The sequence below is a fragment of the Microtus pennsylvanicus genome, chromosome 1 (assembly GCF_037038515.1).
Source record: "Microtus pennsylvanicus isolate mMicPen1 chromosome 1, mMicPen1.hap1, whole genome shotgun sequence".
Classification (NCBI taxonomy): domain Eukaryota; kingdom Metazoa; phylum Chordata; class Mammalia; order Rodentia; family Cricetidae; genus Microtus; species Microtus pennsylvanicus.
The window spans coordinates 30,560,190-30,630,756 of NC_134579.1; the positions used below are offsets into that span (position 1 = coordinate 30,560,190).

At 47.5% G+C, this 70,567-nt stretch overlaps 5 protein-coding genes across 5 annotated transcripts in view; 2 read left to right on the forward strand and 3 right to left on the reverse strand.

Moving 5' to 3' along the window:
* Positions 1-922: 922 nt before the first annotated feature.
* Positions 923-6,322, forward strand: Kcne2 (potassium voltage-gated channel subfamily E regulatory subunit 2). Its single transcript, XM_075954372.1, has 2 exons — positions 923-1,044; positions 5,375-6,322. The coding sequence occupies exon 2, from the start codon at positions 5,385-5,387 to the stop codon at positions 5,754-5,756; it is 372 nt and encodes a 123-aa protein (XP_075810487.1). The 5' UTR covers positions 923-1,044; positions 5,375-5,384; the 3' UTR covers positions 5,757-6,322.
* Positions 6,323-10,438: 4,116 nt separating this feature from the next.
* On the forward strand, positions 10,439-22,169 carry Smim11 (small integral membrane protein 11). The gene is made up of 4 exons (XM_075960440.1): positions 10,439-10,515; positions 19,064-19,174; positions 19,726-19,894; positions 21,979-22,169. Exons 2-3 carry the CDS (start codon positions 19,163-19,165, stop codon positions 19,879-19,881), a joined length of 168 nt encoding a protein of 55 aa, XP_075816555.1. The 5' UTR covers positions 10,439-10,515; positions 19,064-19,162; the 3' UTR covers positions 19,882-19,894; positions 21,979-22,169.
* Positions 22,170-32,471: 10,302 nt separating this feature from the next.
* Positions 32,472-33,227, reverse strand: C1H21orf140 (chromosome 1 C21orf140 homolog). Its single transcript, XM_075954382.1, has one exon. The coding sequence runs from the start codon at positions 33,225-33,227 to the stop codon at positions 32,472-32,474; it is 756 nt and encodes a 251-aa protein (XP_075810497.1).
* A 10,431-nt stretch (positions 33,228-43,658) lies between these two features.
* Smim34 (small integral membrane protein 34) lies at positions 43,659-47,706 on the reverse strand. Its single transcript, XM_075963656.1, has 4 exons — positions 47,638-47,706; positions 47,493-47,540; positions 46,579-46,708; positions 43,659-44,056 (listed from the first exon to the last, which is right to left on the reverse strand). Exons 1-4 carry the CDS (start codon positions 47,704-47,706, stop codon positions 43,659-43,661), a joined length of 645 nt encoding a protein of 214 aa, XP_075819771.1.
* Positions 47,707-63,846: 16,140 nt separating this feature from the next.
* Kcne1 (potassium voltage-gated channel subfamily E regulatory subunit 1) overlaps positions 63,847-70,567 on the reverse strand; it is an 8,688-nt gene continuing 1,967 nt past the window's right edge. Inside the window, exon 2 of the mRNA XM_075954393.1 lies at positions 63,847-64,699. Within this exon, the coding sequence (XP_075810508.1) occupies positions 64,271-64,660 (390 nt within the window). The 5' untranslated portion in view covers positions 64,661-64,699 and the 3' untranslated portion in view covers positions 63,847-64,270. The remainder of the gene's footprint in view (positions 64,700-70,567) is intronic.

Below are 70,567 nucleotides of genomic sequence, written 5' to 3' on the forward strand. Positions count from 1 at the left end.
CTAGCTCTCTCCATCTCTCTGGTCCTGGATTTCTGAGCTGTCACTCACAGTAGATTGGGTACTGTGTTGTGACCATGATGATATAAAGTCACTATAATAAAGCCTTGGAGAAGCCCCTGGCACGTGGTGACACTCACATGTGCTAGCTCTCGGGCTTGGGGATCACTACCACCCTCCCCTGCCCTGGTTCACTTGGATTGTCAACTTGACACAACCTAGAATTATCTGGGAAAAGAGTCTCACTTAAGGAATTGCCTAGACCTAGTTGGCTCGTGAGTATGTCTGTGAGGGATGGTCTTCATTGTTCACTGATGCAGGAGATCATCATGGGTCCCTGCTGTGGAATTCTCCAAGCACAACAGTTACTGCCATCTTAGTCAGGATATATGTGATTACCTCTGAGAGACCCTCAACAAGAGCCGTCGTCACCCACAGACTTTCCCGTCTAGGAGTTGCGGGGAGGTCACTAGACCTCACCTGGGATTCTAGTCCCTGCACTCTGTCCTGTGCAACTCAGATCTCAGGAAGTACTATGTGTAGAGTGTGCAGCATCCAGGGGCAGTGGGGTGGTACCAACCCTCCTGTAAGCACCCTCTCATCCATGGTCCTGTAAGTAACTCTGTAAACTCATTGGTTCAGCAGGTGGATTTGGAGGGAATTGTAACTCTTGTCTGTCATTGTTGCCTTCTCTGGGGTGAGCAGGTGCCCACATCTCCCCAGGAGAAGCTCACACAGCCATCGCAAAGAGGGAACTTGAGCTATTTCACCCGCAGCCAGGCTCCATACCGGCATCTCCATGCCCCACCCCTAGCAAGGCATCGAGGTTAATTCCCAGCTGCCAGCCAGTATTTAACTTTCCACTTAAGATTAAACATTGGATTTGTAAAAGCCCAGGGCCGCAGACTCCAGTCAGCGAGGGTTTACTGGGTCTCAAGCTGAAAGTGCGCAGCCTACTGAGATTTGTGTAGTCCTAAGAGCTCACACCAGCCAGACGGGTAGAGCCTGGTTTTCAGAAGGCCTCCTGCATTGCTCACGCACGTGTAGGTAAGTTTCATTATACAGCTTTTAAAAAGAGAGTTATGTAACTTTTTTCCTTTTCCTTATTTCAGAAAACTGAATGCACACACACACATGCACATGCATACATACATGCACACACACACACACACGCGGGTGCACACACACACATATTCTGGGCATGCTTGCCTTCCTTTCCTCTAGCCCGCCTCCCTCCCTTCCAAACCTTTCCTTGTTCATCTCTTCAGAATTGCCTTCAGATGAAAATGTTGAAGGTGCTTTTTTAAATGAAGGATTCATAGCAAATGTAGGTAACTATATCTTTTTCCATAAAAACACACGACTTGGCTGTCTGTTGTTGGCGCGTATAAGGGTAGTCATCTATCATATTCCAAGCAAAGAAAGCTTTGGTCATTAGGGTCAAACGTGTGACTTTCCTTGTCACGTCTAGATTGTCCTTGGCGGTCACCTCATAGAGCAGTGGTAGGAGGAGCTGGAACTAGGGGATCATTCAGTGATCTAGAGACGGGGCACAGCCAATGGAAGCATGCAAGCTCAGGCCCTGCTCTCCATCTTTGTCCTTTATGCAGCTGAGCCAGCCACAGGAGGCGAAAACACGGTTACCACATTGTGTGGCCTCTGCTAGGACAGGCTGAAGACTGGACACTGGTCTCAGTCAGTTCTAGCCCAGGCACAACAGCCTTTGAGAGCCCTGATCTTAGACAGACCTAAGTGCTAGGCTGTGGTCGTAACCCCGCCAAAGAGCAAGCGGGTCTCTGTTCTCTGGGCACCCAGCCTGTTCAGTAAAACCCGTTTAGTGGGGATACACTTCCCACTAGGTGGAACCACGTGATGCTGACCAGTTAGACCTGCATAGACCTAAGGCAATCTCATACAGTTCAAATGACTGCACACAACTCTTCTCTGGGTATTACTAAAGTAAAATGCCTCCCTTGGGACTTATAAAGGGTACGTATGTGTGCCAAATATGGTGGCTGTCTATCAAGTCAGTGGTTATTCTAGGAATCAAAATTTAAATTAACTCCTTTATCATTTTTAATGTTAGCTTGATATTATCCTTTATAATCTGCAGATTTTTTAGTTGTTTGTTTGTAATTTGTATGTGAGTTTGTGTGTGCATATGTGTGCGTGTGTGCATGTGATTGCAGACCAGACTTACCACAGAGCACAGGTGCAATTGGAGGACAGCCTCAGTGTGCAGTTCGTCCTCACCTACTTCATTTGGAACACAGTCTCCTGTTTGCTGCTGTGTTCTCCAGGCAAAGCGGCCTGTTAGCTTCCCAGGATCCTCTGGTATCCCCCTCCCATCTTACCCCAGGAGTGCAGGGACTACATACGCACGCAAGCGCTACTGTGTGCAGCTTTACATTAATTCTACATATGCAATCAAGCACTACTGTGTTCAGCTTTACATGAATTCGGGGATCAGACGCTGGTCCTCAGGCTCGCCAGTCAGCACTTTACCCGCTGAGCCCCTCCCAGCTCCTGCTTTCCTATTGAATATCCGTGTACGGAGTGTGATGGCCGTACTTAGCATTGGTTAGTTCTCTCATACAGCTCCTCTCCCCGTCTCGCTGACCCCTCTTGTGCTGTGCCCTTCTCCCCCCAATGTTCCCTTTTCCACGTCCATAGCGCATTCTTCTTAGCCTTTGAATATGTTTTAACAAACCCCTATCAGTGAGATTGCTTTCACACCGTGCTTTGAATCTTTCCAAGGTCGGGAAACACCAGACTTTCCGGCCCAGCCGCATCTCATGCCTCGGTATTGAAAACGTGAACCCTCTCCCAGAGTCTGCTCCGCCTGGACAGAGGTCAGCACCCAGGCATTTATTTAATCCTCATAGGCCCTTTCAAGCCTGTGATTAAGCCTGAACAAAAAGCACCCGTGACCTGCTTAGAGCAAAGAGCCGAGCCAATAGTGGGTGGTGCAGGCCCCCTTCAGCTCTCAAGGGCTGGCAAGGGTGCCCACACCAGGAAGCAGGCCTGAGTGGCGCCAGTGGAATGCCCTACTAAAATCTCTCACCTCAGGATACCTGCGGAAGAGATTGTTAGACCGTGGGGAGCCTAGGAGTCCCCTGAAACTGAACTCAGCTCTCCCTATGTGCAGACATAAATGTTATGGAGAAAAATGAGTCTGGCTCCGCTCGGCCGCAGCAAACACCATTTAAGGCGGTAGCAGCACATCTCTGCAGTTTCCAGTACACCTGGGAGCAATCCCATCTGTTTGCTAACTTTCTTTTTTTAGCCCACTAGGCTTTGAGTGCTGGGGAGAAGGAGAGAGAGATCTTAAAGACCTTTGAAGAACAGAAGTTAAAATGTCAAGTGAGGGACCAGAGATATGGCTTAGCAGTTAGGAGGACTTGCTCTTGGAGAAAACTGGAATTCAGTTCCCAGCACACACGTGGTGGCTCACAAGTGTCTGCAACTCTAGTTCCAAGGAACCCAGCACCTTCTTCTGGCCTTCTCAGGCACCAAGCGTGAACTTGGTGCATATTCATACATGTAGGCAAAACACCCACACACATAAAATAAATATATCCTCTTTTTTTTTTTAAGTCAGATGAAAAACGAGTATTGGGAACAAGATTCTCAGCTAGGGCAATTTGGGAGAACGAGTTGCATGGGAGAATTCCTGGAAGTCCGCGGGCAGTCGTCTCCAGACAAGGGTGCCGGGCACTGCCTGTTCATGATGGAGGAGAGTACAGACACACGTCCAAGGCAGCTCACACTGGGGCTTAAAGGAGAGAGAGTGCAGGCAAGGGAGCAGGCATAAAATCCTAGGACTGAAATGTCCTCAGGCGAGAACTGGCTCGGAGGAAAGCAAGCAAGCGCCATTGCTGGCTGCAGGGAGTCTTCTGTTGTAAGGGATTAAGTGCAGAGTTGAGTCAGGCGGGAACTCAGGCCAGGCCAGGTAATCTTGTTAAGGAATTGGGAAGTTATTTTTAGGCCATCAGGAAGGTCCACATCCTGTGATGTAAGGTGATGGCATCGCCCTACTTCCCTTCTGGTAAAGAGAGCATCCTTGTGCAGAGAGAAGGGCAGATACAGCCTGAAGAGATGCTTCGTAGAGGAGCACACGGTGTTTAGAGAGATGGTGGTGGCTGGGCAGAGGCAGTGTGGATGAAGAGGAAAGATGGATCTGAGGACTTAGGAATGCTCAGTTTATGTTTTGGCATCAGCATCTAAAACACTCTTTTCCACTGAGTGTGTGTGTGTGTGTGAGTGTGTGTGTGTGTGTATGTGTGTGTGTGTGAGTGTGTATGTCTGTGTAAAATCTGTCTAGTAGTCACAACCAACCTTTTGACACTGTGACAAATGTCACCAAATAAGTCCACACCAGAACTATGAAATCAAGTAGTTACAAAGAAAAAATCCCATAAATTGCAACACACACACTTCATAATGTCATAATGTTTTAAGTAGCTTTATGCTTTGAGGCTGCATGCACAGCTGTCCTGTGTTGCTTGCAGCCAATGAGCCACAGAATAGACAATGCCTGATAAACCTAGGACATAGGATATATTTTTAAAAAAATCTGTATTTGCAAACTTTTGCCTCAATGCTATGTCTAAATCCCCACAATTTGTAAAAGCAGAGTGCCCACTGCTTCGTTCAAGTTCAACAGCAAACATGCTGGATGCATGTCACACACACACACGCACACACACACACACACACACGCACACACACACACACACACACACACACACGGATGCATTCTGTTAGTGGCTGAGAGGTCACTGGTTTATTTTTTTAGCAAAAAGAAATGCAAGATGATTGATGAGAATTCAACATTCAAGAAAAACACCAAAAAAGCACAAAAATATATGGCTACACATATGTATGTATAATATATATAAGTAGATAAAATGTATACATTTTGATCTACTTCCTTTTAGTCTTTCCCCCTTTTTAATGTGTGCATATATAATTATGTATAAATGTCTTTATACAGCTTTATGTCTTCCATTACATTTTATTGTAATAGTACAGTCAAACAATGAATAAAAATGGGTGTGTTTAAAGACCATCTAATTTTGAATTTAATCCATCACTAGACAGGTTAAGAAATTGCCTTCTCAGGACTGGAGAGATGACGCAGAGGTTAAGAGCACTGGCTGCTCTTCCAGAGGTCCTGAATTCAATTCCCAGCAATTGCAGGCAGAATACATATTAAATAGATCTCAAAAAAAGGAAGGAAGGAAGAGAAATAAAAAGAAAAAGAAATGAAATTATTACATTCTCTCCACTTGCATCTACCTCCCAACCTCCCTGAAGGCAGCCAAATGAAGGTAGGGCCTTAGCCTTACTAATCTGTATTATCATTTAATTGCAGCAGGGGAGACATGACCACATTAGCCAATTTTACACAAACACTGGAGGATGTCTTCAGAAAGGTTTTCATTACTTATATGGACAACTGGAGGAAGAACACGACAGCCGAAGAACAGGCGCTTCAGGCCAGAGTCGATGCTGAGAACTTCTACTATGTCATCCTGTACCTCATGGTGATGATTGGCATGTTCTCCTTCATTGTGGTGGCCATCCTGGTAAGCACGGTGAAGTCGAAGCGGCGGGAGCATTCCCAGGACCCCTACCACCAGTACATCGTGGAGGACTGGCAAGAGAAGTACAAAAGTCAGATCTTGCATCTGGAAGAACCCAAGGCCACCATTCATGAGAACCCGGGGGCAACAGGGTTCTCAGGGTCGCCCTGACAAATAGCGAGGGTGCATCTGGTTATGAAGGGGTGCTTCTTCCACTTAGCAAGTCCGACCTGTCCTTGCTCAGAAGAAAGCTAGCTCCTTTCTGTGTGAACATCTTCGCACTGATGGCCTGGCTGGCCAGTTGGCACGGGTGACATTTCTATCTCAGTGGTTTACATGAGCCCATTGGGGTGATACTCTGTGTTGAAGATCTATTTTAGTTGCTACGCAATATAAATGTCATGTAAATCAATTTCAGTCTCGAGACTAGAGCCAAACATGAAGCAGAGGACCTGAGCAGGGGCAATGGGAATAGAAAGCAGAGATTTACAAATCCTTCAACCTTCTTTCTCGTATGAAATATTAGTTTGAATGTAGCAAACTCAATTTATGAATAAGTCAAATGTGTTATTCAGAAGCCAAGGTTTAAATCTCTCACAGGTTTGCTGAACTCACAGGCGAGCTTACTGATTCATGGGCACAGAGGACCTAGGTTCAATTTCCAGCACCGACATGGTGGCTCACAACTGTCTGTAACTCCAATTCCCGGGGACCCAACACCCTCACCCAGACATACATGAAAGCAAAACACTAATGAACATTAAATAAATATAATTAAATAAAAAAAATTGGATTCCAAGTCAGAAAAATAATTTTTAAAAATATGGCATTTCTTCTAAACATCACACTTTTTACTTATTTTCAGTCCTTGTTTTTATATATAGCAGCTTATCTTCACATGTGTTTGACAAGACCGAAGCTCTGAGAACTAGACAGTGGCTGCTTCATCCTTTGTACCATAGTGTGTGTGCATGGGGAGGGGACATGGAGAGATGTTGGTCAAAGGTTACATAAAGGGGCCTGGGGTGCAAACCATAACCCAAACCCTCAGGAGGCTGAGGTGGAAGGAGCTAACTGAGGTTCAAAGCCATTCAAGATCCATTGTACCATATGGTCAATAACAAGGCTTTCTTAAAAGCTCATCAGTGGCCGGACATGGCAAGGTGGCGCACACCTTTAATCCCAGCACTCAGAAGGCTGAGGCAGGCGGATCTCTGTGGGTTTGAGACCAGCCTGGTCTGCAGAGCATTCCAGGACATTCAGGGCTACACAGAGAAACCTGTCTCAAAGCAAACAACAAACAAACCGATCAGTGAGTGGATGTCATTGTCCTTACCTACATGAGATGCTATGATGTCAGCCACTTCACAATGTGTGCATTCTCAGAACATTGTGCTATATGCGTACATACAATGTAATCTATCATTAAAAAAATAAAATGAGCTGGCTGGTGGTGTACACCTTTAGTCCCAGCACTTGGGAAGCAGAGGCATGTGGATCTCTGAGTTCAAGGCCAGTCGGCTCTCCAGAGCGAGTTCCAGAACAGGATGCAAAGCTACACAAAGAAACCCTGTCTTGGAGGGAGAAAAATGAATATTTTGTACCATGGAGTACATGGTACTATCATGCAAGAGCTGAAGGGCACCTTGGAGGTCACCTGTACCCTTCACCTACAGATGAGAAAACTGTAATCCATCAGGACTAGATGTCTTCTTCATCAATTCAAAGATGTGACGTTTGTCTGCTTGGGTTCCCATCTGGGCCCCAGGGGTGAAAGGAGAGTGAGCTCCTCTGAGCTGCAGAAGCTCACACATGGGGGAGGGGGTCAGCTGTACACTGGAATGTGAATGGTCTTAACAGAGGTCAACAGGAAGTGGACACAGCCAGAGCAGAGCCATGAGAATCAGGGCACAACTGCTGAAGGCGGGAAGTCCAGGGCAAAGGAGGGACATGCTGGTCCTTAGCATGGTGTCTCCATACCCCACATCTTTCCTCTGTCACGGCCAGGGCACAACATTGCGAGCGAAGCTTCACACCTGGGAGCATCAAGACAAGGTTCAAAGAAGTCCATTTCTGTTGCCATATGAGATGACCTGACTGGGCAATTCTTTCAGGTTTATTTGAGGCCATGTTTCTAGAGGCTGGGAAGCCTGTGAGAATGGGCACCCACATCTGCTAGGTTCCTGGTGGAGCCTCACATGGCTTTAATTTGTGGCAGGAAGGGGAAGGCCAAGCTAGTGTGTGTAGTGGAAACCACACACCAGACACAACCTCATTATAACTATGTGTGCCCTGGTGTTAATCCAGCCCAGTGAATGAAACTCCCTCCACCAAAGGCCATGGATTCCTTTGGCGGGGGGTAACACCTCTTAAATGCCTCCCACATCTCAATATATTGGGGACCAAGTTTTAACGTGAGTCATGGTGGCAACGAACCACAAAGCCAACCAGCATTTGTTGGTTGTAGAAGATACAACACAGAGAAAGTATCTGCTTCCTACATTTTTCATTTAACTACCAGAGATACTAAACCGTGTTGGAGGATTTCATATTTTAAGTGCAGATCTGTCATGAGTGGCCTCCTCCCTCAGACCAGAAGGCTAAATAAAATTCTGACACAGCCATCCTAGATAGCCTTGACTCAGAGATGCCAACCTAGGGCTCTATCTACACAGGGTTTCTACCCGGGCAACAGACTTTTCTTTTTAATCAGTCTCTAGTCAAGGCCCCTGAACCTTCTCCCGACTAGGCCCCAACCTTGACCAGTAAAAACTGCATATTCTTGGTACACATTTATCTTATCGACCTTCATAGCCTACGAAACTTGCACAAACATCAGTTTTGTTTTCATTTTGTTTTTTATCTAACACCTCAAAGCTGAATCCTGGGGTTATCCCAGCTCCTTAAAGTACCTCCTGAGGAAAACAAACCACAGCCAGGGGAACTGATTGCACAGTCCAGCCACAATAGGCAGAGAGGCTGCTGGGTTCTCTTCGCACAATTGAAGAAGCGCACAACTACAGATCTCTCTTTCCCTTGGAGGAATAGTTCTTCTACCATCTAAAACTGTCTCTGACACCCTGCAGGGAGAATTCTTCCAGCATCTAGAAATATCTCTTTGAAATGCAAACATTAAGACCTCTCTGGGTGTGCGCCTTGCAGGTCTGAGTCACATATGGGGAATTTTTTTTTCTCTTTCAGAGCACAGATCACATGGGTCCCCCCCCCAACACACACACACACGCACACTGTTGGTTTATCTGTTACCCAGGAAAATATAGCGGTGGCTAAATCCAGAATTTCATTATTAAGCATATTTTATCATCAACACTGGAAGGCATAGTTACAACATGGATTGTAATCTGTAATAATAATGGGGGGAACAGGAGAAATTATATATATATATATATATATATATATATATATATATATAAATATTCTTAAGTAGTAGTTAATATGGTCAACTTGACAGGTTCTAGACTCACATAGCAGATAAGCCTCCGGGCATGTCTGTGGGGGATTATCTAGATTGGGTTAGATGAGAGGGAAAGACATACTCTAAGTGGGTGGTACCATTCCCTGGGCTGGGATCCCGGATGGAACAAAGAGAAGACCAAATGAGCACAGGCCTCCATCACGCTATGCTTCCTCCTGGGGACTTGGGCCAGCCTAGACAAACCCTTCCTTCCCTAAGTGGCTTTTCCCAGGTGTTTAGTTTTGCTAACAGTGCAGACAACTAACACACTGGACATGCGTGTTGGGTGTCCAGGTGCTCATCAACCTCCCCCTCCAGGGTCAACTTCCACCAAAGTGAGGCTTTCCCAGTGAAAATGCTCGTTCAAACAGCTGGTTTTATCCCTCCATCCCTTTCCGAGTTTGTTTTGCTTAGCCTGTGGGTCTTGCACACCAGATTTGAAGCCATCTCAAACGGAGCAGGGCTGATCTGATTCTGGCCTCACAACCTGTGGCGAGTCCCCGTTCTGCCGCATGCTTACCTCTGAACAAACCATTCTTTGTGCTTCCGTCTCGTCGTTTGTGAAATGGTTATAAAGTGTGTCCTTTACAGGCCTCATAGATGTGAATTAGACAATAGTCTCGAAGTGCTTAGAACAAGGTTTATTTGTTACTTTCTCTGAAAAAAAAAATCCCTTTTGGCACAACCAAGTCTGCTTTAGCCTCTGCTTGCTAATATGGTCTACTTTATCTCCACAAAGAAGCATAACAAGATTTGAACTTAAATTTCTTGGGTTCAAATATCCACCCTGCCACTGCAGGGTATCTGTAGGACCTACAAAAGGAGGGGTCGAAGTGGGGAGCTCGGGTGGCTACTTTCCCTCTCCGCAGCCCTGTGAAGGGCTGCTCCCTGTGCGCCTCTCCACTCGGCACGCTTTCAGGGACCAATGGTTAGAAAAGAATTTGGGAACCTAATGCAGGTGCATCCTTCAGTTATCCCAAAGGACGATGCATCCATGTTGCATGGAGAAATGCTAAATCTGGGGAGGGGGGACAACAAAAACAAACAAACTGGGGACCCCTTGTCCTCAGCTGTAGAGAAGAGCAAGCCGACATCAGCCAATGTAGCGGAGGATGAAGATGCACCGCGGCGTGAACCAAGGACTCCAGGCCGCAACACACTTGTGGACCTCCCTTAAGGGTCCGATTTGGATTTCTGCATTTCTCATTACCCCAGGTGACTTGCCCGATTCCCACAGTGCCTGCGTTTGTAGCTTCAGGCGCCTTAAACCCTGCGCGGCACCCAGCAGCGCTGGTAACAGCCTAGACCCCGTACGCTTGCGCCTCAAGTGGTGACCTTCACGCGGTGCTTGCGTGCGTGCGGAGCGGTGCATTTCGGGATGTGTAGTTTCCCCGACGGGATTGTGGGAGTCGTGGCTTGTCAGCACCCGGCCAGGAGGCCCCACCGCCTTGAGTTGTAAGTGTGTAATTGACAATTTGGGGCGCTGGGGGTCCCTAAGACACTCGGTGTTTGTGCTTCTCCCCGATGACACTGGCCGTGGCCACACAGCGTGTGGGAATTCTAATATTCCGGTCACCTTGCTCTGGGCACGAAGGGAGGGAGAGGCGATAACCCCGGGCCCTCTATTTCGCCCCTTAGTGGAGCGAGGGTTGCACCTCGCATGTGTTGGGGTTGGGAGCCCGACTGGAGACCCCGTTACCCAGGAATAATAAAGCCCCATTTGATTCTGTGGTGCCTAGGATCCAGTTTGCATAGGAGCACAATGCTGGAGTTGTCCAAATGAGGTGTGTAGTTCCCGCGAGCAGAGAGGTCCACCGTGGCTCTGGTTTCTCAGAGGATCCCCAAAGTACTGAGATTTATACGTTGAGCCGCCCGGCTTGGGTGGATCTGGATTTCCTGAAAACCAAGACCTATGCAGAGCGGGCTAAGTGAGGCCCAAGGATCACCGGCAACCTGAACCTACCGTGGTTGAAATGAGGAACTGAAGTGAAAGGGGTGGAGACGGGAGTGAAAACAGCTTCAGAGTTCCCACAGCTGCTCGCTCGGTGGCTGGAGTGGGTGGTGCACCTTGACTTCTTAGGCCTACCAAGAAGCAAGGGAGCTTGTGAAGTAGCATATTGCCCATGTTGTTTTAATTGGCCTAACCAAATGAGTGCACATCTTTCTAGAAAAAAAACCTGTCAAGTGGAGTGCTACTTTGCAATAAAGATCAGAACTAGCAGCTTTATCTAAACCGTTTTGCTACTGTTGCCGGTTAAGCTAAGCCTGTCTGGGCCCCCAATGGTTCGTTTATTTTAATGCCTTCCAGCTGTCCTCACCTCTCCAACGCCAGCCACCTCTCGTTTCTGAGCAGGCTCCAGAGTACCTGGTACCGGAGTAGACAGCTCACTCTTCCCTTTAGCCTTCTTGGTTGTCTCATTTGCAGAAGGCTCGCAAGCTGCCATGGAAATGTCTGCTTTGGACTGTGATTGATTGATTGATTGATTGATTTTTCGAGACAAGGTTTTTCTGAAGCTTTGGAGCCTGTCCTGGAACTAGCTCTTGTAGACCAAGCTGGTCTCAAACTCGCAGAAATCCGCCTGCCTCTGCCTCCCGAATGCTGGGATTAAAGGCGTGGGCTACCACCGCCCGGCTGGACTGTGTAATTTAAAGCAGTGGAGTGACAACCAGCAGCTCTGCTCTGGGTCCTTTGGCCTCTTCTGTTCGCACAACCCGCTCTATCACACACTCTCCCCTTCTCTCTCTCTCTCTCTCTCTCTCTCTCTCTCTCTCTCTCTCTCTCTCTCTCTATCTATCTCTCTCTCCCTCCCCCTCTCTCCCTCTCTCTCTCCTTGGATGACCTTGAGTTCTGATCTCCCACCTCCACCTCCCAAATGCTAGGACTAGAGGCGTGCGCTGTGCCTCACTTAAGAGTTCCTTGGGGTTGAACCTGGAGTTGTGTGTGCTCCCTGACACTCTAGGGCTGGGCCACACCAGTCCTCTGTTCCTTCTCAGAGCCCTTACCTTTTAACCCTCTAGTTGCCAGCCTGTTTACTATCAGGTTCTGTTGACATCAATTCCAGAATGGGAGATTCACTTTTTGGAGCCTGATATTACAAGTAAGAGGCTCTGGAGGTTAATGGCTTTCCCGGTCATATACCCAGCCATGAGTGCCACCTGGAGCAGAGTCCCGACGTCCTTCTCCTTGCCCTATTCTTTATCCCATGCTTAGCTGTCCTGTCCTGACTACACCCTGCCCTGGTGCTTTTTGTTATCTGGCAGAACCAGGAGCAAAGGCGAGAGATTATCCAAACAGTCATACTTGGCATTGATTAGTGTTTTCTGTGTGCTGCTCATGGTTCTTAGAGATTATGGGTCAACTTCTGAAGGAGACTATACTGATGAAGGAGGCTACAGAGGCCAAGTACCCGACCAAGGTCACATTGCCACTAAACACTGTGTTTTTGCCAGACTTCCCGACCCCAGGGATTGGTTTTCATGTATTTCCTTTGGTGAGCCTCTTGGGCCTTGACTTTGGGAGTCACCAGCCTGTGTATGTCAATTCACATAGGTAGTTTGTGAGAGACAGTTAAATCACCGACTATGCATGTACACAACTCTTAATTAAGAAGGAATTATAAAAATAAAATGGAAAAGAACTTAAATATTTTGTTTTAATATACAGCATGGCTAATCCCTGAAATGACTATGACTCAAGGTATAAACTCTGGCAGCAAGTTGTAACACGCAAAGAGCACGTTCTTCCCACCGCAGGGCAGACTCTGCTGCTGCCTGAAGCGAGTGGGCGCCTTCAGCCACTGAAAGCACATTTAAACAGAGCTTTGAATTCGGCTCTTACTGGTTTATCTGACTTTGCACAAGTCGAAGGGAAAACTTGGCTATCTTGTGCCAATCAATAGCTAGCTGGTTTTCAGGTTCTATAACCTTGACTAGATCGAGGTCTGACTGCTATATATTTGATACTTTTGTAATTGAACTATTTTTTCTAAACCATCTCCCGTGAGGTTTACCTAAGGAAGCCTGTTCAAAAGGCCTGCGAAGTTTCCTGCTGCTTTTCTGATTCTGATCCTAATAAGTCCTGTGGCTAGAAGCAACCCTGCCTCATGATTCTCATGCTCTCTACCTGTGTCCAAGTGGCTTTCTGGGGCTGGAGTACGGATTTGCCTGACTGATGTGTGGTGGGCAAGGGAAGGGAAACCCGGGAGTGAGTCTGCTTGGCTTGGGCCACACACACTGCTTTCCCAGCAAAACTAGCTGGGGTCTCCCCCTCCCCGCCCCATGGAGCTGCATGCACACCTCCCTTTGTTTTTTAATTAAAAATTTCATTTCATGAATGCATTTACAAGATTTCCAGTCCCCCTGCTCCGTCCACCCCGGTTCCTCTCGAATTCATAACCTTTTGTTATTTTACACACACACACACACACACACACACACACACACAGCTGAGTCTATTTAGTATTGTACATATGTACATGTGTTTAGGGCTGACCACCTGTGATGTCTTCGTACGCAGTCCTGGCCTTGACCCTGATTCCTCTCCAGTCACTGCCTGTTTCCTTCCTCCCTTTACAAAGATGCTCTTCCCCTTCCCATATATTTCAGGTGGTGTTGCAGAGCCTTGTGCCTGCTGGGCAAATGATCTACCATTGTTCTGCAAACCCAATTGCAGTGGGAGTTTGCCCTTGTGACTCCCATGGACTCCCGTGACTCCATCAGTCGCTCTTGTCAGCCACTGGATGCTGTTCCTGTGGCTCAGCCCAGTGGTGCACAGCCTTCCTCTTCTCTGACCTGCTCTTCCTCACTGAACCTTATCTTCTCTGGAGCCTGTGTTTGGGCGTGTTGGACTCTAGCGTCCAAACACCGAGAAGGAGACCATCTCACACACCACAGCCGATGCAAAAGCATGAGGATTTTATTAATTCTGTCATGACAGGGTCCCTCAGCATTCGGGAAGCCGAGGGACCTCGAATAGCTGGTACAGTCTACTTTTAAAGGGGCCACAGAAGCAAGGGGGGTTGCTCTTTGACTATTCTGATTGGCTTATTTGAAAGGGCTATTACCAATAATTGACTGGAGAGCTGTTGCCAGATCAGATGAGGTAAGAGGTCATTTTGACCCCATTTCCCAGGGTACCGAACCAAAGCATACGTATATGGGTAATTGTTCAGGAACTGAGTACGTGCAAGTGTAGCTGTTAGGTCCTTGGTTCCCAGGGGAGGAGGGGAAGCACTATGGCACAGAGGCTGAGAGGATTCAGAATTGTCAAAAATGGCTTCAGGATTGTCTTAAAAGTCTTACAGGCGCACTTCTCTCTCTCTTTCTTTCTTTTTTTTTAATTGTTTTTATTATGCTATATATTTTCTCCACTCCCCTTCCTTCCTCTTCCCTCCCCTTCTACCCTCTCCCATGGTTCCCATGCTCCCAATTACTCAGGAGGTTTTGTCTTTTTCTACTTCCCATGCACATTAGATCCATGTATGTCTCTCTTAGGGTCCTCATTGTTGTCTAGGTTCTCTAGGGTTGTGAATTATAGGCTGTTTTTTCTTTGCTTTATGTCTAAAAGTCACTTATGAGTACATATGATATTTGTCTTTCTGGGTCTGGATTACCTCACTAATACGATGTTTTCTAGATCTATCCATTTGCCCATAAATTTCAAGATATCATTATTTTTTCTCCATTGTGTAAATGTATCACATTTTCCTTATCCATTCTTTGGTTGTGGGGTTCTTTAAGTTGTTTCCAGGTTCTGGCTATGACAAACAATGCTGCTATGAACATAGCTGAGCACATGTCCTCGTGGTATAATTGAACATCCTTTGGGTTTATACCTAAAAGTGGTATTGCTGAGTCTTGAGATGGGTTGTTTCCTAATTTTCTGAGAAATTGCCATACTGATATCCAAATGGACTGTACCAGTTTGCACTCCCACCAACACTGGAGGAGTGTTCCCTTTACCCCACATTCTCTCCAGCATAAGTTTTCATAAGTGTTTTTGATCTTGGCCATTCTTACAGGTGTAAGATGGAATCTCAGAGTTGTTTTGATTTGCATTTCTCTGATGACTAAGGATGTTGAGCATTTCCTTAAGTGTCCTTTAGCCATTTTAGATTCCTCTGTTGAGAGTTCTCTGTTTAGGTCTGTACTCCATTTTTTATTGGATTATTTGTTCTTTTGATGACCAGTTTCTTGAGTTCTTTATATATTTTGAAGATCGGACCTCTGTCCGATGTGGGCTTGGTGAAGATCTTTTCCTATTCTGTAGGCTGCCGTTTTTTTTCTTGTTGACTGTGTCCTTTGCTTACAGAAGCTTCTCAGTTTCAGGAGTTCCCATTTATTAATTGTTGCTCTCAGTGTCTGTGCTACTGGGGTTATATTTAGGAAGTGATCTCCTGTGCCAATGCATTCAAGTGTACTTCCACTTTTTCTTCTTTGAGGTTCAATGTGGTTGGCTTTATGTTGAGAGGTCTTTGATCCATTTGGACTTGAGTTTTGTGCATGGTAATAGATATATACCTCTTTTCATTCTTCTACATGTTGATATCCAGTTATGCCTGCACCATTTGTTGAATATGCTTTCTTTTTTCCATTCCATTCCATTCTTTTTATTTTTTTCCTTCTTTGTCAAAAATCAGGTGTTTGTAGGTGTGTAGGTTGATATCTGGGTCTCCAGTTCAGTTTCATTGGTCCTCCTGTCTGTTTTTATGTCAATACCAGGATGTTTTCAGTACTGTAGCTCTGTAGTAGAGTTTGAAGTCAGGGATTGTGATACCTCCAGAAGTTCCTTTATTGTACAGGATTGTTTTGACTATCCTGCGTTTTTTGCTTTCCCATATGAAGTTGAGTACCATTCTTTCGAGGTCAGTGAAGAATTTTGCTAGGATTTTGATAGGCATTGCATTGAATCTGTAGATTGCTTTTGGTAAGATTGCCATTTTTACTATATTAATTCTGCCTACCCAAGAGCATGGGAGATTTTTCCATTTCCTGGTGTCTTCTTCAATTTCTTTCTTCAAAGATTTAAAAGTTCTTGTCATATAGGTCTTCCACTTGTTTGGTTAGAGTTACTCCGAGATAGTTTAGTGGCTATCGTGAAGGTTGATGTTTCTTAGATTTTTTTCTCAGCCCATTTATCATCTGTGTAAAGGAGGACTACTGATTTTTTTGAGTTAATCTTGTATTCTGCTACATTACTGAAGGTGTTTATGAGTTGTAGAAGTTCCTCGGTAGAATTTTTGGGATCACTTATGTAAACTACCATATCATCAGCAAATAGTGAGAGTTTGACTTCTTCTTTTCTGATTTGTATCCCCTTGACCTCCTTTTGTTGTCTTATTGCTCCAGCTAGGATCTCAAGAATTATATTGAACAGATGTGGAGAGAGTAGACAACCTTGTCTTGTTCCTGATTTCAGTGGGATCACTGTTTCTCTCCATTTAGTTTGATGTTGGTTGTTGAAATAGGACCTAATGATTCTCTGAGTTTCCTATGTCTGTTGTCATGTCCCCCTTTTCATTTCTGATTTTGTTAATTTGGATATCTTCTCTGCTTTTTGGTTAGTTTGGATAAAGGTTTGTCTATTTTATTGATTTTTCTTGAAGAACGAACTCTTTGTCTCATTGATTCTTTGTATTGTTTGTTTCTATTTTGTTGATTTGAGCTCTCAATTTGATTGTTTCCTGCTATCTAGTCCTCCTGGGTGAGTTTGCTTCTTTTTGTTCTAGAGTTTTTAGGTGTTCTCTTAGCTCACTAGTGTGGGATTTTTGCAGCTTCTTTATATAGGTATTTAGTGCTATGAACTTTCCTCTTAATACTGCTTTCATTGTATTGCATAAATTTGGGTATGTGGTCATTTTCGTTGATTGACTTTTAGGAAGTTTTTAATTTCTTCCCTGATGCATTGCACACCTCCTTTTAAAAAGAGGCTTATGGACACGCAAACTGCAGTTCCCTAGCAACCCTCAGTAACTCCTGTCTGGTGTCTAGTGACCAAGCATATCCTGAAACCAGGGGACATGGCCAGATCCAACATTTACTGGTTTGGGGTACATGCACAGTAAGGCAAACTATGACCTCAAATGAACATTTAGGGGGGAAATCCCCATTTGCCCTCCTTTGGCTGTGCGTTATTGGAATTGGGCACATACAGGATTAACATCAAATACATCATACGAAAGGGTGTGAACTAAAGCTTACATAACTCAGGCTCATCAATTAGAACCAAAAGAACACCTATGCCTCAGCCCTAGCCATCAGCTCCCACCCTGTCCTGCACCCACAAAAGGAAGCCATGAGCAGTAACCAGCTGTCCTTGTCCACTCCAGCTCAGGTAGCCCATTGCCTTCTTGTAGAGCATCTGGACTGTGCTATGCTTCTGGATAAAATTCCTCACCTTACACTTTTCATTCTGTGTACTTTCAATGAGATGTCAAGAACTCTGGGACACCCGTTTATGACAGAGACCTCCCGTGCCAGATGGGTTCAGATTCCAGTGACACCTTTTCTCTTCCCCCTTTAAAGTAAAGGTCGTAGAATATAGACTAGTTGGCTTGATTAGTACAGCCGGGCACAGTAGAGCCAGCTGTCAATGCCGTGCTGTGAAGTCAAGTTCAGAAATAGTAGGACCATCTGGTTGACCCAGTGTGCAGGCTGTCTCAGATCTCAAGTGTTTTGGCTGTGGGGCACGTGTCATCTCCTAAGGGAGCAAGCCACAGGCCCTGGAGAACGTGTATTCTCTAGCTAGCTCTACGCTCTCACTTGCTCTAGGTCTCTTTTACTCTTTGGAAGGATTTTTGTAGCAGGAAAGCTGCTTGTTAGATCCTGGCTGCTCAGTTCCAAAATAATCACATAGAAACTGTATTCATTAAATCACTGTTTGGCCCATTAGCTCTAGCTTCTTATTGGCTAACTCTTACATGTTAATTTAACCATTTCTATTAATCTGTGTATCACCATGAGGCCCTGGCTTACCAGAGATTCTAACCAGCATCCATCTCAGGCAGAGGATCCATGGCTTCTGACTCTGCCCTTTTCCTCCCAGCATTCAGTTTAGTTTTCCCTGCCTAGTTAAGTTTTGCCCTGCTATAGGTCCAAAGCAGTTTCTTTATTCATTAATGGTAATCACAGCACACAGAGGGAACTCCCACATTACTTCCCTTTTTCTGTTTAAATAAAAAGGAAGGTTTTAACTTTAACATAGTAAAATTACATATAACAAAACAGGTATCAAACAAGAATTACAGTTATAATATTTATATCTACTTTATCTTTTATCATAACTAAGGAAAACTATAACTATCAATTCTTCAACCCCATCAAAGACTCCAGAAGGATATAATATTACCTAAGTAAACAAAGTACCTTGTAAGCAACTTCCAAAACTTTACAATTCACAGAGACATCTCGCTGCCACCATGTAGCCCTGCTGGAGACAGACGCTGGAACTTTAGTCGGTAAGCCACAGCCACGTGGCCATACACAGATTAATAGAAATGGTTTAAATTAATTTGTAAGAGTTAGCCAATAAGAAGCTAGAGCTAATGGACCAAGTGGTGATTTAATTAATACAGTTTCTGTGTGATTATTTTGGCTCTGGGCAGCCAGGACAAACAAGCGGCTCCTTGCAACAGATTTTTTTCTGGACAAATTAGCTGTTAGCACAGTGTTTTGGCCTCTCATTTATCCTTTCCCTCCAGATTTTTTTAAAGCCAGGATAAACACAGGCAACACTCACAGGGACCTCCATCCCTAAACTTGCTTGTCTTTGAGTCAAGATATAGGAGAGGGGACATTTGTGAATGTGGGCTTTGGGTACGCAGAGGACTCGGATGAGGACAGATGTCTCAGGAGCAGCACTGTGCAGGGGGCTGTGGAGAGCCACCAGGAGCTCTGGGTCACCTTGTGCAGACCTCTTGACCCAGCTCTGCAGCACTTGCTCTCTGCTCAGGTGCCCGTCTCTGCCAAAGGCGTGGCTTCCTAATGTGTCTGCCTCTTTCCCCAGCTCAGAACTCCCAGCTCCTTGGACCCGACCCCCCAGCCGCCTCTCATGCTTGTGTCTACGGGTTGCATTGGTCGGAAGTGAACTCCCAGGCGGGCCGCCATGAACTGGAAGGTGAGACTGGTTTTAAAATGTGTAGTTTTTGTTTGTTTTGCTTTTGTCTTTCCGCATATATCAGTCACACTAGGAGGACACCTGAGTTGATTAGCTGGCTTATTTATAGCTCGTGGGGTCCAGACATTCCAGTCTGGCTGTGGACCACGGGTGGGGGTGACAGACGGCGTGGACAGAGAATAGAAGTAGGTAAGACTTCTCACTCCCACAGCAGACCTGCAGCTGTGCTCCAGTGGCCTGAGGACCTCCCGAGGCCACTCCCTGAAGGTTCACTGCACTGTGAGCTGAGCTCCTCTGCATCAGTCAGTAATCAAGGCAGTTCCCCACCGACATGGCCACCGGCCAGTCCAGTCGAGGCGACTCCTCTAGCCTGGGCTTTCTTCTCAGATGGCTGTAGGTTGTGTCAGGTGGTTGGTTACTGGACGCCAGTGTGGCCCACGCACCTAGCCTCGCTCTGAAACACTGTAGGGCCCAGTAGCGTTTGCAGAATGAAAGCGGCGGGCGGAGACTCACGTGACTGTGAGAGCAATCACGTGTCTTTCTCCCTTGAGGTTCTTGAACACGTGCCCCTGCTGCTGTATATTCTGGCGGCAAAAACCCTGATCCTCTGCCTGGCCTTTGCGGGCGTGAAAATGTACCAGAGGAAACGCCTGGAAGCGAAGCTGCAAGCCGAAAGGAAGCAGCAGTCGGAGAAGAAGGAGAACTGAAGAGACCTCAGAGGTACTGCGCTTTGTAAGCAAAACCTGTCCTGAGATCTCTGCATCCTCAGGATGAAGGCCGTGAGAGGACACAGGGGCCCCACAGACAGGTGCAGCCCCCGACCCTCTGCCCTCACTGCTGATCACTCACAGTTTCTGTCCTCTGCTCGGCTGCCCTTTCACAGAACACGTGTACGCACACATGCATACATGTGTGTATGTGAGTGAGTGTGTGCATGTGTGTGTGTTCCCACTGCTGACCATTCACAGAACATCAGTCCTCTGCTCTAAGCTTGTTGTGATTCTTAATGGCAGGTGTGTGTGTGTGTGTGTGTGTGCGCGTGTGTGTGTGTGCGTGCGCTCCCACTGATGATTATTCACAGAGTATCAATCCTCTGCTCCAAGTTTCTTGTGTGAATTAATGGCAGGTATGTGTGTGTGTGCACGCGCACGTGTGTGTATGTGTGTGCGTGTGCGTGTGTGCGTGTGTGTGAGAGAGAGAGAGAGAGAGAGAGAGAGAGAGAGAGACTTACCAGCTGCAGACTTGTGAGAAGCACAGGTACTAAAAACTGCAAAACAGTATTTCATGAATCTGCTAACATACCTGGCAGAGGAAGAGATGGAGACTCACAGGTTCTAGGAACCCTGTTACCCTCAGGATGAGGTCTGACTCCCTGGTGGCAAATAATCCCTTCCCAGTCCACTCACAATCTGGCCAAACCTCATTTGCCCCCTCTCCAGTCCACTTCCACAGTGGTGACCATGCCCCAGCGTCCCGGGCAGCTCCTCCCCACCATGGGGCTTGTGTTGCATTGCTGGATGTAGCTGGTGCCTCCTGGTGTGCTGTGTGCTTGGGATGGAGTAGGGAGGGCTCTGGAGCGTGCTGAGGGGAGGGGACTCGGGGCTCCTGGAGGCTATTCTTAAGACCTTGTCAGAGGTGTAACACAATCGCTGGCTCATTCACTTATCAAGCCTGACTCTGGACCTCTCGATTCACATATGGTGAGCAGGGATTCTAGATTGTAGATTATGGTTCTAGAATCCAGCTACAGAGCAGGATTCTACATAGCTGAGCATTTCCTACACGGCTGCATGGATGCTTGTTGAGAATCCGGCCTCCCGGGCTCCTGCTTCAAGAAAGGGCACGATGTCCCCCAGCTCAGTCTGGGCAATTGTTCTTTGAAACCCTACCAGGGGGTTCTTAGTCTGCTCAGCTCCAAGTTCCTGTGGCAACCACTGAACTACTTCAGAGCACTGCCCTCTTGACGCCATGCTTCTGAAAGTAGGCGGTCCCTTGGGCTGTTGGGAGAGAAGCAAACAGGTTTCTTAGTGATAGCCAACCTGGAACGGTGAGGGTGATTTGGGGCTGGGCATTCTCCCATGCATTTCGTGCATGGCTGCATCCCTCAGCCCCTGAAAGCTCTCTGGGGCAACATCAGGCTGAAAGAACAGTGGGGAGCAGAACTGGGAACTGAACTGCCCTACTCGCCCCCCCCCCCGCCTCCTCCCAGCTGTAGGAAGTGAGACCACAGACACACTGTGGCCCTGCCACTGGACTGCAGAGCCTGCTGCCGCTCACTGGTCCTCAGGGACTGCAGACTTTGGCAGGCAGAAGAGTCTACTGCCCTGGAATCTTGCCTTTCAAAAATTATCTCATTGACTGAAATGCAAAACTAACCAGGAAGTGCATGGTCTCAGTGCTAGCTGGAGGAGAGGGAGTGATTAGCAGTTGAAATGCTGAGGGCAGATCATTAGTCGGAATGTTGGTTGGATCTGTGCTGATTCCTGTTAGCTGGGAGGACAGAAATGTCAGGTGTAACATAATTGCGCATTGTGTCCCACACTGAGCCGGTGCCAAAGCACGGTGTGCTCACCTCCACGTAAACTGGCAGGAGATGGCCTCGCTCAGGCTGGCAGCTTGTCCAGAGCCTGCTTTAGAGAAAAGAATCTTCAGGAGGAAAGCAAGACATGTGTCCAGATGCACAAGCAGGCCAGGCTTTACAGCCTCCACTGCAGTCAGAATGTCGGGCGTTGATGCTGAGCGTGCAAAGCAACACTGTTGTATCCAGCGCCTCCTTCATTGCTGTGGTCTCCATTCCTTTCTAGATTTTCCTATTGAAATGTCAGCTTGGGTGGATTCCAGCAGAGAAGAGAGAAGAAAGACCTAGCAATTACTGGATGTCAGTGGAGGCATCGCCAGCCAAGACCTTTAACTTAAATGATGAACAGCGTGAATTTTTTATGTTTTTAGAAGAACCAGTATTTTGTTACTAAAATAAAATACATTTCTAAAAAGGGCTGTCTTTGTTCTTTCTTCCTCCTTCCCTCTTTTTCCATACCTCCTCCTCTCCCTCCTGTTCTCTTCTTCTCCTGCTTCACACTTATGAGAGGGCTCAACTCCTCTTTTCCCTGGCACACGCTGGTTGTGGAGTTGTGATGGCTAACCTGGGGAATTCACACACACAGGCCCAGACAGAGGGTGGCATTGCTAAGGGGACTGTCCTCAGCAATGGCAGCATCGGTAGATGCCTCAGCCATCTTGTTTCCATGGTGACTGTGTGTGTCATCAGAGAAGCGGTGTGCTTGTCTGTGATGGAAATGTGAGAGCTGGACCCTGTGCTGTCCAAGAGGGTTTTTATGGTGAGGGATAGCAGGGGGAGAAGCCAGGTAATAGCACAGTAGCTCAGTCAAGAAAGAGCTACTTCCTGGAGGCTTGGTGGCTCACACGGGTTGTTTTCCTTTACCCGCCCCACCTGTGCACTCTCCTGCCACTAGGGGGCGATCACTCACCCATTGCCTGTGATGATCTTACTGCCTTTGTAAATGAAGCCTGGGCTTCTGTAGCTGTGTTTTAAATACTTGGTTGGGAAGCAGTGACTGGAAGTTGGTAGGCAGGCAGGATGGTGGAGCCCACAGCCGGAAGTCCTGTTGGGACCTCAGCAGCTGGGCCATAACTGAGAAGACACAGTTAGAAAACAGCCATCCCAGAGATGGCTCTCAGACCTCACAAAGAGCACTAAGGGAAGCCTATGTTCTCCCCGTGAGACATCCTCTGTGTTCCCTGTTTAGATCCCTGTTAACCCCACATGCCTTCGTGTTCTCCCCGTGAGACATCTTGGGATCCCTCGTGCAGATCCCTGTTAACCCCACATGTATCGTGCAGCTCTGTCTGTGTGCCCTGTCTTAGAGCTTCCCCTTCCTCTCTCCCAGATGTTGTACAGTGGTGCACTAGACAGGCCCAGCCCCCCTTCCTCTCTCCCAGATGTTGTACAGTGGTGCACTAGACAGGCCCAACCTTCCCCCCCTTCCTCTCTCCCAGATGTTGTATAGTGGTGCACTAGACAGGCCCAACCTTCTCCCCCTTCCTCTCTCCCAGATGTTGTACAGTGGTGCAGTAGACAGGCCCAGCCTCCACCCCGTCATTTGCAAACTCACATCTTGCTGAGCCTGGGGACTGCTCCCCAACTGAATCCAGACTTCCTAGAGCAGCCAGGCTTGTTTCTCGTGGGAATCCTGACCCATTGTCAATCATGTAGATGGCACTGAAATATTCGATGAGTGTGCAACTGATGACATCAAAGAACGGGAGCAGGGAGCTTGGCCAGGGCTATAATTGCCTGGAGCAGGGAGCTTAGCCCAGCCCATAAATGCCTTCCCCAACCCATCTTCTCCCCATCTCCCTTGGCATAATCCTGGGGTTTTGTGTTTGATTTTTCTTTGAGACAGGGTTTTTCTGTGTAGCCCTGGCTGTCCTGGAACTTGCTCTGTAGACCAGGCTGGCTGGCCTCAGACCCACAGAGATCCACCTGCCTCTGCCTTCCGAGTGCTGGAACTAAAGGCATGCGTTACCACTTCCAGGATAATAATCCTGCATTTTACGTAGCCATAGTGCCACCAACTTCAAGAATCGTTTCTCAGCTTTCCCTGTGACCAAGTTGGGCCAATCAAGTTTGAGCATTTTAGGACTTCCTGAATAATATTTAGAAGGGATGAGAGGAGGGACCAGAGAGCAGTTTCAGAGTTAAGAGCCTTGGCTGCTCTTTCAGAGGACTCGGGTTTGAGTCCCAGCACCACATGGTGGCTCACAACAGTCTGTGAGACCAATCCCAGGGGATCCAATGTCCCCAGGCCTCCATGTGTACCATGCACGCACTCATGTGGTACACACACATAAATGTAGATAAAACACCCACACAGAGGGGAATTTATTCCTTAAAAACGGGTATAAGGGCTGAAGCGTGCTTGTAAGAGTGCTTGCTACACAAACGTGAGGACCCTAGTTCAAATCCTGCATGCCCACATAGAAAGCCAAGGCACAAGAACCCTAGTTCAAATCCTGCTTACCCACCTAGAAAGCCAAGGCACGAGGACCCTAGTTCAAATCCTGCTTACCCACATAGAAAACCAAGGCACAAGAACCCTAGTTCAAATTCTCCTTACCCACCTAGAAAGCCAAGCATAGCCTGGGCTTCTGTATCATAGTATGGAGGCAGAGACAGGGTAATCACTGAGACTTGCTGGCTGCCATGTTAGCTCTAGTTTCAGTGAGAGACCCTCAGAGGAATAGGGAAGAGAGTGAAAGAGCAAGTCACCCAGTGTCCTTCTTCCTCTGCATGTGCAGGTGTGTGCATCTACACACACATGCACACACACCACGTTCACACACATACTCACACAAGAGTGGATGAGATGGGCAGCCACTGTGCTCAACTGTAAAGCACTGGCCTGGAGGACTCGAGGCTCTGGGTTCCATCCCTAGCATGCAAACAGTAAATTAAAGAGATGGAATGAGCTTTGCGTCCTCCTTTCTCCTACGCCTGCTAAAGCAGGATGCTAAAGCAATTGGGTTGTTCATCAGCCATTTTGAACTATGAGGTAACCTTGAGGCCCAAACCAGGTCTGAGATAATGGAGCTCTACGGGAGTCCCTGCAGGTGTCATGGCAGGCGGGGAAACAGTCTGCAAAGAGGTGAGACTGAAAACGCCGTCCAGTCTGACTTAGCCTGGATCACACTGCAGGAGTCTGATGCCAGGCAGTTTGTTACCAGCATATTTAAACACCGTAGAATTTGGGAAAAGGTTTCTAGACAACAAGATTCCCATTTCAGGTTTCCAGGCAACAACCATTCCCATTCCAGGTACACAAAGTTTAAGGTATGACTACATAGAAACTCACTTGCAAAGTCCATGTGGCCCCAAAGGCAGATTCTGTAGTGTAAGGGCCATGGATCTGGTATCGTCTCTGACAGAGGTAGCATAGAGGTCAGCGGGCTGTAAAGCAGCTGTGATGTGACCTAAAGGACGGGTCCTATTTACTGGAGCTAAAGATAAAGGTCTAGGGAGGGAGGAGTCTAGGGTTTACGCTCTGGGAGGTTTGGGTGAGATCTGCCTCTACAGACAGCAAAGGTCCCCAAGTTGCACTCCCAGCTTTCTGGGTAGAATACAGGTATTTCATCTCCTCCATTGAAGAGACAACCTCACCTTTCTAGCATTCCCAGTTTCCCTAGGGATATGTGAGTAAAAACACAGCTCTGTTGTGCTCCCAACAGAGCTAGGACCCTGGGTCCTGGCGCCTGAGGGCCATCATGTGCCCTGGACAGCCCCTTCTTGGCACTTTGTACTTTGATTGGGGAGAGGATGCACCTGACAGTCTGGTGACATCTCTGTGTATTCCTGGCCCAACTTAATGCCAGCTGATGTATGGAGCCATGAAGAGATGGGCACAGGGGCTTCCCAGCAGAAGACTTGGATTCTGGTTTCTCATCATCCTGTTACTGGTGGTGTATGTGATGGAAGACAGAATCTCAAGTGCTGAAGATAAAATAGAGGAAATAGACTCATCAGTTAAAGAAAATATATCTAACAAGAGCTTAACCCAAAATATCCAGGAAATATGGGACACCATGAAAAGGCCAAATCTAAGAATAATAGGTATAGATGAAGAAGAAGTTCAACTCAAAAGCACAGAAAATATATTTAACAAAATCATAGAAGAAAACTTTCCCAACCTAAGGAAAGATCTGCCTGTGAAGATACAAGAAGCTTACAGAACACCAAATAGACTGGATCCAAATAAAAAGTCCTCTCGCCACAAAATAATCAAAACACTAAACATATAAAGAAAAGAATATTAAAAGCTACAAAGGAAAAGGGCCAAGTAACATATAAAGGTGGACCTATCAGAATTACAGCTGGCTTCTCATTTGAGACAATGAAAGCCAGAAGGTCGTGGTCGAGCATTTTGCAGACATTAAGAGACCACAGATGCCATCCCAGACTATTATACCCAACAAAACGGTCAATCACCATAGAAGGACAAAACAAAATATTCCATGACAAATCTAGATTTCACCAATACGTAACCACAAGCCCAGCCCTACACAAAATACTAGAAGGAAAACTCCAACCCAAGGAAGATGGCTATACCAACAAAAGCACAGACAATAGATGATCTCATAGCAGCAAATCCCAAAGAAAGGAAAAGCACACAGATTAACATCACCAGCAATGAAAACTAAATTAACAGGAGATAGCAATCACTGGTCATTAATATTCCTTAATGTAAATGGACTCAACTCACCTATAAAAAGGCACAGGCTAACAGATTGGATATGAAAACAAAATCCATCCTTCTTCTGCATATAAGAAACACATCTCAACCTCAAAGACAGATAATCTTTGTCTCAGAGTAAAGGATTGGGAAAAAACCTAAGAAACAAACGGGTGTAGCTATCCTAATATCTAACAAAATAGACTTCAAGCTAAAATCAGTCAAAAGAGACAAAGAAGGTCATTTTATATTAGTCACAGGAAAAAATCCATCAAGAGGAAATTTCAATACTGAACATCTATGCCCCAAATACAAGGGTACCCTCATATGTAAAAGAAATACTTCTAAGGCTTAAATCATATATTAAACCTCACACTAATAGCGGGAGACTTCAACACTCCCCTCTCACCACTGGACAGGTCAGTCAGACAAAAAAAAATGAACAGAGAAATAAGAGAACTAACAGATGTTATGACTCAAATGGACTTAACAGACATCTATAGAATATTCCATCCAAACAGAAAAGAATATACCTTCTTCTCAGAACCTCATGGAACCTTCTCAAAAAACTACCACATACTCAGTAACGAAACAAACCTCAACAAATACAAAAAAAATACATTGGGTTATTAGAATAACCCAATGTACCTTATCAGATCATCATGGTTTAAAATGAGAAGACAACAGCAATACTAATCCAGAAAACCCACAAACACATGGAAATTAAACAATGTTCACCTGAATCATCAATGGATCAAGGAAGAAATAAAGGGAGAAATGAAAGACTTCCTAAAATTCAATGAAAATGGCCACACAACATACCCAAATTTACGGGACACAATGAAAGCAGTATTAAGAGGAAAGTTCATAGCACTAAACACCTACATAAAGAAGCTGGAAAAATCTCACACTAGTGTATCAACAGAATATTTTAAAACTTTAGAACAAAAAGAAGCAAACTCATGTAAGAGAACTAGATGGCAGGAAATAAATTGAGAGCTGAAATCAACAAAATAGAAACAAAGAAAACAATACAAAGAATCAAAGAGACAAAGAGTTGGTTCTTCGAGAAAATCAACAAAATAGACAAACTTTTATCCAAACTAACCAAAAGGCAGAGAGAGAATATCCAAATTAACAAAATCAAAAATAAAAAGGGGGACATAACAACAGACATGAAGGAAAGACCGAGAATTATCAGGTCATGTTTCAAAAATCTGAACTCCACAAAATTGAAAAACTTTAAGGAAATGGACAACTTTCTGGATAAATATTATTTACCAAAATTAAATCAAGACCAGATAAGCAAATTAAACAGACCTATAACTGCCAAAGAAATAGAAACAGTCATCAAATGTCTCCCAACCAAAAAAAGAGCCCAGGACCAGATGGTTTAAGCTCAGAATTCTACAAGACTTTCAAAGAAAAATGAATACCAATACTCCTCAAATTATTCCACACAATGGAAACAGAAGAAACATTCCCAAACTCTTTTTATGAGGCTAAAATTACCCTGATAATCCAAACCACAGAAAGACATCACTAAGAAAGAGAATTACAGACCAATCTCACTTACATTGATGCAAAAATACTAAATAAAATACTGGCTAATTAAATCCAAGAACACATCAGAACCATCATCCACCATGATCAAGTTGGCTTCATCCCAGAGATGCAGGCATGGTTAAACATATGAAAATCTCTCAACATAATCCACCATATAATCAAGATGAAAAATAAAAACCACATGATCATCTCATTAGACGCTGAAAAGGCTTTTGACAAAATACAACATCCCTTCATGGTAAAGGTCCTGGAGAGAGCAGGGATACAAGGAACATACCTAAACATACAAGGCAATATACAGCAAGCCAACAGCCAATATCAAACTAAATGGAGAGAAACTTCCAGAAATTCCACTGAAATTGGGAACAAGACAAGGTTGTCTACTCTCTCCATATCTATTCAATATAGTTCTTGAGGTCCTAGCTAGAGCAATAAGACACCAAAAGGAGAACAAGGGGATACAAATTAGAAAAGAAGAAGTCAAACTCTCCCTGTTTGCTGATGATATGATAGTTTACATAAGCGATCCCAAAAATTCTACCAAAGAACTTCTACAACTCATAAGCACTTTCAGTAATGTAGCAGGATACAGATTAACTCAAAAAAATCAGTAGCTCTCCTGTACACAGATGATAAAAGGGCTGGGGAAGAAATCAGAGAATCAACACCCTTCACAATAGCCACTAATAGCATAAACTATCTCGGAGTAACTCTAACCAAACAAGTGGAAGACCTATATGACAAGAACTTTAAATCTTTGAAGAAAGAAACTGAAGAAGACACCAGAAAGTGAAAATATTTCCCATGTTCTTGGGTAGACAGAATTAATATAGTAAAAATGGCAATCTTACCAAAAGCAATCTACAAAGTCAACACAATGTCCATAAAAATCCCAACAAAATTTTTCATAGACCATGAAAGAATGATACTCAACTTCATATGGAAAAGCAAAAAACCCAGGATAGCCAAAACAATTCTGTACAATAAAAGAACTTCTGGAGGCATCATAATCCCTGACTTAAAACTCTGCTACAAAGCTACAGTACTGAAAACAGCCTGGTATTGGTATAAGAACAGACAGGAGGAACAATGGAACCAAATAGAAGACCCAGATATCAACCTACACACCTACAAACACCTGATTTTTGACAAAGAAGGAAAAAATAAAAAATGGAAAAAAGAAAGCATATTCAACAAATGGTGCAGGCATAACTGAATATCAACATGTAGAAGAATGAAAATAGACCCATATCTATCACCATGCACAAAACCCAAGTCCAAATGGATCAAAGACCTCAACATAACGCCAACCACACTGAACCTCATAGAAAAGAAAGTGGGAAGTACACTTGAACACATTGGCACACAGGAGATCACTTCCTAAGTATAACCGCAGTAGCACAGACACTGAGAGCAACAATTAATAACTGGGACCTCCTGAAACTGAAAAGCTTCTGTAAAGCAAAGGACATGGTCAACAAGACAAAACGACAGTCTACAGAATTGGAAAAGATCTTCACTAACTCCCCATCAGACAGAGGTCTGATCTCCAAAATATACAAAGAACTCAAGAAATTGGTCATCAAAAGAACACATAATTCAATAAAAAAAAAGTGGAGTACAGACCTAAACAGAGAACTCTCAACAGAGGAATCCAAAATGGCTAAAGGACACTTAAGGAAATGCTCAACATCCTTAGTCATCAGAGAAATGCAAATCAAAACAACTCTAAGATTTCATCTTACACCTGTAAGAATGGCCAAGATCAAAAACACTTATGAAAACGTATGCTGGAGAGAATGTGTTCACTCCTCCAGTGCTGGTGGGAATGCAAGTTGGTACAACCCTTTTGGATATCAGTGTGGTGCTTTTTCAGAAAATTTGGAAACAACCTTCCTCAAGGCCCAGTAATACCACTTTTAGGTATATATCCAAAGGATGCTCAATCGTGCCACAAGGGCATGTACTAAACTATGTTCATAGCAGCTTTGTTTGTCATAGCCAGAACCTAGAAACAACCTAAATGCCCCTCGACTGAAGAATGGATAAGGAAAATGTGGTATATTTACACAATGAAGTACTACACAGCAGAAAAAAAATGATGACATCTTGAATTTTGCAGGAAAATGGATGGAGCTAGAAAACATTATTTTGAGTGAGGTAACCCCGGCACAGAAACACTTTTATCACATGTACTCACTCATAGGTGTTTTAAAACATAAATCAAAGAAAACCAGCCTACAAACCACAATCTCAGAGATCTTAGACAACAATGAGAACACTAAGAGAGACTTACATAGATATAAAGTACATGGGAAGTAGAAAAAGACAAGATCTCCTGAGTAAATTGGGAGCATGGGACCTTGGGGGAGGGCTGAAGGGAGGAGGGGAGAGGCAGGGAGGGGAGCAGAGAAAAATGTAGAGCTCAATAAAAATCAATAAAAAATAACGGAAATTTAAAAAAAAGGATGTGAAGATATTGTCATGTGGACTCTAAGTACAAAGATGGGAGATTTGATCCAGAAGAGCAAGAAGTGATGAGGCCACTAGTCAAGGGGTGAGCAAGCCATCAGAAGCTGTGAGAAGCATGTGGCAACCTTTCCTGAAGCCCGGAGCAGTGCAGCCATGCTGGAGCCCCAAACAGTGTGGCCAAGCTTGAGTCAAATCAGTGGAACTGATGTCTGCCTCCCTCTGCCCTCAACAGGAAAGAATGAATTGCTACTTCCAGTCACCACATTTGCAGTCATTTGTCATAGCAGTCACCGGAAGCTCACCACGCACAGTGTAAAAGTTGGGTCTGCAACAGGTGAAACTTTGTAGGTCCAAGTGGTTGGTGGTTTGGGATGTGACACCCCTTCTTTATGATGTATGTTAACATCCTCTTTCCCCCAATTTGAAAAGACTGCTGAACTCACCGCTCATGACTGAAGAGCACTGGGTACCCCTTTTCAACCCACAACCTCTTTCTGAATAGCACAGGAACGTTCTAGAAAGAATAAAGTCAAGCCAAGAATATGACACACTCTGCATCTGTCAAGAACCTGGCTTCCAGCTTCACCTGCAGCTAAGGCTACTGGGAGTTGGTGGAAGTTCTCAAAGGATATTTTTTTAATATTATCTATCTATCTATCTATCTATCTATCTATCTATCTATCTATCTATCTATTTATTATGTATACAATATTCTGTGTATATGCCTACAGGCCAGAAGAGGGCACCAGACCTCATTACAGATGGTTGTGAGCCCCCATGTGGTTGCTGGGAATTGAACTCAGAACCTCTGGAATAGGAGGCAATGCTCTTAACCGCTGAGCCATCTCTCCAGCCCTCAAAGGATATTTTTTAAGATTTTTTTTTTTAGGTTTGGCAAAACCAAACACAAAGTAAGAGCAGAGTTCTCAGACCCCTTTGCTCCTGCCTCATGGCTTTCCATATTTCCCCATGTTGGTCGTTATTTTATGCACCTCCGGGCGATTACTTCTGTTGTAAAGTTGTTGCTTGAACAGACACAAGGAGAATGAACTTTGTGGCAGGTGGCAGAGGGACAGGCTTTTTCTGTCCTTCCGGCCCACAGCAGACACCCTGAGTTTAGGAAACTTGAGGAAGCTCAGCTCAGAGTCCTGAGATGATCAACCATGGCAGCCTTGGACCCTCCTGGTGGGATTCTTGCAGGCTGGATATGTGGTTCCATAGCACCCCGACTCATGCTACCTACTTACCATGTGATGTCTCCCTGGCTCCCTTTGGTGGACCTCTCGCTTGTCTTAGATGTATGGTGGGGTTTGACCTGCATGGAGGCCACTCACCTACCACCACCTCGCAAAGAATTATTGTCTTCTTGGCTGTCTAATCATGTTTTGCTCACGGCAAGCTGGATCTTCCTGGATTTTTTTGGCTAAAGATTATTAGTTTAGTACTTAATTTTCGGTGTTTTTATTTTTTTTCAAATATCTGTACACTTGATTCTCTTTCTTTTTTCTCTCTCTCTCTTTTTTTTGGTTTTTCAAGAGAGGGCTTCTCTATAGTTTTGGAGTTTGCCTTAGAACTTGCTCTGTAGACCAGGCTGGCCTCTAACTCACAGAGATCCGCCTGTCTCTGCCTCCCAAGTGCTGGGATTAAAGGCGTGCACCGCTACTGCCCAGCTCTCTCTCTTTTTTTTTTTCTTAATCCTACATTTTGGCCATACATCCTTTATACCCACTCTTTAGCCACTACAGACCTCTGGGCTAGAATCCCCCCTCCCATGAACATGATCCTTGAGGTAGCCATCACAAGATGAGAGTTGAGACCCCCATAAATAGCAACAAGCTTTAATGTGGCCTGTAGCAACCACAGGACTTTGCCAGAACCCCAGGAACCTCTCAGTTCAGGCGGCCCTCCTGTGAGTTCACTCCCGAAGTGTCTGCGGTCACAGTGGGCCAGAATCGCACTCCACAGTTAGCACTAAAGACCAGGCTGCTCGTCGCTCGGTAGAGGAGATGCTCTTAAGAAAATTTCCCGAGATAGTAGTTCTCCCACCTCCGCACTTTGTTGGTGAGGGCCTTCCACTTGCTCAGGGTGACCTTCTCAATCCCTTTGCTGATTAAGTCACTTAAAAGTATGTACTGGTAAGCATAGACGTGGTCGGCTGACTGCAGGCAGAACTCTTTCCTGTTGTTGATGATAAACCATTTCACAGAAGACCAGGCCGAGTCTAAGGGGTTCAGGTAATTATAGGGGGAAGGCAGCGAGATTAGCTCATGACCATAGGACCTGGCCACTCCTGGGGAGCACACGATGCTTGTTAAATTAACGCTTGTTGGGACATAGGCCTGGGCCTCCCCTTCCTTGTCCGCCTTTGGCTTCATCTCATCTTGCTGCCTTCGCCCTTTGACCACAATGGCGCACTTCCCGTAGGCCTTCTTTACAACATCACAGAACTCAAAGAAGATGTCGTCTTCCTGTTTGATACACAGGTCATCCCGTAGGAACATCCGGTATTGCCAAGGCACCCACCCCTGACTGCCTCCGGCATGCAGAATACACCAGGTTGGCGTGTGTATGTAGTAGCTGTCACTAAAATCTTCCCCAGTGACAAGAGTTTCTGGGATCTCAGTTTCCCCGAAGTACACAGTCTGATATCCATCACACTGTAGCGTTCTCAGAGTGTTCAGATACTGGAGGCATTGCTTCTTCCTGATGCTGTTAAACTGAGTTCTGATAATGATGTTCTTCAGAAGAGCGTTTGTTAAACGAGCCATGGGGGCCCCCCAAGTGGCTTACATCTCTCCATCTGGGGAGTTCTAGAAGGAGTAGGAGGCTGACCTCAAAATGGGCTTTCCCACAGCTGCGCCAGTGCAGTAGCCACACTTCAGACGCAAAGCATCATGGATGATGACCTCACAAAGGGCTTTCTCACAGCTGCGCCAGTGCAGTAGCCACACTTCAGACGCAAAGCATCATGGATGATGACCTCACAAAGGGCTTTCCCACAGCTGCGCCAGCGCAGTAGCCGCACTTCAGAAGCAAAGCATCACCAGCCGCGAGCCGAGAACACCAACCATGGAAAATGCTGCCTAACATCACTCTGGAATAGATCATTTTAAGATGGTCTGTCACGTGTCTGACTCCTCTCCATTTGGATATCGAGATGAATATTATATTCATTCATCCATTTCAGAGGTATTTACCGGTTGTGCCGTGGGCCAGGGGATAGCCATAACGTGTTCAGGGAGGCCTGGAGTGTGAGGGTTGTGTGCCTCTGTACATGCGGGAATTGTGCCACCTACCTGCCTACTGTTAGAGTTGTTTTCCAAGTGGCAGAGTAAAAGAAACAAGCTGCATGCCCGTCCCTCTCAGGGGCTGCTGTACTTGGGCTGATTCAGTTCATTATCTGAAAAGCATTTGATTTGGTATAGCTTTATGAGATAAGTTATTGCTATGAAACCCTAAGTGGCCCAATAGCTGGCCCAGGCTGGCCTTTTACTTTTAGCAATCCTCCTGCCTCAGCTATTTAATTTCTGGGATTGCAGATGCGCACAGCCCCCCTCAGCCGCACTTTGGTCTTATGCTTGGGAAACGACTGTTTGCTTCGCTTCCTCTGCCCTTTTATTTTCATTTTCTTTGCGTTTTCTTGTCCTTTAATCAGAGCCAAAGGTGGTTGATAAATGTGCTAAGTGGGTCCTCCAAATGACAGCGTGGCAAAATGATTTGTCCGGTCATTTGCATCTCTGTCATCCTCTTCCCTGACCCTGGTCTACCAGGGTTTTCCCAGAATATCACCAGAGCCAAGTTCACATGAAGCGTGTGGCTACCAGACGTCCTCCCCACCTAGAGGCTGCAAGCAGCAGCCAGCGTTGGCTTTGTAGTTGTGGCCATTTTTTCTGGAGATGTTCCTTTAGCATGGTAAACACTTTTCCAACAAATTGGATGTAGATCCCAACTATGTGAGCAAAGAGCTCTTAAGTGGTGATGGTTGCTGTGGAAACTCCTTCAGCCAATAGCCTTTAAGATACCAGCCCACTTTGGGAGTAGTCTCATGTACCTTCATCCAATAGTCTTTAAGATACTGGCCCACTTGGCCATGGTCTCATGTATTATAAATGCAGACTAAAAGCCCGCTAGGGTCTCTTGGTTGCTGGTGTCGGCTCCAGTTATCAACACAGGCAGAGTACTGTGGGTCACTACTCTTTCCGTGAGTTTATCCGCAGATAAATATGCCTTTGCTGTGCTCCATTCCGGGCTATCGTGGAACTCTTGTACGACAGCAGATGATAGTCTCATAGTCACGCGTTCAGACTGAGTGCTCTGAGGTGGTGATGGTGGGTGTACAGTTGGCCTGTTCAGAAACGCCACTTGCTCCCTCTCCTGCCCGAAGGGTTCTAAGAGGCTGCAATGCAGTACAAATCTATTGAGTGTAATGATGTCAATTTTTGACACAATTTTCTGTTTCTCTTATTAGAAGTTATGGCCATCTTGGCCATGATGAATTAAACTGTCAGTGTGGTTTTGATTTGCATTTCCCTAATGGTTAAGAATGCTGAATACTTTTCATAATTTAGTAGACATTTGTAATTTTTCTTTTGAGAGCTGCCCATTCATGTTATTAATCTTTTTGGTTATTAATTTCTTGAGTCTTTAATATGCTCTAGATATTAATCCCCAGGGTAGATTTTCTCCTACTCTTTCTGCTGTGCAGGAACTTTTCGATTTCATGCACTCTCATTGGTCAATTCTCGCAATAATTTCTTGAAGTCATCTCCTGAGTCTGTATCTTGAACTGTGTTTCAAGATTTCAGGTCTTACATTAAGTCTTTTTCTACAGGGCAGGAGGCAGGCCCACCTCACTCTTCTGCATGTGGGTGTTTCCCATCACTATTTGTTGAAGAGACTGTCTTTTTGCCGATACGTTGTGGGTACTTTTATTGAAAACCAGATGAGTGTGGCTGTGTGCGTTTACTTCTCAGTCCCTGCTCTGCCCCGTTAGTCTACATGTCTACATGTCTGTTTTTGTGCTGGCCATGCCATTTTGGTTTGTGAGATTTTGTTACTGATATGGAAAAAAAATCTTAGTTTATCAATTGATGTTATTTGTATTACTTAGATATTGTTTTGTGCTAGCATTTCATTTTGTTGTTTAGATTGTAATTTGAATATAATTGTGCAGAACTGCCAAAACTAAGTAAATCTAGAGAGCGGGATGTGTTCTGAGGGGTATGGATCCTGTTTTCCCCTCCATTCCTCCTTCCTCTAAGAAATCATTGTGTTTACTGTTTGTTCTCCAGTAATTTCTATGGGAAAATATAATCAAATGTGTATACCTGCACAAACAGAAAACACATCATGTGTATTCTCTCATACTTCTCACAAGTTTGATCTCTGGAAGTGGACCTCCATATGTGGGGGGTGATGTTTGACACCCAGAAAACCCACCCACGTAGATAAACAAGGAATCAAATGTGACACAGAAAGATGCCCACACACCCATCTTTATTATGGCTCTCCACAGTAGCCAGACTGTGTGGAGTGGGCTTCGATACCCATAAATGGATGAGCAGATAAAGAAAGTATCACACATGTACACACACGTACACACACACACACACACACACACACACACACACACACACACACACTTACTTTGCCCCCTCCAGGCAATGGAATGTTATTCACCCTTTAGAGGGAATGTAATTGGGCCAGTGAGAAGGCTCAGGGCTGTAGTGGTTTGAATGAGAATTCCCCTTATGGTCTTGGATGTTTGAATACTTGATTAATGATGCTGTTGGGGAGATTTAGATGGCACAGCCTTGCTGGAGGAACCATGTCATTGGGGGTGAGCACTGAAGTTAAAAGCCTTGTGCCGTTGCCGGTTTGCTCTCTCTGTTTCCTGCTTGGAAATGTTCTGTCTCGGCTTCCTGCTCCAGCCCCATCATGCCTTCCCATCGTGATGGAGTCTTACTCCTCTGGGATGGTGAACCAAAACAAACCCTTCCTTCCTTCTGTAAGAGTCTGGTCACGGTGTCTTATCTGAGCAGCAGAAAAGTAACTGGCACAGGTTATAAAGGCACCTGCTGCCAAGCTTGCCAGCCTGGGACCCGCATAGTGGAAGGGAGGAGACTCCTGTCACATGATCGCTTTGGCACCCACACTACCCACCCACATAAGTAAATAAATGCATGCATGCATACATACATACATACATACATACATACAAAATTCCTTTTCGAAGAATAAAGCACAAGGTTTGCGGGAAATGGATGGAACCGGAGAACCATGTTAACTAAGACAGACTGGGGAAGACAGGTGTCACATTCCCTGAGTATACATAGAAGAAAAACAAAACAAAAAAACCTAAAGTAGGAGAGTGTTGGGGAGTAAGAAATTCATATGGGAGGCAGGCTGTAAATGCAGACAGTGCCTGGGCAAGGAGATACAGAGAATGTTACAGACATGTACCAAAGGGTTATGAGGTACCTGTCGTTTTGTGTAATCATGTACATTAGTAGGAATTAAATACGCAAGAGAAGTTGATTGGTGTTGAGATGCAATAGTCCTCCCCTTAACAAACCAGGAGGAATCTTCCTTCCTTCCTTCCTTCCTTCCTTCCTTCCTTCCTTCCTTCCTCCCTCCCTCCCTCCCTCCCTCCCTCCCTCCCTTCCTCCCTCCCTCCCCATTTACATTACCTGTTAGTAAATCGTGGAAGGACCACGGTGTCCCCACCATCTTGTAGGAAGAGTCCACGAGTCCTTGCAGAAGGGACAGGACTTGGGCTGCAGTGGAAGGGAGACTGGAGGGACCCTAGCTTCCCCAGGAGGAACGGGACAGGCCCCAGCATGAGAACCCAGGATGGCACCCTGTGAAGAGGGGCTTGTATTTCAGCAGAGACAGAGCTTCAGGAGTTGTGGCCTGAAGGCGAACACGAACAAAATAATTCCACACTCGGAGCCTAGGCAGTTTGGATGCTCACCTTACTAGATCTGGATGGAGGTGGGTGGTCCTTGGACTTCCCACAGGGCAGGGAACCCTGCTTGCTCTTTGGGCTGACGAGGGAGGGGGACTTGGTTGGGGGAGGGGGAGGGAAATGGGAGGCGGTGGCGGGGAAGAGACAGAAATCTTAAATAAATAAATAAATAATCCCACACTCGCTCTGAACTGAGTATAATAACGGGTTCTTTATTTAGGGGGAACTCACAGATCACAGGCCTCCATATGAACTGGGAAATGGAACCGAACCTAGCATTCAGGTGAGAAGCGGGCTGGGAGGGAGGGGCAGGCACACATTTTGGTATCCCAGGCCATGCCCAACCTGGTCCAGCCTCTCAAAGGCCATTATCTAAAGGAGGTTCCCCACCAGTGGCCTTTCGTTCAGGTTGAGGAAGAGGTAGGCCCTTCTACAGGCCTGTGGCCTGACCACATTTCAGTTTCCCTCAGTTTTGTGAGGTCCATGTGCACGCTGCCTGTGAAGTGCAGTGTTAGTGGGAACCCCGCTCAACAGATGGCGTCAGGCTTGTCTTCACCACCTCCCAGGTGATATCTGCTCCCTTGATTGTCTTCAGCAAGGACCCTGGGAGGCTTTGTTAGACAGAGAGCCCCTCATTCCTAATTCTTGGTCTTGATTGTTTCCCAGCCACTGACCCCACACTATGCCTTGGTTTCAAGTCCCATGTCCCCAGGCTGTGCCAGGGTTGGGACTTCTCTGTCTCTCTTCTTATTGCAGAGGCTGTGCCGCTGTAAAATCCCACTCCAGCAACAATCTCCTCCCCGAGTAACACCTATTGTTAAAGCACGCTTTAGAAACTATCGTTAAATAGCTGTGTTCCACTACTTTCCTAGACTCCCGGGGACTTGAATCTGATGGTTCTATGGAGGCTGCAGACTCTATCCAGGGGACTGTGGGGTTAGAGAGACTCAAAGTGGTGACCAAAAGTCAGTGAGAGTAGATGGGGGTGGTGATGGACCGGTGGCTGCCCGTGTGAATGAAGTCACAGCTCAAGGGACAGCACTTCCCAGAGTGAAGTCACTAGGCCTCCCTGTGTTGATGCTGTCCGTGCACATCCGGTTGCCAAGTGGTCAGTCTGTCCTTTCACACACCTGAGGAGTGACAGTACCCCCTGCTGGTTCAGGTCTCCCAGAGCTGGAGGGCAGATAGGAAACGTTCTACAAAGGCTGTGTGCTAAGGCTTGGCCCCCACCCTGTAGGAGCTGTCAGACGTGCACTAGGGTGACAGAAACTCTGGTCTGTGCGCCTGCTGTCTGTCCTGGTCCTCTGTCTCTGTGCTCTTCCTCCCCCCTCTTTCTCTCCCTCCTTCCCTCCGTTCCTCCTTGTTTGGAGCAGGTCCCCCCACCACAGTTCCCGCCCTCAATACACTGTGCTGTCAACCCCCACGATAAGTGTGCAGATTCCCATCTACAAGAATGGCAGAGGAGGGGCCGGGCCAAACCACACACAGCGGCCCTCATAAAGGCTGTGGTCTTTGCTACTGGGTATTCATATGTCTTGTTCCTTACCAGTTCAGTAAGCAAGTTAGCATTTCACAGTGGGTGCATCTGATAAAAAGTGAAAATAAGAATTTAATATAAAATGCACAAATTTAGTTGCCTTTGGAGATATGTTAGAGCAAGTAGGACTTGGGGTTGAGGTAAGCCAGTCAAGGGAGGACTCCTGAGAGGACCCCTGGGATCCTGGAGCTTTGCTGAGTGTCACTCAGAGGTCACAGTACTTAGAAACTAGTCATACAAAACACAAAAGAATCCAACATCCCACTAAGCCCCAGGCAGCTGCCACTATAAACAGATGTGGCTAGCTTCTCACTGCACAGCTCCAGCCCCGCTGTTTGGAAGCCACAACACTTACTGATTTAATCAGACCACACTGAGCTGTGCATTGTTGGGGCTCCCAGGGGCAGCACAGCAGGGCATTGAGGTCACCCCTGGGGACTGCTCAGGTCCAAGCCTTTGTGGCCCACTGCCTGGGCACTGGAGTCCGCTGAGTCCGCTGGGCTGAGACTCTCCAAACCAGCTCCAGCTCATCCAGCCCCACACCTACAGCCCCTACAAGACACCTTCAGGGGACAGTTGACCCAAGAACCTGGCAGGTTCCTAACCAAGAGCCTCTTCTGATCATAGACTGGAGGACATCTGCCCTTGCCTGGCTCCCTCGGTGGCTCCTTTGTGGCATTGTCCTTATCTCTTGTGGGTCTGACTTGACAAGAAGTAAGAGGTCCTGAGAACAAACTGAACCAAAGCTCAGCAGACAGCCCTGCCTCGTGTGTGTGTGTGTGTGTGTATGTGTGTGTGTGTGTGTATGTGTGTGTGTGTGTGTGTGTGTGTGTGTGTAACTGACTGCTGGACCCTTCCAGTCTCCCCAGATGTACTCCTGGGGTGATATTTCCAATGAGAAAGTGGCTTTGTCATGTTAGATCACCATACAGCCGTGCAGGCCCAGCTGCTAGTGACTGGGAAACAATGTGTTAGTCCTGGGAGCGGCTCTCTCCCCTTTACCTGTTATCTAGTAATCAATCCCTGTGCCCATGTTATTGAAATAAACACCATCGCCCTGTTTACAAAGCAGACAGAGAGAGGCCAAGTGCCCTCCCTTCTCTTCTCAACCAAGAGCAAACTCCTTGACATTTTAAAAGGAAATCCTTGAGAGGAAGCATTGGTGTAAGGTGTGCTTTCCGGAACGAGGATCGTTGGTCAGGACAGAGCATGGGAGTATGCGTGTGTGTAAGGATGCGTGTGTGATGTGTATGATATATAGGTGTATATACATATGTATATGCATATATGTGGGGGTATAGTAACATATGTGAGTACATGCCTGTGTGTGGAGATGATTCCACATGCACACATGGATGTGGACATGGATGTGTCTTTATGTGTGTAGGCACATGTAAGACTGTAGGAACCTTGTATGTGTCTTTATGTGTGTAGGCGCATGTGAGACTGTAGGAACCTGTAGGCCTGTAGGTGTACACACAACCCTCATGAATGTCCTGTCAGCCGACCTTAGTGTGAGGATGCCTTCCTCGGGCCTGCAGCCCTCCCATGGCCGTCTTCTCGTGGCGTTCCCAGCTGCCTGGCCTGTGTAGGAAGGCTAATGAGCAGGGCCAGGGAGCGAGCTGGTAGGCAGTGTTCCTCCGTGGTCTCTGCGTCGGTTCCCTCTTGAGTTCCTGCCCCGACTTTTCTCAGTGATGGACTGACCTGGAAGTGTGAGCTGAAACAGAACCTTTCTTCCCCCAAGTTGCGCTGGTCATGGCATTCATTATAGTAACAGAAGGCAAGCTAGGCAGATGTAATAGAAACGTCACGGGGCTTCAAACTCTGATAGACTCCGTGCTGAAGCCTCTGCTGGCTGTGTGACATACAAATGGCTTAGCTTCTCTGGGTCTCGGTTTCCTTGACCCTCCTTTGCAGCATCTGTGAGCGGGTGGTCAAGGCTGGTGTGTGTCACTGCAGCAGCACTGCCTAAGACCCTTCAAACTAGACCCTCCCTCCGTTGTACCTTAAGGGGTTAATGGCTGCCATCGTAGACTTAATGGCCCCTGTACCCTTCCCACAGAACCCCTTTAGCCCATGTGTCCCTTTGGCCCATGTGAATGGTATCCCCCTAAGAGCATCCCTGCTCTGAGTTTAGACTGAATGACATACTCCATCATGGCCCACTGCCGGGTCCAAGGTGTGTCTGTGTTGTGGTTTATGTGTGAGGTGTTTCCCCTTCCACAGACTTGTGTTTTGTAAATTTTATCCCTAGATGATGGTGCATTCTCAGACATGGTGTATAAACTTTGGAGGAAGTGGGTCCCAGGAGGTGTGCCTCTGTAGGTTTTGCCTGGTCCCCAGTCCCTTCTCTCACTGCATCCTATCTGCCATGAAGGGAAGATGCACCCTCACAGGCCCCAGCAACAGGGCACACAGGGTAGGAGCATCCTGCCACCGTGATGTTCTGTCCAAGTACCTAGGTGACTCTGGCCAGACCCTCTCCAGCTGGGATTCCAAATTAACCCTTTCTCCTTGAGGTTATTCTTTCCCAAGTGTTTTGGTCACATGTGGAACCAAGCAACATGGCCTGCGTGCTCCAAGTCCTTATAAACCTCAGGGTTCTTTCTTGGACCCCTAGAGACTTGGATTATGAGAGGGGCCAGCCTTTGTCCTACCCCTCCGGGGGCAGGTCAGCTTCACCCTTGACAGAAATGTTGTCTGGCCCTAGAGCGCGGCAGAGTGTGGGATCGAGGTGGCCCTGCTTTATGTGTGGTTTTACTAAGCTTTTCAGGGTACCCGTGTGACATGTATTTGTAAGTAGGGGCTCTGGGACAAAGAACTCGTCTGGCTTGGAGAGAAGGCAGCTCCCAGCTGCCTATGTACTGGTGAGACCGGTCCATGCCTGACCTGAACAAACTGGGGGCCACTTGTGTAGAAGGTGACGATGGCCTTTCACAAGCCCGAGGACTACCACTGTGGCTCAGGCAGCACCCTCCTGACAAGGGACAGTGGCAGTCAGTGTTCATATTCTCCAGAGAGCTGCAGGCATGTGAGCACAGGGCATGGCAGACATGACAAATGTCTGTGGCTGACCTCTTCCCCGGGGTCGAGTTCTCAGAAGTGTCTGCTTACAGCATCAATGTTGAGGCTGGATGGCATGCGTCTCTTTTCCTGCCTGTCCTATGATAGATCAATCAATCTTTTCAATTCTGTTTTAATTGTTTTCGGGCATCTCATACATACTTCCTGGCAGGGTCCATATATCCTGGACAAGAATCCCTGTGTCCCACACTGATGTCATCCCTGCCAGGTCTGGGAGTGTCTGGCTGATGGGGGTGTCCATGAACTACACGGAACCAAGAGAGGGCAGTTGCTTATAAATGTGATCTGCTCTGGCTCCTGGCTCTGTGGGTGCCGGGGCCCTGGGATGCTCTTGGAGGGAACCTTTGCAACCCCTAACTGCTGGCCGGGATTACCTGCCTCCCCACTGCTCCTCTAAGAACCTCTCTGTGGTGTGTGTGTGTGTGTGTGTGTGTGTGTGTGTATGTTTGTAGGTAGATACAATACACCACAGATATATTTACACACGTGCACACTCACACACAGAGATCTGTGTAGAGACAGACTGAATTATATATTCATATGTGTGTGTTTGTACACAAGAAAGTGGAAAGAAGCTATGAGGGAGGATGCAGAGATCTAAAGGCAGGGGAACAAGAGGAGGCGACAACGTGTGACATGAAAGCAGAAAGGGACGCTCTTTGGAAAAAGGAAGAGGCCAGCAAGAGAAGAGCAGGGACTGAGGGAGTATCAGCAAGATCATAGTATAATGGTGTATGGAAATATAATAAGTACATTTGAGTGCTAACTAAAATTTAATTCAAAAAGGATCTGAATTCTGAAAACACCAAGTACTAAAGCCATCAACACCGTCATTGTCATCGCTGCTGCCACCATCCGGCCGCATTCGCTGTGCCCATTGTCACCACCACCACCACCACCCGCCTCTGTGTGTGTCCTCTGCATTTGCAGACGCAGCCACATGCAGGATCTCCCTGGTGCTTATCTTCGTGGTGCACTGGGCAGCTCTGGCACTGTTCCCCTCAGGTGACTGTAAGCTGAGTTTCACAGAAGCGCATTGATAGGTTCTCAGATGGCAAAACAGGGCTAACCACGCCCAGACCAGAACCTGGGGTTCCTAAGTCCAAAGTGGCTGGCTTGTTCAATGTACCCAGCTCTTTCAAAGAAACTGAAGAACTCTTAGCTTCAGCTATGAACACGTTGGTCCTAAATTCAAGGGAGTAAGTCTTTAAAATGAAGTCACTTTTGGGGACAATCCCAACTCCCACATGTTCCAGGTGATCAACTGCCACTCAAAAAAGGATACGATCCCTAGAAGGTGACCGTTAATCCCAAGAATTTGACTCCAGGTTCAGCCTTCACCCATGACAAGAAGCCATCCCTTTGCCCTCAGGAGGATCCCCGAGAACCCTGAGTCTCCCTCTGACCTATGGCTTCTATTGTTTCTTCTTATCCCAGGAAAATCTGAGCCATAAGCTGCTGATGGCTCTTCATACTCAGAAGTGTCATGGCCAGAGATGCTCACCCTGCCCTCATCCAGGGCTCAGTTCCTTCTTTAAGATCCCAGGCAGGCCCCAAACTCCTCCACCTGCAAAACAGCCAAGGCCAATGGTCGTCTATTGGCCCTGACTTTCAAGAGACCCCCTGGGTTTCCGTGTGGAGCCTGCCATTCTCACCCTTTGGTTCTGGGTCGTCTTGTTGAGGCTGAAGGGCAGCTGTGTTGTGGATGATCAGGGAGCACTTAGCCACCTTGCTCTGAAACCCTTTCCTTTTGAGTTCGGAAGTTAAGTTTGAGTAATAAATATCCTCCAGGGACCTCTCGTTTCTCCTGAGGATGTTGCTGGCCAGCCGGAAGACAAAGATCACACCATAGATGCCGATGATGGCGAGGATGTACCAGGTGGCACTGGCCGCGTCTGACAGCCTCAGGGTCCTGGTGGAATTGGTGCTGTTCCTCCCCTCCACAGGGTCACATAAGAAGGAGCTGGACTGGGTCTGGTTGAAGGTATCCTGCGGTTTCCATTTGATCACTGGGAAACAGAAAGGCCAGATGAGACAGTATCCTGGGCTAAGAGTGGAGGCCCATATCAAAACCACGGAGGAGCGAGTGCTCAGAACAGCTTTCGGAGGCTTTCGGTGTGCAAAGTGAGAACCTATCGACATACGTGCCACACTCCTCCAAAATCAGCAGTTCAAAAGACGAGTTCTTGACTCTAACATCATCAAGCTTAACCACACTTCAAATTGTTTAAATGTGTTTGCATGTCAGAAGACCAAAATCTAGGAGACCGAAGAGACAGCTCAGTGGGTAAGAGTGGGTGCTGCTTTCGCAGAGGATCTGAATTCAGTTCCCAGCACCCATGTCAGATGGCCCTCTACTCCAGGGATCCTATGCTCTCTTCTGGTCCCCTTGGGCACCTGGTCGTGCACAGCATTCACCAACACATAACTGAAAAATTAAAGCTTAAAAATGTACAAATGGCAAACTGTAGAAACCGCCATTTATACTGACGATTGTCTCATCAGCCTTCAGTCCTAAAAGAAGAAAAAATCTAAAATCTCAGCAGGAAAATGTGCAATCAGATCACAGGAAAAAGAGGAAAGACCTTCAGTGTAAAGGAAAACGTCACCATGAGGGAAGTGTAAATAAAAAAGGAACGTTTTTCATCAGCTTGTGCCGCTTCAGAACTCCCAAGGCCCTGCTGTCAAGTGCTAATCTAGCCCATCAGTACAGAAGGCTTCTTTGCAGGCTCTATTGACACTCAAGATGCACTTATTGACCCTGCCACCTGTCCCGAGCAGCTGGTCCCAAAGACGCTATAGCACAGGTCTGGCCCCCGGATTGGCGGCCCCTGGATTGGCGACCCCCGGATTGGCGGGCCCCTATCCACAGACTGAACCAGCCCTGTAGGAGTATGTGCGAAGGAAACACTGAGCCTGTCTTGAATACCCAAGGGCCTCTCTCCTCCTGTTAGTCCCCAAAAGAGTACATTGTGACAGCTGTTTGTGTAGCAGTTACAACTGGCCACACAGGAGAATGTGCACAGGGTATTTTCAAATTTTATATTATTTTACATAAACGATTTAAGCATTCATAGATTCTCTAACTGTGGGAACGCTGGAACCAATCCTCCCAAGCTGCCGAGGAACTCCTGGATAACTAAGTCATTACAGCCCACGTGAGGGTGAAATACATGTGGAATTTCCATGCAGAGGAGCCCTGAAGAGATTTTTAGATCTAAACATTAATCGGTGAAAGCTAAGCTAAAACAGACATAGTGTGGAAACCTGCGGGTGCATTGATTTGCCCGTAGTTTACGCTCAACCAGATTCCCTTCCCTGACGCAGGTACCTGGGGGGAATGAGATTATGAAAAGGAAAGACCATTCGGTCCCAGAGGTGCAGGGGTTTCACCCGTGGTCACTTGGTTCCATCGTTTCCATGTCTGTGACAGAGCAGTACGCAAGGAGGAGTGTGTGGAGGAGGAAGGGGCTCTCCATATGGTGGCCAAGAAAGAGAACGGGTGGCTGGACTTCCAGAGTCCCCGTCAAGGTCACTCTTCCAATGACCAACTCCTCCAAGCCACAGCAGTATAACTGGGAGAATACACAAGAATGGGTGCCCTGGTTGCCCCGAGAAGGGAACTGGGGGTGTGAGATGGACTTTGCGCACTTTGGTTATATGGTATGTACTTAGTTTTAAAAATAAGTTAATTTTCACAAACAAGAAGTACAAGTTGCCTTTTCTAGTCTCTTTGGTTCTGGGCAAAGACATCGCATGCTCTTGTCTAATGGGAAAATTAAGATGTCAGCTGCTGTTTAACTCAAAACTGTTCTCTGCAGAGGAAGCCAGAGAAGTCACATTCCCCGAGTGTCTTTGTTGGCTTCTGCTCAGTCTGCGGGCCCACCACCTGGTCTCACACCGCCCCCTGGACGTTTGTTTGCTGCGCTCTCTGTTTTCTAAAGCACGACATCAGAGTTTGTTTTAAATCAGAGTTCCTTGGCGGAATGAGTGGATGCTCCTACTTGTTTTACATAAAGGACGGTTTAAATGTGAATCTTCCAGCCACACAGAGCCCAGGACCAGTGAGATTAGACTCAGAACTGTAGCTCTTGGAAGTATTTCTACGCGCTGGTCAAATAAATAGTTTAGGACCTTGAGGAAGAGCAAGGGAAAAAAATCTCACAATTACTATTATTTTTTAAATAGCAAACCAACCCTATAAGAATACAATAAGTTTTGATTAGTGTGAGGAAAATTTTTTAAGTTAAAATGCATGTATAAACTCATAGGACTTCCTGGAAATTGCTAGAATGTTGTTATATATTCAAAAGCAGAATAGAATCTACCCAGCTAAGAGCAACAGACATTCAGTTGCTTTCAAGTCAGCCTGCTCTCAATTTGAAAGAAGCTAACTATATCGACGATGCAATCAGCGTGCTTTGTTATGTAGGGAGAGAGCAAACTAGCTTGTAGTATAAAGGATGAATATGTCCCGTGGCAGGGGCTTGCCCACCGACACCTGTTGTTCGCTCCTGCTCCTGCTACTCACCGTCCATGAGCTGGTCTTGGCCTAGACTCTCAGGAGGCAAATTCAAGGGCTGCCCCAGAGGGGAGAGGAGACGATGACAGGCTCCGTCCTGCAGGTCACAGCCCCAGTGTGCCCAGGTGGCACCCGAGCACTGCAGAGCAAGCCCAAGCAAAACCTAGCCCACTGCAAGTGAAGACTTCACTTCTGAAGCACAGCAGAGGGTCTGAGTGATTCCTCTGTGCCACGCGAGACAGCGCCAGCCGCCTGTGGCTTGTTAGGTCCAAAGCAAAGGACTCTTCAGTTTGTTTATTTTAAATGCAGGTCCTAGGAAGCCTGTAGCCCTCCGCTGGCAATGCTGGGTCGTTCTCTCTGAGACTGGCTGGCCAGTCCAAGCTGGATGGTTCCTGCATGGTCCTATCCTGCATTGCCCTGTTGCGGGTGTGGCCACTGCCCAAGTGTAGCAGAGGTCCATTGTCACAGGGCCAGTGTCCAAGCGCAACAGAGGGACAGGAAGACTCATGGCCAAGAGTCACCAGCTTCCTCTCTGGCAGTCTCCTGGATGAAGACCTGCAGCAGGAAGGAACAGGCCCAGGACAGCATGCGGGGACCCCTAGGAGGAGCTGGTGAGTGTACTGGCCAGGGTTCTCTAGAGGAACAGCTAATAGAAGAACAACATGCAGGAAAGGGGTTTTCACAGTGGCTTTCAGGATGTGACCTGGGCAGTCCAGCAATGGCCGTCCCACACTGGAGAAGCCAAGGTCCTGTCATTGCTCAGAGCAGTCCTGACCTGGCACTGAGGGCCTGGAGAATTGCTGGAAAGCTGCTGGCTCTAATATTGGTGATGAAACGCCACAGCAATAGGGTAGGTGAACTCGCCAACGAGCATGAAGGCAAGCAGGCAAAAACCTAAGTGTTCCTTTTCCCTATCTTCTTACCGTGTTACCACCAGAAGGTGTGGCCCAGATGTAGGGCGAGTCTTCGTGCTTCAAATAATATGATCAAGAAAACCCCTCACAGGAGTGTCAGGCAGACTGGACTTTAGTCATGTTGACAGCCAGTGTTAGCCATCACAAGTCCTACCCTTGTCAACTTGACACACAGTGTGCCTGAGGGGGCACTGTGAGCTGTCTGTCTACTCCTGATGTCCATGTTACGGTACGCACATTATAACCCAGTCAGCTGGCCTTTGGATTTAAATTTAAGGACTAGTTAGTTACAAGTGTTTAGGGAATGAGCAGCAAAGCCAACCCTGATGAAAGCTCATTAAAAAAAATAGAAAGTGTAAGTGTAGATTTTAGACCCCAGAAAGACCCGGATAAATAATAATCCATCTGAGATCTGATTTCCTAGGATTAACTTCCCTAATGAGAAATGAAGGAACAAATGCAAACGTAACCGTGAAGGGATGGCCGCTGGAACAGTAATGTCACGTGACCCCACACTTTCCTTGTCTGTGGATTTCAAAATCTGGACCAAACAACGCTTCTCAGAAAAACATAAATTATCAAAGATGCCCCCAAAGCAGCTTTAAAACTCAGAAATGTTGGTTATCAGAGAGAAGATTGGAGGGGGGCTTTAACATCGCCACCCAGAGAATCACATGGTACCTCCTTCTCAGAAGTCAGTCCTTGCTGGAGCTCACTGTAGCATTTGAGTGGGGCCTTTGTTTTGTTTTTTTAAACACTAAAAATTATGAAGAAAGGAAAGAAATCTCTGGATTTATTTCAATGAAGCTAATCTGTCCTTGATAACCTAATACACTCACCATGACACAAAGAAACGGCAGGCCTGCTTCATGCATGGATTTAGAAGTGTAAACACTGTAAACACAGTAGGAGCCAGTGTTGGTGGCCGTGGGTGGAGCTGGGGACACACTCTGCAGAACCAGTGTTGGTGGCCGTGGGTGGAGCTGGGGACACACTCTGCAGAACCAGTGGATTGTGATGGCTGTGGGTGGAGCTGGGGACACACTCTGCAGAACCAGTGTTGGTGGCTGTGGGTGGAGCTGGGGACACACTCTGCAGAACCAGTGTTGATGGCTGTGGGTGGAGCTGGAGACACACTCTGCAGAACCAGTGGATTGTGACAGCTGTGGGTGGAGCTGGGGACACACTCTGCAGAACCAGTGTTGGTGGCTGTGGGTGGAGCTGGGGACACACTCTGCAGAACCAGTGGATTGTGACAGCTGTGGGTGGAGCTGGGGACACACTCTGCAGAACCAGTGGATTGTGACAGCTGTGGGTGGAGCTGGGGACACACTCTGCAGAACCAGTGTTGGTGGCTGTGGGTGGAGCTGGGGACACACTCTGCAGAACCAGTGGATTGTGACAGCTGTGGGTGGAGCTGGGGACACACTCTGCAGAACCAGTGGATTATGATGGCTGTGGGTGGAGCTGGGGACACATTCTGCAGAACCAGTGTTGGTGGCTGTGGATGGAGCTGGGGACACACTCTGCAGAACCAGTGGATTGTGATGGCTGGGGGTGGAGCTGGGGACACACTCTGCAGAACCAGTGTTGGTGGCTGTGGATGGAGCTGGGGACACACTCTGCAGAACCAGTGGATTGTGGTGCCTGTGGATGGAGCTGGAGGCACACTCCTAGCTTCCTAGTATGGATAGCAACCTGAGTTCACTCCCTGATATCCTCAAGGAAACTATGATGGAAGTCAGGCTTGCCTACTCATGCCTGCACGTCAACTCTCCAGAAACAGAGGCAGGAGGAGTCTAAGTTCAGTGCCAGCCTAAGCTAAATGGTGCAATCCTGTCACAAACAATGATTTAAAAATTACAGAAATATTGTCTGATGTTCTGAAACCCACTACTGTGATTTATCACAGAATTCTCAACTGAATGGGTTCATCTCCATAGATGAGGGATGCATATCAGTTAAATTACTATTCCATCCTGCTTTTTTAAAGCTGGCTGGATGGAAAGGGCCTGTGTCCCTGTATGCTAGTTAAATACATCTCAAGTCAGAAAGCAGACAGGTTTACTCAGGAAACATCAATGGACTTAGATGGAACACACATGAAAAGCTAAGAAACTCCAAGAAAAAGGTCAAGAAAGAAGTCAGTAGGAGCTGTGCAGACTGTGAAGCTGTGGCAATGGAAAGCACTTCCCTCTGGCCCTGGAGCAGGCAGACAGACTGATGGGATCCTATACAGTCTGGACACAGACGGGCGGCCTTCAGGAAACGTTATAGAAGGAAGAGATTTCACACTGGTGGAGAAAAGATTCCTCAGACATGGATGGGAATTTGAGTCGCTTGTGAAGGAGGAACATCTCACCGCCACTCAGTGCCAGACCAGTTCCCAATGGAAAGAGACTCAGAGGATCCAACAGTGTAGAGAGAACAGACACAAAAACTTCCCTGTGTGTGTGCACACACTCCACAACCTTGAAGGCATGGATGGAGGCCAGAGGTTGATGTGGAAAGAACTCTGTCAGTTGTCCACCATAGAGTTCTAAAGAGGGGATCTATTTATCTACCAGCCATCTATCCCTGTCTGTCTGTCCATCCGTCCGTCCGTCCATCCATCCATCCATCCATCCATCCATCCATCCATCCCTCTAACCATCCATCTACTTATCTCTATGTCTATCACCTATCTATCTATCTATCTATCTATCTATCTATCTATCTATCTATCATCTATCTAATCTATCTATCCCTCTATCTATCACTCTATCCATTTATATATCATCTATCAATCCCTCTATCATTTATCTGTCCATCTATCAATCATCCATCCATGTGTCCATGTCTATGAGTGTCTGAGTGTATGACACATGCCTGTTCAAGCACAGATGCCAGAAGGGAGCATATGATGTTTTCCTCCATTGCTCCCGCCTGTTCCACCGAGGTAGGGTCTAATCCTGAGTCCTGGGCTTGCTCCTCAGCAAGGCTGGAGAACAGCACACCTCAGCAATCTTCCTGGTTCTGCTGTCCTCAGTGCTGGACTTCCCAGGTATTTGTAAAAAAACCTGTCTTGTTGTTGGATGCTGGCCACCAAAGCCGCTCCTCATAGTGACAGAGTGTTCTTAACTGCTCGGCCATCTCTACAGCCATTCCACATTGTATTTTAAGACCTAGTCTCGCGTAGAATCTGGAGCTTGCTGTTTTGTCTAGACTGGCTGACCAGCAAGTCATGGGGGTTTGCCTGTCTGCCTCCCTAGTACTAGGAGTATAGACACACAGTGCTATGCCAGATTTTTTTGTGGGTGCCAGGGATCCAAACTCAGACTCCTCAGAAGGAACAGCAAGTGCTTTACCCATTGAGCACCTTCTCTTCCCCACAAAGATTTATTTTGATAATTATAGATCTAGTAATCTTTTCAAACATGATACAAAATTTCAGAGAGATGTTGGGGAAGGGATGGGGGAGGGAGGGACACAGAGTAGGGCGGGAGAAAGGGATCAATTCCTTAAGAACTAAAAGTTTCTTCATGGAAACCCTTCCCCTTCTTACCCCTTCCTCCTTTTCTCTCTCCCACACTTCCTTCTCTCTCTCCCTCTCTCTCTCCCCTCTTTCCTCCCTTCTTTCCTTTTTCCCTCCCTCCCACTTTCTCCCTCCACCCTGCCCTTCCTCCCTTCCTGTATGTTAGGTAAACCTTGCACATGCTAGGCACATGATCTAACACTCAACTAAGCCTCCAGCTCCATGATGTCTTTCTGCAGATAATAGGAATATAAATGCTCATGACAATCATGCAGAGATTCCGTTTCACTGCTTGGCGTTGAGAAAAGATGGTCGTCGAGTGGACCTCCTCACGGTGCCATCTCTCCAGGACTCACTAGAGTTTACAGTGCTCAGAACCGTGCCCACACATCACGGCAGCTCATGGGTGTCACCTGTTATTATGTAGGCTATTAAGGACAGTGGGCATAATTAAAATCTATAGCATGCATTACTTCTGGTACATCACTCATCTCCTGGGAATTTAGGGTAACAGTGTGGGTGTGTTTACAGGACACTGGTTCAGATGTGGCCATTGCCCGCTGTTTAACAGCCAGAGACAGGAAACCATCAAGAGAGGAGCAGCCGGGAGAGGGTGTCTATGTAGCCAGCTCCTCTACTGGTGTTAAGGTAACCAGGGAGATGCTGGCATTGTTGAATTTAGGAGGAGGACCAGTAAGCATGGTGCAGTTTGGTGTGGACTAGACCTTGGCTTGCATACACCACTGGACATTTCTGTATGTACAAAAGTATCCCCAAAAGGAGAGAGAGCCTTCTGTTGCCCCCAGACTGCATCGTTTTGCCCTGTGTGCACTGTCAAGTGAAAAGGAGATTCTATTGTTTAAGAGTTCATAAGGAGCCTATTAACCCTTACAGGGAGTCACTCTTTTCTGTGTGTGTGGCGAATTCTTGCTTTTGAGCATTTAAAATCTGACCCCTTAGCCTTCAGTCTATGCTCTTGATCTGCATTCATAGGAATGCGCTATGTAAGCTACAAAATAAACCATGCATGCAGGTTGCCTTGAATTCAACCTCCTCCCTCCCCCAAAAAATCCTTTTCGAATTCAGTCATTCAGTCCCAATTTCAGGCCTTCCAAGCACCTTGGATGCTGGTCTGGAATCTGCTTCTGAAACCAGAAATTGGGACCAGAATTCGTGCACCACAGACCTGGTTGGTGGCCGTGGATGCTCTTCCCCCTTGTGGCGAGAATGTGTTATAGCAACCAGACCATTGCCACATGGGTGCGTGGTAGGATTCTCTATGTGGCCAGCACACAAAACCTCAATAGGCAAGCCATGCAGGTATCTATCTAAATAATTATTATATGTGGATTTTATACATGGACATGCAATAATAATTTTTGCAAATATTTTGTAATAAAAATAGTTTTAAACCTGCAAAAAAAAAGCAAAAACAAATAGATAAAAGCCAAACCAACCCAAGCAGGTGTACATACACAAGCCACACACATAAACACCACCCAAATTTACAGGTTTCCGTTTGGTTGGCTTGGCACTCACTGTTTCAGATAGACTGGCTGGATGTCCCTGCCCCCAGCATGGTTCCAGGTATACACGAATAATGAATACTTAGGATCTAAGCTGAGGACCTCATGCTTGCCAAGGATTCAACTTAGATTATACGCAAATGAACGTGCACGTGTTCCAATAAAACTTTATTTACAGGAGCACCAGTTACATACCTACCAGGAAGGCCCAAATGCAGAAGGCTGAAAACAGCAAACCCTGGACCGGCACAGGCAACAGGAACTCTCCCAGGGAAGGTACAGTCACATACCACGACAGTAGTGGCTTCCTATAGAGCTAAGGACACTCTTGTCTGTGACCCGGCAGCTACAGCCCCTCTGCCTTTCGAGGAGTTAAAAACTTCTGCTCACAGATGCTTACCCACCTTTGCATAAACTTGGGAGCAGCCAAGATGCCCTTCAAGCAGAAGAGTGGAGAAATAAACCATGCTGCCTTCCGAGTATAGACTGTAATTTAGCTCAAAGAAGTGGGGGTGTCGAGCTATGAAAAGACAAAGGAAATTTAAAGCAGTTGCTGAATGAAAGAAGGCAATTTAGAAAAGACAATGTTGTGTGATTCTAACTACGACACTGTGGGAAAGACAAAGGTTACAGGGTGGCAGGGAGGGGTGAGTGGGTGGAGCGGGGCAGAGGGCAGAGAATCGACTGTAATGTAACAGCAGACACATGTCCACGCCTATAAAGTACATAATTCCAAAAGTTAGCCTGTTATGGTTTGAGTCTGAAACACTCCCCAAAGGCTCATCATTTGAATGCTTACTCCACAACTAGAGGACCAGGGTGAGGGTGACTGTGAAACCTGAGGGGTAGGGTCTGGCTGGTGGGAGTAGGGGGCTGGAGATGGCCCTTCAAGGTTACCCTGGTTTCACCGATCCTCTATTTCCCGGTCTCTGGTGCAGTGAAGAGTCTCTACCACATCCCTGCCATCTTGTCCTCGCTGCGGGATGACTGGCATGTTCTGGAAACATGAGTCCCGGGGCCAAGAGGTAGCCTAGTAGGCAGAGTGCTTGCCTTGCAAATGTGAGGATGTAGTTTCCATCCCAAGACCGTGCAAAATTGCCAGGCATGGTGACATGCACTTAAAATTTTAGTGTTGGTGAGACTGACTGTGGCGAGGGAGAGGAGACAAAGCTCAGGTCCCCAAGAGAAGTGCAGCTGTGGGGTCTCTCTGCAGAGACTGCAGCTGTGGAGTCTCTCTGCAGAGACTGCAGCTGTGGGGTCTCTCTGCAGAGACTGCAGCTGTGAGGTCTCTCTGCAGAGACTGCAGCTGTGGGGTCTCTCTGCAGAGCCGTGCATCTGTGGAGTCTCTCTGCAGAGCCGTGCAACTGTGGGATCTCTCTGCAGAGACTGCAGCCGTGGGGTCTCTCTGCAGAGACTGCAGCCGTGGGGTCTCTCTGCAGAGACTGCAGCCGTGGGGTCTCTCTGCAGAGACTGCAGCCGTGGGGTCTCTCTGCAGAGACTGCAGCCGTGGGGTCTCTCTGCAGAGACTGCAGCCGTGGGGTCTCTCTGCAGAGACTGCAGCCGTGGGGTCTCTCTGCAGAGACTGCAGCCGTGGGGTCTCTCTGCAGAGACTGCAGCTGTGAAGTCTCTCTGTAGAGACTGCAGCCGTGAAGTCTCTCTGCAGAGACTGCAGCCGTGGGGTCTCTCTGCAGAGACTGCAGCTGTGGTCTCTCTGCAGAGACTGCAGCCGTGGGGTCTCTCTGCAGAGACTGCAGCCGTGGGGTCTCTCTGCAGAGACTGCAGCTGTGGGGTCTCTCTGCAGAGACTGCAGCTGTGGTCTCTCTGCAGAGACTGCAGCCGTGGGGTCTCTCTGCAGAGACTGCAGCTGTGGGGTCTCTCTGCAGAGACTGCAGCTGTGAAGTCTCTCTGCAGAGCTGTGCATCTGTGGAGTCTCTCTGCAGAGCCATGCAGCTGTGGGGTCTCTCTGCAGAGACTGCAGCCGTGGGGTCTCTCTGCAGAGCCCTGCAATCGTGGAATCTCTCTGCAGAGACTGCAGCTGTGGGGTCTCTCTGCAGAGCAGTGCAGCTGTGAAGTCTCTCTGCAGAGCCGTGCATCTGTGGAGTCTCTCTGCAGAGCCGTGCAGCTGTGGGGTCTCTCTGCAGAGACTGCAGCCGTGGGGTCTCTCTGCAGAGCCCTGCAATCGTGGAGTCTCTCTGCAGAGACTGCAGCTGTGGGGTCTCTCTGCAGAGACTGCAGCTGTGGGGTCTCTCTGCAGAGACTGCAGCTGTGGGGTCTCTCTGCAGAGACTGCAGCTGTGGGGTCTCTCTGCAGAGACTGCAGCTGTGGGGTCTCTCTGCAGAGACTGCAGCTGTGGGGTCTCTCTGCAGAGACTGCAGCCGTGGGGTCTCTCTGCAGAGACTGCAGCCGTGGGGTCTCTCTGCAGAGACTGCAGCCGTGGGGTCTCTCTGCAGAGCAGTGCAGCCATGGGGTCTCTCTGCAGAGACTGCAGCCGTGGGGTCTCTCTGCAGAGACTGCAGCTGTGGGGTCTCTCTGCAGAGACTGCAGCTGTGGGGTCTCTCTGCAGAGCAGTGCAGCTGTGAAGTCTCTCTGCAGAGCTGTGCATCTGTGGAGTCTCTCTGCAGAGCCGTGCAGCTGTGGGGTCTCTCTGCAGAGACTGCAGCCGTGGGGTCTCTCTGCAGAGCCCTGCAATCGTGGAGTCTCTCTGCAGAGACTGCAGCTGTGGGGTCTCTCTGCAGAGACTGCAGCTGTGGGGTCTCTCTGCAGAGACTGCAGCTGTGGGGTCTCTCTGCAGAGACTGCAGCTGTGGGGTCTCTCTGCAGAGACTGCAGCCGTGGGGTCTCTCTGCAGAGACTGCAGCTGTGGGGTCTCTCTGCAGAGACTGCAGCCGTGGGGTCTCTCTGCAGAGACTGCAGCCGTGGGGTCTCTCTGCAGAGACTGCAGCCGTGGGGTCTCTCTGCAGAGCAGTGCAGCCATGGGGTCTCTCTCCATGCAGAACACCGATGGTCCTTGCTGGCTGAAAGGTCCCTTCACCTGGGAAGGAGGTTATTTTCCTGGGACTTGGAAGAATGATGAAGTCATCGCTGAAATGAGAAAGGGCTGAGGTTTCAGCAAAGAGATCTCTGCAACTTTCCCAGAACCTGAGCTATGACCCTAAGGTCCCTGCACAGAGGGCTTGTCCCCATCACAGCTGGAGAAGGTGTGTCTTTCGGGACATCAGTGCCATCTCCCAAGCACTGTTGGTTGATCAGAATTTCAGCCTCCCAACAGTGTTAAAGGCTCTCAGAATACACCATGATGGAGCTCAGGCAGGGTCTCTGTGCTTAGAGAAATATCCTCAAAATTACCACCAGGGGGCAGCCGCACCCAGAAGCCCAATTCATCGTACGTTTTTTTTTTTTTTGAAATCTATGTGGTATGTGTCCACTACCTTCCTGACCTCAAGAAAACATGGGACCAGAGCTCTCCTTTCCAATTTTGATCCATTTTATGCATCCAATAGCTACATACACAAGAAAGAGCCAACCCTATCAATCAATGCAGAGTGTGTGCGCATGTCCTGGGTCCTCATGCCCGCCAGGCTTTTGCTTCTTTCTTTTAGCCTGACTTAGTGTTATGTCCCATTTGCTCCCATCAAGAGTCACCTACTGATGAGGACTCACGGTAGCCCCCACCCCCACCCCGGCCTATGTATTCAGGAGATGGACTTGTTGGGATTGTTGAATTACGATAGTATTCCCAGGGGCCCCCACATCCAGATTCCAGGGAAAAGTTAAGTCGTTTCCAGGAAAATGGATGCAACTGAGGTAACGGTATCAAATCAGCCCCAGAAACACAGTATTGTAGGTTCCTCGTGGTTCCTGGATACGGAAGACTGCCTGTGTACTTGAGCAAGCTGCAAAGCTGTCCAGGGACCAGAGGACTAAAGGGGCAAAGGAGGAACAGGGCATGGGGCTGGGGACAGAGGACTAAGGGGCAAAGGAGGAACAGGGCATGGGGCTGGGGACAGAGGACTAAGGGGTGGGAAGGGGGAACAGGGCATGGGGGGGAGACAGATGACTAAGGGGCAGGAGGGGGACAGGGCATGGGGGAACAGAGGAGTAAGGGGCCACTAAAATCATCTATAGTATAAACCTAAAAGTTCCCTTAGAGTTGGCCAGGTCATTAAAAAACAAAATCCCAGCACAGAGAAGGGACAGAGACACAAAGTCCCACCCCTAACCAAGAAGCTGTCTGCTGGGAAGGGGAAAAGCAGTTTTCTTCAAAGCTTTGTCGTTGGTTAAATCAGTCACACTCTATGGCAGGCCCCACACCCAGGGTAGTTGGTCAACACAGAACGGACTCCACAGGACTTTGTTTGTTTGTTTCTTTGGGTGTGTGTTGAAGGGGTGTAAATGGCCGGCAATTAGAATTAACTAGACTAGCTTTAATATAAAATATTCGGCTTTAATAAAGGGAAGAAGGGGAACTTACAAAGCCAGGGTTCCAGCAGAGCGCAGGAAAACAAAGAGAGGGAAACAAACGCACATGGATGTTTTTATATGTTTATTTTGGCCCAAGGGGAACATGCCCAAAACTGAATGTGATTGGCTGAGGTTCCCCATCAATGTGTATGTGTGCATGGATTTTTTTTTTTGAGAGAGAAAGAGCATAAAGTTAGTTGGGTAGAGAGGCGGTGTGAATCCAGGAGGAATTGGAGGAGGGAAAAGAAATGATAAAATTAAATTGTATAAAAATAAAAGAAAAAAGAGAAACATAATAGAAGACTAAATCACAAAGAGCTAAGTTGCAAGGGACAAAATATTTTTTGCTTACACAGGTGTATTGTGTGCTGTGTGTCCTCACCCTATGCCCTGTTCCCCCTCCTAACCCCAAATAAATAGGAAGTACTAAACAATATCTCGTTAACAATTATGTATAGGAAAATAAAAGCATCAGCTTTGAGCCTTTCTCCTCCTCGCCAGAGCTCACTGAGGTTTTGCTTTTGTGACTAGCGGTGGGTTCCCTAGTAAGCGCCATCTTGTCCCTCTCTTCCGCTGCCAGGAGCCCTTGCTGTAATGAAGCAGCCAGGAGGGCAAAGACTGCCCGAAGAAAGCAGAGCACAACCTTGGGCTTCTGGCTTTCTTCTTTAAGCAGCCAGAGGCCTGGGGTGCCTCCTTGAACCCCACTAAGCCTCAGACACCCCTGCTAGTGTCTAGCGTACTTCCATGAGGCCCTTCAGAGCCCACTGAACGCATGTCTCCTCTAGGGAAGTTTAAAGCCACGCTCTTTGCCAGGCCAAGGTGCTGCAGGCCAGATGAGGGAAGACGGGGCTTGTTCACACTGGGTGTTTGATGCCTCCACGTCAGCCCTGGAATGGGAGGCTCTGAGTCTTCATCCGCCTTACGGGGTCATCTAAGGTTCCAGGCTAGACTTCCAAAGCTTTGTCTCCAGTATAAGGAACGCAGTCAGAGCTGTGATGTCTGTCCCTATGGTGGTGAGTGTGACAGTCAGGTGAGCCAGCTGTTCTCAAAGTACTGAGTGAGCGCAGCCCAATACAGCATTTCATCAGGAAAACTTGGAGTTCCCTGGGCCAGGGCCATCCTGGGGAAATTACCTGTTTTTGTTACCATGCCTAGGCAGGGTCCCCTCTCGTTTATCTTTTCTGTGTCTGTTTTCCACTCTTACAACTCATTTGACTCACAACGTTGGGTGCTAACAGCCTAAGGTCAGGCTCCCCATCATCTCGGCTTCCCTTTAGGGCCCCTGGGGCTGACTACGGCTCCCCATCACCTCGGCCTCCAGTTAGGCCACCGGGGCTGTCTCATGGCAGATGTACATGAAGAAGGGAGAGATCGCATGGCAAGATGGGATGACAGAGAGTAGGGAGGGGCAGGTCTTACTTCTTTTTTAAAAATTATTTTAGTGAATGAGTGTTTTGCCTGAATATGTGTATATGTATTACATATGTGCCTGGTGCCTACAAAGACCAAAAGAGGACATCAAACCTCCAAACTAGAATTTACAGAAATTGTGAATCACTATGTGGACCATGGGAACCAAGCCCAGGTTCTTTATAAGAGCAGCATGAGCCATTCCTCCACACACACACACCCTTACTCTTTATAATGACCCTAGTCCTCAGAGAACTGCACTAATCCCTCCCAAGGACACTACCCCAGCAGTCTAACCACCTCTCAGTAGGTCCCACCTATTAAAGGTTCTAGCAGCTCAGTGCCACCACACTGAGGACGAAGCTGCTTCCAGCCTTGGAGGGAAACCGTGTCCAAATCAACGTGCTTCCTGAGAGGTGTGTTCTGGGGCTGAGCACAAACCTAGGGTACCTCGCAATCCCATCAGCACCGTTCTCATTGCTGAGACCAGACTCCTTACGAGAGGCAGCTCGAGGGAGGAAGGCTTCGTTTAGGCACAGTTTAGAATATGCGTGTGTCTGTGTAAGTGGGATGTTCGCAAAATACAGGTGCCTGCGGAGTTCAGAAAGAGGGCGCCAGGCCTCAGAGCTTCCGGGAACCGCAGTTACAGCTGTGTGGGCCACCTGGCATGGGTGCAGGGACTGAACTCAGGCGCTCTACAGGAGAAGTCAGTGCTCTTCACTGCTGAGCTATCGTTTTTTAAGGCTGTTTATGTCATGGAAAGTTTTTCTTTCTCCAACTATGATTTTATATATCAGATAGTTTTGCTGAATATATATATGGCAGATAGTTTTGCTGGATATATTAGTCTAGGTTGGCCTTTGTGATCTTTTAGGACTTGGAGTGCATTTTCCAAGTTTCCAATGAGAAATCAGCCATCATGCTGATGGATTTTCCTTTGTGCACAATTTGCAAGTTGTTCATTGTTTTTCCTTTCACAGCTCTCAGTATACTTTCACTGTCTACTTAGTATTTTCACTCTGACATACTGTAGAGGTTTTCTTTTCTGGTCTTGTCTATTTTGTGTTCTGCATGCTTCTTGTATTTGTAGGGATACGTCTTTCCTAGTTTGGGGTAGTTCTGTTATCTTGTTGAGGATCTGGTCTCTGCCATTGACTTGAGATTCTACCCCTCATCCATGTTTATCATGGTATTCCACATTTCTTTTTCTTTTTAAAAAAATTTATTTATTATGTATACAATGTTCTGTCTGCATGTGTGCCTGCCCACCAGAAGAGGGCACCAGATCTCATAGATGGCTGTGAGCCACCATGTGGTTGCTGGGAATTGAACTCAGGACCTCTGGAAGAGCAACCAGTGCTCTTAACCTCTGAGCCATCTCTCCAGCCCTTCCACATTTCCTGTATGTCCTTTTCCTGTAGTTTTTTTTTAAACTTTTCATTTCTTATTTATTTTCATTGCTTATTTATTTATTCCTTGATTATTAATCTAAACTCTTTTCTTAATCTCATTAGCTGTTTCATTGTTTCTTCTTTAAACTGCTTGAATTCTTTAATGAGATTTATGGTTTTTTTTTTAAGTCAGTGTTTTGGAGTCCTTCTGGGTATTTCTCCTTGGCATCAGTGAGATCTGTACATGAGTGCTGTCTGGCACGGACAGAGCAGGTTAGGGTGGAAGAGAGGATGCACGGGTGAGTTGGCCAACAGGTTGAAAATGTCATAGGTGGAATGAAATCAGGGGGACAGAGGGGACAGGACTGGTGTGCCGGATGTGTGCAGATCTGGCTGGTTGGCTGTGCTGGGGGTGGTGCTATTGGTCTAGGCGGGCAGGTCAGGCTGGGGAAGGTGTGGGAAAGGGATGATCAGACAGACTCCCAGCTGCCTGTAACTCTAGTTCCAGAGACCTGATGCCCTCTTCCCGTCTTCCTCAGGCACTTCACGAACTTCGTGCACACATATACACATGAAAAATAAATCTTTAACTTAAGAGAAAATAAGATGGTGGTCTGGAGAGATGGCTCAGAGGTTAAAAACACTAGCTGCTCCTCCAGAGGTCCTGAGTTCAAGTCTTAGAAACCACATGGTGGTTCCCAGCCATCTAATAATGAGACCTGGTCTCCTCTTCTGCCGTCCACACACACATGCATGCAGAACACTGTATAAATAATAAATAAAGATTCATGTTTAAAAAAAGAAAATGGGATGGGAAAGTGATTGAGGTAGACACTTGGCATTGCCCTGACCTGTGTGCACTCTCTTCCCCACCCTCTCTCTCCTCCCTCCCTCCCTCCCTCCCTCCCTCCCTCCCTCCCTCCTTCTCTCTCTCTCTCTCTCTCACACACACACACACACACACACACACCCCAATAAAATAAAGTCATAGTAATTAGTACTTAACAGTTAAATTAGTGCTGACATATGAAAATCAAGAGACATCTCTTACAGAAGATGTCTGGAATCCCATCATCCTCCTGCCTGTTTTCCACGTTTGCTGACGCCAAGTGTCAACACCCTGCCCCTCTACAAGGTGTTTTTTGGTTTGGTTTCTGTTGCTGTGACCAAAACCAAAGGTGACTTAGGAAACAAAAGGTTTATTTCCCTTACCTGTCCCAATTGCAGCTCATCACCAAGGGAACCCAAGGCAGGACCTCAGGCAGGGCAGGAACCTGGAGGCAGAAACTGAAGCAGACGCCATGGAGGAAACAGCTGGCTGGCTTCCCGTGGCTCCTTAGCCTGTTTTAGTCTACAACACAGGACCACCTGTCCCCTGTGGTGGCACCGTGCACCGTGGCCTGGGCCCTCCGTGCTGTGCCTTGCAGCTTGCCTATAGGTCCATCTGGAGGGGCAGTTTCTCAGTTGAAGATCCTCTTCCCTCACTGGTGTCAGCTCGACGGGTGACTGATGTCCTCTCTGAGGATGTTCCCTCACTTTTAAGCATAGGGTCTGTGACTCTCCGCCTTGACACACTGTGCCTTAATGGCTGACTTGACTTTCCCCAGGCAGCCCGTACTCCTTCTCCAAGCTGCTGGGGCTGCCTAGGAAGCCCCTCAGACATCTGCTCCTCTTCCAAAAGTAGCACAGTGATGTGAATTCAACTCCCCTGGGCATGGCAAGGTGGCAGACCTGAGAACAGCTCCCCTTGGCATGGTGAGGTGGCCTAACTTACGAGCATGGATTCCTCAGTGGGGTACCTGGGTTCAGTTCCCAGCACCCATATGGCAATTTTGAGCCATTCATAACTTCAGGCGATCTGACACTCTCTCCCGACCTCCACAGGCACCAAGTACACTTACAGACAGACAGACAAACAATCAGGCACAAAACTAGAACAAATCTTGTTTTTCAAAAAAGACAATACAGGTTCGTGTTTAAAATGCTTTAATTTAAAAACTGTTAATAATACAGCAAAAATAGTGTGTGAAAAATAATGGCTGAGAATCTCTGAAGGCTGAGAATGGTCCCTGGCCCAGCCTGGCCCTCCCTCTATGTGTGTGCAATCAGTCAGATGTTACAGTACACCAAGCAGATAACATTTTGAGGCTCAGTTCATTCTTACTTGCCTCCTCCCTTCTGCCTCTCCAATGCAGGGGCCAGAGGAGCGGAAGGGAGATAAGGCCTCTGCAGTCGGGCAGCGTGCATGAGGCCCAGTCTCCAAGGGCAGATAGCTCCAAGGCCTGGGGACCTCTCTGCCTTAAAAGGCCCAGGAATTCCTGTGGGGAAAGGAGCTGGTGACAGGAGGTCTGTGTGCCAGGAATATCAAGGTCACTGTGTCACAAGCTAGTCACAAGTACTCTGGGCCTTCTCCAAATCTTCCCTCCAGTCTGGGCAGCAGGAATCACGCAGCAGCCACAGCTGAGTTCCAGTGGCACAAGGAACTCTCAAGACCGCAGGAAAAGTGTCCAGGAGCATCTTGGAGAGGGGAGGAGTAGAGCATTCATTAGAATTCAAAGGACTCTGGGACCCAAATAATTATTCGAGGACAGTAGCAATTCAAAGGCTAATCCATGTCAGGATTCTGATGCAGAGAGGCCCCCGCCCCAGCCCCCCACGGCAATCACTGCTTTATGGGAAGTGAGAGCTGTAAGCACTAAATGTGTCTACTGGAGGACAGTCCACGCTGCGTCAGGGATGCTTTTCATTAGAATGTGTGTTTAAACCTTTATTATTATTGTTTTATATGTGTATGATTGTGTGTGTCTGTGTATGCACTGTGCACCGTGTGGAAGTTAGAGGACAACTTTCTTTCCATACACCGTGGGTTCTGGAGTTCAAACTCCAGTCACCTCTGTGAGTGAGCTTTCAAGGTGTCATGGTACAAAAGCTCCTTGTATCCCAGGTGGCAGCTGGAGAAGGCTGGCACTCAGAGCGCTGGCTCCCGTGCTCACAGGGCAGGTGGCCTGAGATGTCTTCGCCTGTCTGCTGTGAACAGCAACCCTGGCGCCACCCCTCACCTCTCCACTCTCCTAGCTCCTTCTGGTTGGAGTGGGAGGGGCAGATACTGCATTAGCTGGCTAGACTGCTTTATCAAAGTCTACCAAGCAACAGACGGGCATTGTCCTATGTTCTCCAGGCAGGAGTCTGAAACGAAGGCCCAGGAGGTCCTAGTGTCCTTGAAAACTCACAAGGAAAATTGTTCCTTGTTTCTGTCCAGAGTCCAGTGGCCATCCATTTTTAGCTCTTTTTGGCTTTTATCTTTGTTTCTGGCATCTCATAGTGTTCTCCTTGTGTGTCAAGTGTCCCTCTTCTCATAAGGGTTTGAGCCCTACTAGAGTAGGACCCGCTTCAGTTGCTCATTGAAACCGATGGTTGGACAAGACCCTGTTTCCAAACAAGGTAGCATTCGCTAGTGCTGGGGGGCAGAAACCTCAGTGTGCCTTTTAGGAACAAAATTCATCCAGCAAGTTAAACCTGTCGCCTCAAGGACCCTGCCACATCAGTCCCATGTGTTGCCAGTGCCCACAAACACACCTGCCCTGCACCCTTTGGGATGGCTGGGGTGGCCACTTTCCCTCCTGCACACCTTGCTCAGGGTACCTGTTCTGAAGGGGTCATTTTCCTACTCTGTCTCAACCCTCTGAGAGACAGTTTCTATCCAGATTGAACTATGAGGTGTGTGTGTGTGTGTGTGTGTGTGTGTGTGTGTGTGTGTGTGTGTGAACTGTGAGGGATGCATGCGTTTGTGTGTCTGTGTCTGTGTGCGTTTGTATGTATAAGGAATGCAAGAGGGGTGTGTGGTAAGGGAGGAGGGGGAGACAGAAAGAGGATAGAGTCACAGTTGTGAACAAAGAGACATGGATAGGGGTGACACTGTGTTTGGATACCAATTCTGTGACGTTAGCAGAGACCAAAAAGCAGTGGCTGCAGGAGCTGTGGGGAAAACTCTTTCTAAGCAGTGGGCAGTGCACGAAGGTGAGGGGTCTGCGCCGTCTGCACCACTCAGAGTGGATTGCTGTTTCTATCAGAGCCGCCTCAAGTGTGTCAATGTCCTGTGGGGGACAAGGAAGATGGAGGACATGCCCTTTCCTTTTCAAAGGCTACTTATGAACTGGACTCATCGTGTCCAAGTCTCTGACCAGAACTCAGTCATGTGACCCTGCTAATGTCGGGAGATTTGGGGAAACTCGGCTTGCATTCTCAGAGGTCACATTGTTGGGTCTCTGCTAGATTTAAAAAGAGAAGGGTAGGTGCTGCAAAATTAATTGATCATCTACTAGAGAAGGAACATGATTTTAGGAAACTAGTGTTATCAATTCATTCCTCAACCCTCAATATCAAAAACTCTGATGGTACCCCTACAATAAAGACTATGACAGGCATGTAACCAGAAAGATGAGATTGTCACATGTAGGGCTTGTCTATGCATAATGAGCTATGGGGTTCACGACAAAGGCTTCAGTTCAGGAAGGTGTGTGGCAGGCTGTTCTACAGCCACCTGGTTTTCAATGACATAGCAGGCTCTGAAGCTCTCCAGAACACGGGCCTGGAAGAACGCTTTGTCTTTCTCCTGCCAGGCGTCCGACTCAATGTACACGTTGAATGGGTCGTGCGAGTGCTCCAGCTTCTTGGAGCGGATGTAACTCAGCATGATGCCCAGGGTGAAGAAGCCAAAGAAACCCAGCACCATGAGGATGTAGAGAGCTTCCAGCTTGCTGTCCTCTCGGAGCTGAGACCTGCGAGCCAGCCCCGACACATTGCTGCCCTGTTCGGCAGTCTCCTGCCACAACGTGGTCAGGAAGGGCATCACAGTCGTGGTGTTAGACAGGAACATCTTGGGCTTCAAGTTTTTCTCGGATGCAGAGCAAAATTCCTGAAAGGAAAATGCAACTTGAAATCAAATAATATGAACCAGCCACCTCCTAGCCATGCTAATAGTTCTTTAGAGTCTCAGGTGACAGGGGGAGTGGACGGCCATCCTTCCGTGGTGTGTACATCAGGATTCGGACAGACATCCTTCCGTGGTGTATATACCATTAGGGAGTGGACAGCTATCCTTCTGTGGTGTATACCATCAGGGAGTGGGCAGACACCCTTCCGTGGTGTATCCCATTGGGGAGTGGGCAGATACCTATTGTATATACCATGAGAGTCTTACTGGCCTCTCTTGGTCAACTGACGTTTGAGTCATTGCAGTTCTGCTCACGGTCCCCTCAGCTCTCTGGTAGGCAGCCATTGGAATGAGTTTCACCAACACACGGTACTGTGTCATAAGTGATATGGGGTCATGTGTGTCACCGGGTCTTTCCCTTTTCCCTGACTGCTGTCTTTATGGCCCATTCATATGCTGCATGCATGTGCAGTTCCTTACATTCCACCTATGTCCGTATCAGACACTCCTTTCTCTGCCCACTCCCCACAGAGATGGACACTCTGCTGTCCACTCCATAAACAAAGCAGAAGCCTGGCAAAGTAGCTCACTGGGTGAAAGTGCTGGTCATAATTCCATCCCTGGGACCCACATCATATACAGAGAGAGTTGATTCCCACAAACTGTCCTCTAGCCTTCTCGTGTGTGTCCCCTCCAAACACACATACATGTACACAAACAAATAAATAAGCAGATTAATAAATGTACTTTTAAAAAGCTTTTAAAAATGCAAAGGCAGGCTGGGCGATGGTGGCGCACACCTTTAATCCCAGCACTCGGGAGGCAGAGGCAGGCAGATCTCTGTGAGTTCGAGACCAGCCTGGTCTACAAGAGCGAGTTCCAGGACAGGCTCCAAAGCCACAGAGAAACCCTGTCTCGAAAAACTAAATAAATAAATAAATAAATAAATAAATAAATAAATAAATGCAAAGGCAGGAGGATCCCTATGAGTTTGCGTCTCCAGAATGAGTTGCAGGCCAGCCAGGGCTGGTGAAATCCTATCTCAAAAATAAAAAATAAATAATAAACAAAAGCGAGATGCAGCCTCATTCTGTCTCTATGACCCCGAAAATGAATTCTACATTCCTGCACCAGTTCTTGGTGGCTGTGGTAATGGGTGGGGATCTACCCCACGGGTTCATGTATTTGAGCACTGGTCCTGGGCTTGGAGCACCCTTGTGGGAAGCTGTGGGACTTTTAGGAGGTGAAAGTGTGGTAGAGGAAGCACAGCACTTGGAGTGGGCTGGAGGGCTTATAGTCCCGCCCACTTCCGTTTCACTCTGCTTCCTGTGAGCAGAGGACAGCTATGGATGGGCTCTGAGTTTACAGATCCCTGCTTTGTTCCTCCGTTGCTTCCCCTGTCCCAGACTCCACCCTGTTCAGACTTCAGCTCCACAGTGATGCTATGAGTACCTGGCCAGTGAAACCCCTTAGTAGTGCAACTAACGCTCTCCAATTCAGCTCAGCTCTCACCTCCATTCTGAAGCCTTCTTTGGTATGTAGGACTGGGTTAGCATCGATTGATGCCCCTGCCAGCTTCATCCCCTCCCAACTCCATCTCCACCAGCTGAGCTAAGGCGTGGCCCACAGCAGCAAAAGAGCTACCCAGAAACATTTCTTGAGCTGATATCTTCAAAACTTACTACCATCCCACAAACGGGGCCTGGCACTTTAAAGCCTGCTTATTCTAATTAAAAGAGGCCATCAGGCTAGCCTCAGAGCTTCAGTTAACTCCCTTTTCAAGTAGGAAAGCAGCTACTACCCAAACCTACTCTGCTCAGACTTTGGGGTCCCACCTCCAGCTTTGGATTCTGTCTTTGCAATTTCCTGGACACACGATTCTAGAAATGTCCCCAGCTTCTCCTGGGCATGCCTTTTCCTCTTTGAAAGATGGAAAAACTCAACATTGATGTTTTCAAGCTGTTGGAGCAAGCATGGAACGTGGCCAGTGCTGGATTGGCATTTCGTGGTCCTGAGCATGGGTGTGAATGGTTGGTCTTGACGGTCAACTTGACCGGATTGAGAGACACCTAATGATATTGGTAAAACACACTTCTGGCTGTGTCTGTGAGGACACTTCCAAAACTGATTAGCTCATGCGGGCTTTGACTTAGTCAATGGTTAGATCCATAAATGGATTCAGAATTTTAATAGACTAACAGAGGCAGTAGGACCTTTGGAGCTGAGGCTGAGTTGAAGAACATGGGTTGTCGCTGCCTTTGAAGGGTCTGCATTCCCCTTGGTCCCTTCCTGATACTGCTTGCTGCTTCCTGGCTGCAACAGGTGAGCAGACCTGCTTTGCCGTGTGCTGCTCCAGTCTCACCACAGCTCAGAACCACAGATTGAAATCTCTGAGAGTATGAGTGAAGACCAGTCCGTCCAGAGTGCTTTCTCAGTGTCTGTCACAGTCCTGGAAGTGACTGACACAAGGAGGTCATTCGGCCTCACCTAGAAGTAGCACTCTAAGAGTCTGTGGCTTCAGGCGTAGGTTTCATTTTGCCATGGTTGACGACTGTGGCTTTCCCCCCCTACTTCCTGGAAAGAGCTTTCATGATTGCTAGCCGACTGAGTTATGTGCAGAGGCCTGTTGGGGTGGAGAAGGTTGAAGAGACATCAAACTACTGATTCCTCAACGAAGGAAAAATCTAGTCCCTTTCTGAGCAGGGGGACAGGCAGGAGTCATCTAGAAACAGATCAAAACTCACAGCTCAGTGGTTTCTTCCTAAAAGAGGAAAAACCATTTAGGGAATCTAGGGCCCCTTCCCCAGAGAAGAGCAGGCATTGAGCTGCTCTTTTGGAGATTCTATTTCCCAAATCCCGGCGCGACCACACTGACCTGCTACCAATTGCTATGAGAGAGTTCTCACAGAGCAGTGATATGTGGGAGATGGCAGGCAGCACTGGGGGACCCAAAGGTTAATTGGTTTAGAATCAATAACTCTACACATTAAACTAATTTCAGAGTCAATTCTGTATTTAATTTATATTTGTGGGTTTGCTAAAAAAGTCCCGTTTCTTAAAACCAGGTGGAAATTACCATGGCCAGAAGAAACAGGCCTGGACATCTGTTTCAAACCCCTGGGCTCACACTGCCCTCCCTCTACTTTAAGGTCCTCCTTTAGCCAGAGAAGCACCTGAGCTGCAGCTCGCTGAGCTCTGCCTCCAGGGTCTCCTAAGACTTAGGTGCAGACTGGGAATTTGCATGTCAGGTGTCTTTTTCAGTTCTCAGAGCTCAAGCTACTGCTCTGGGCACCAGGCTCTTCACTTTGAGACTGTCAGTGAAGCACTTAGAAAATAATGACTCCTGGATCCCACCGCAGAGATGTTAATGATGTTGCTCCTGCCCGACACCGGACTTTTAAAAAGCTTCCTGCTATGGTTTGAATGTGTCCCCAAATCGGGTGCTGGAGAGAATTCTCAATGAAACCGCGCTGAGAAGTGTGGCCTTTAAATGGTGGTTAGGATGAGTTGGGGCTGCTCACCCCACTCTCTTTCATCCCTATTCCACTATGGGATGGTACGGGAAGAAGGTTCTTGTTAGGTGTGTGCCTTTGGCTTCAGCCTTTCAGCCTCCAGAACAGGAAGAAGGAACTGTCCTCTTGTGTGTGTCTCCTGTAGTCCATACTGGCCTTGAACTTACTATGCAAGGAGGATGACCTTGCATTCCCGCAGGTCTTGCCTCCACCTCTCCAACGCTGGGACTCTATTATATCACCACGCCTAGCTCACACCTGCTGAGGACCAGGTCTTCACACACTAATAAAACGCTCTCCCAAATGAGCTACACACCCAGCTGGGAATGAATTCCTCGTGTTACTGAGCCTAGGTGCCTTTTGTCATAGTGTTCTCTACCCCTGAGTGGCACTAACGGTCAGGTTTGCACCATCTAGGCTGCGCAGTGGAAACGCAGGAAACGGACTGATGTTTTCTACAGAACACCTGGCAGAATTAACTGTCTGAGATATAGAGCATGGCTTTATGGTCAAATGTTCTCAACTTTCTGTTTTCCAGATCTTTCTCGGTCTTGCATGCTTCTCCAGCAAGCATCGCTTTCATGATGCTTGTGCTGGCTCGCCCTGGCATCTTGCACCATGACTAGCTTTATGCTCGGCCAGAAATCCAACAGAAGCACCTGCCTTTCAGATAACAGCTCTACAGTTTACAGGTATCGTTACATACTTTACGTGCCTTGCTTTTGCTAAATGTTCTCTGCACCCCACAAAGCCTGCAGACAGTTCACTATGGCATTTCGTATACAGAGACTTCAAATGAGTTTGTCAGTGGCCTTGTGACAGTCCTGGCAGAAATGACACAGGGTCCAGTCTGCCATTGGGAACTTATGTCAGATCCCCAAGTTCACGTGCATGACAGTGGCAGAGCCCCCATGGCCCGGCGGCCCTGGTGTCAAGACTGTGGGACTCAGACGGCTGGGAGAGCAACTGATCCATTCATTTTAATTTGCAGAAATCTGAGCCCCACAGTGCAGAAATGATAACCCCAGGGTTATCTCTCCTATCAAAACACATGAAGCATAATTCTTTAGCTACCAGTTCCCATCTTATCAGTACAGCAAAGGGAGTTTCTAGGGCCTTGTAGATAGGAGTTGGAACCAGCCACTTCCCGGGTCAGTTGGGTCTCACATGTGAGGACTGGTTTTAACATTCCCTGAACTATTAGAGGTTGGTCCCCTCTCAGTTCTCCACGGACACTCTGTCCTGAGAGAGCCATTGGTCTGAGTCACTGACGTGGGTCCAGGCTGGCAAGGCAGCAACAGTAAGACCCTCGAACCCACAGCTTCAGCCATAACCAACCATGGGCTCAGGTTGGGTGGAATATTCTCACCCAGGCACTGACTGGGATTTCTATACATTTCCACAGATCTTGGGCTTGAGACGGGGCATGGTCCCAGGCAGAATAGTGCAAGTGTGTTTTTTCCTCAAAAGCTCAGGCACGGAGCTGCAGGTCTGCTGGAAGTCGCTCAGGACTCAGGCCTTGGGAGGCTGAGCAGGACTGAACGGCTGTGGCTGTGAGTGGAGCCTGTGTGACCCCCAGTGTGCCCCTCTGCATTCCTGCCCCACCCTGCTCCCTGTGCTCTTATTAGGTTACCTATCAGCACCGAAACAAAGGCTTTCCCAACACTGTCAACATTCAGAGGACTTGGGTTTTGCTCACCTGGCAGGGCTTTCTTCTAACACTTTAGGTTCCAGGATAGACGGGGGAGCTGGGAGTCATGGCCAGAGCTGGGGTCTGGCTCCTGCCCCTCTCAGGTTTGGGTGAACCAAAGAGCCTCCCCTAATCGCTCCTTGTCTCAGTGGAGTGGGGGCCTTCTTGTTCTCACTGACAGGATTCCTGGAGCATTTCCTCGAAAGAGCACTCCTTAAGCGAGATGCAGGGGTTGAATCTCCGAGGCATTGGGCCTTATGTGTTCAGAAACAGACTGTGAGCAAAAGCAATTCTAGATAGGCCTGACTTGGATGAGCGTGACCTTGGCTGAGCCTAGAATTTACACCAGTTGTCACTGGATGCAACTGTCTATTGCTTGTGCCTTTGTTTCAACCCTACCTCCAAATTCTGGAAACACACATGCAACGTTTATCCCTTAGTAAGGGGCCTCCAGACTCTCCAGGCAGCAAGCTGGCCTTGCCTTGGTCTTCCATTTCTCCTCTGGGGACTGAGGCCGACAGGGCTTCTCAAGGAATTAGGCCAGAGTATGGAGACCCAGAACCGCTAACGGGAAAGCTACTCTGCCATCTCCTGGCTGCGTGCAGACTGCAGTCTCTGAATCTGGTTCTATTCCCCTGGTATCCCCAG

What these genes read in the sequence shown, in the direction of transcription:
- Kcne2 (XM_075954372.1), top strand. Translation starts at nt 5,385, where the DNA reads ATGACCACATTAGCCAATTTTACACAAACACTGGAGGATGTCTTCAGA.
- C1H21orf140 (XM_075954382.1), bottom strand. Translation starts at nt 33,227, where the DNA reads ATGGCTCGTTTAACAAACGCTCTTCTGAAGAACATCATTATCAGAACT.
- Smim34 (XM_075963656.1), bottom strand. Translation starts at nt 47,706, where the DNA reads ATGGACATCAGGAGTAGACAGACAGCTCACAGTGCCCCCTCAGGCACA. An exon ending in TGTGTGTCAAGTTGACAAGG is followed by an intron (nt 47,541 to 47,637) that starts GTAGGACTTGTG and finishes TATTATTTGAAG; the next exon opens with CACGAAGACTCGCCCTACAT. An exon ending in CACCTTCTGGTGGTAACACG is followed by an intron (nt 46,709 to 47,492) that starts GTAAGAAGATAG and finishes CTTGCTCTGCAG; the next exon opens with TGCTCGGGTGCCACCTGGGC.